The sequence below is a fragment of the Schistocerca nitens genome, chromosome 6 (genome assembly GCF_023898315.1).
Source record: "Schistocerca nitens isolate TAMUIC-IGC-003100 chromosome 6, iqSchNite1.1, whole genome shotgun sequence".
Taxonomy (NCBI): Eukaryota; Metazoa; Arthropoda; class Insecta; order Orthoptera; family Acrididae; genus Schistocerca; species Schistocerca nitens.
The window spans coordinates 477,844,497-477,916,585 of NC_064619.1; the positions used below are offsets into that span (position 1 = coordinate 477,844,497).

A 72,089-nucleotide genomic window follows, 5' to 3' on the forward strand; every position below is an offset into this window, starting at 1 on the left:
GATAAAATCTGACTCCTGTTCATCTGTTTTCTCAAACTGAGTGTGTCTGCCAATCTCTCTTAAAACTCGTTTTCTTTCCCCCTTCCCTATCCTAAAAAAGGCATCCCTCTGACACCTGTGACCACTGGTATTTTACCACTTGTGCCAGTGTCCCCCCTTAAGTTTTCTGCAATCAACCCAGACAGTTTTCCCTTCCCTTTCCTATTGAGGTGAAGGCCATGCCTAGTGCAGTCCCACCTATCGATAGCATCTACAGGAATCAAACCAATATGGGACCCTATATCCGTCCTAAGCAGCCACTCCAACTCCAAGTTCACCCTCCCTACGGAAGAGTTCAAATGAGGCCGATCATGGCGTCTCAACACAGACACAAATCCCACACTCGTATGCTTCGTTGCTGATGCTATCTTCACCAGGTCACTCTCTATGGAATATTCAGAGTCTCTGCCAATGCTATTTCCCGGACCACCCACTATAACCACGGCATCCTCCTTTGTGAAATCCTTGCATAAAGCATCCTCTGTTACCTGACCCAGATCTGCACTAGGCTTGAAAAAGTTTGTGACCTGGTACTCTGGACCTAGATTTTCCTGCAGTAGTTGGCCAACAACTCTACCATGGGAACTACCTAACAACAGAACTTCCTTTCTCTTTACAAATTTCCCTACCTGTTTCAAGTCCTTGAAAGCTTGTTGTGCCCTTTCTACAGCTTTCAACAGCAGTCCGTGTTGCAAAAGGTGGTCAATTCAAGCTGTCACTTTAATGTGACTGGAGAGAGAGAGAGAGAGAGAGAGAGAGAGAGAGAGAGAGTGTGTCTGTGTGTGTTCCCCTTTATATTATACACATGAAAAAATATGTAATTTATGTCTGAATGTTTATTAGAGCATTGTGTAAAAATTGGAACTCAATTCATCAAGAACTGTTTTAAATTTTCGGTAACATTGGGAAAACAACCTGGCTTTATGTGATGGGTGAATCAAATTAAAACCTTAAAAATCATAGTATCCATGTTGTTCAACACACTTTGTCCAGTGAATGCACATGGATTCCTCTGAAGAAGGGTGATAGTGACACACACACACACACACACACACACACACACACACACACAACTCGTGCCATGGCACCCACCTTGCAAACACTTTGTGAAACTTAGGCACTTCATGAATGATGTGATTTGCTAAGCCATGACTAATGTTCAAATAATTTGCAGCTATTTAATCCACTGTCACACAGCAATTTTCCATCACAGTCACTTCAACTGCTGCAGTAGACTCTGGTGTCACAGGTGGTGTGCCTGATCCAGGCATTGAGCATTTGTCACAAAAGTCAGGCCACTTTTGAATTTTCTACTCCAGCCAAACAGTTGCTGCAGCAATAGACATGCATCACCTTTCACTGATGGATTTCAATAGGTTTTGTACCTTCACTGCTCAGAAAATGTGTGACAGAACACTGTTCTTCCTTGGTTCAGGTCACAGGCCATTTTGAACTGGTATTGTGGCTGCATTTCGCTTGTCTGTAGCATGCTGCCAGTTATAGCGTGTTCCTTCCTTCATTGGCGACAGTACTGCCAACTTACAGAAAAATGGTGTGATACGTCTGCTTTTAATTACACTTTTCAGGTTTTCATTTGACACTGCCTCATATTTATATACTGTATATATGTTTAAAAAATATGTAGCCTATGCCCATCCCCAAACGTATATTAGAGAACCATGTAAAAATTTGAAGTAAACTGGTCAAGAACATTTAGTGAACTTTTCAAGATCTCTGGCAAGAAAATTAAACAATTTGTCTTTATATACTGCAGTAATTTAGGTTAACACACACAGTCACCGGATGCACCCTGTAAGTCAACGAGGACTACTATTGTCCAGAATGCACTTGTGAGCTTACTATGAGCTTATTCCCCATTTGGCCACCAAATGGTTGCATATGTTTGTAGATAACAAATTAGTGCAATTTATTGAAGTTCTATACGAAGCTATAGAACTAGTGGTTGCTCTTGCAGAGCCCCATTTAGCAGATTAGTCCGAATACAACTATAGCTGCATGTGCAGTAGAAGTGGTTCACTAAAGAAACTTTCACCTTAACATCCATTCAGGTCCTCGTTTATACAATTTTATAACATGCTTACGATCAAGTGTAAAGCCCACATCCCAAATCTATGCAACCCACTGTCCCCCATTGCATTCAAAAGTACTTGCAGAGCATGCCCAGAACTTACATTTATAAAGTATTGGCAGCACTGTTTAGTGCCCAGATCTGAAACATATGCACCATCAAATGCAAACAGAGTTATTTCTGGTTTAGCTAGCTGTGATGCTCGTCATTAATACTACCCAGTAGGTTCATGTAGTTTATGGATCACAAGGAACTTATTACCATCCAATGTGAAACATGTTGTCACTTGCTGTAAACAAAGCCACTAACAACACATAACAGAACACACAACATGATTTAGTCTGTGGATAAGTGTAAAACAGGTAATGGAGAACAATGTTGCTTGATAAATTTGTGGATTTTTGTTATATACTGCAGCTTTCAAAGAAACTGCACTATTCTCAGTAACTCACTGGTAACCACAACTTTTAGCATAATAAACAAAGTCCTAAGAACACCTGCAGTTTTTGTCACTGAACTGAAACAATTTAAGTATCAGAGCTGAAAACGTTAAGCTGTCAGGATAAAGTAAACTGGAGTTAATTTGGAATGATCTACATGGCAGCAGACTGAAGTTATGCATCAGACAATTTGTAACACCACACACTAGAGACCAAGAAGTCTCATAAAAATACAACATTTTAATCAAAATGGAGCATCTGCCATATGTATACTCCTCGTACACTTCCACACAAATCAGGATGTAGAAGACTTCAGAAAATATGACTAAAAATGAGAATCCATCTTAGGATTTGAGAGTCAAATGAAATACAATTAAAATTAAACACGCAATTCAGCTTACAGTGAGGTGATACTTGGGACTGTAAGGAACAGTCTCAAAGAAACTGCTTTCTTTGTCTGTAGATATTCTGTAAAGTATTTAAAAATAGTAAAATCAGCAGCATAAACACACATTATAAACAGCACTTAAGATGCTGTTAATTATGGATTTTGCACAAAGGTACTATTTTTCACAAATCTGCAATGTCTTTTATTAAAAGCACATAAAATGTGATGAAAATATATTACAATTTGTCATAAATATTTCTGCTGTCTTCAGGAAACAGATTTTTTGGGAGCTTCTCTAGAAACAGAATTTTGAGATTCACAGCCACTGTCACATATCTGAAGTTCACGGAAGTTCAGTATTTCAGGATTTTCATCCCAAAACTGTTTTCCAATTATATCTATACAAAATGGTAAAACAATTTTGCGAGGTCTTCCACCCTCTTCAACTCTAATCAGCTTCCTGAGCAATACTGTACCCTTACGAAACATTGGAGGTTCATTATTGTAGTTTATACCAAATTCTGAGTAGAGTATCTCATTCTTATCTGCAGTGAGAGTACCACGTAGTCGTTCCTCTGCCTGTAATAAAAAAACAATTGCGATATAATGTGAATACAAATTAACATTTCTGATAACAGTGCAATTATGTGACATAAATATGTAATATACATTTATAAATCATGTTTATAAGCTTATATTTGCGTTTTCCTTTTACAACTTAAACATGTATAATGCTACAGTGGAGTAATGTCATAAATAAGCACATAATTTTCCATTATTTGCAACTAGATATAGGCTTTTTTTGTGAAACACCATATGGTCACCTAAAAATAACAAAATACTGAATATGTAATGGTTTTAATTAATTCCATAAAAATGTGAGCAGACCATGTACTCTATGCCAAATGTGTCTTGCAGTTGTTCTATGACAGTACACCATGGCTACACCTTTTAAGAATCTCCTCTCACATTTAAAATGAAAAAAGTACTATACCTAGCTTTTAGAAATGTTAGTTCTTCTTCAGGAAGGATTGAAGGGCAGGCTGGATGGGAGGGACAAGTCATTCAGACCTCAAGTTGAGGAGGAGCCACCTATCCTCGGAGTCTTTCGTGATGGCATACATGAATAAAATGTTCTCGGTTTTCCAGCCATGTCAATTCGAATAAAATGCTTGAGCTTTTGATCCGCCATCGTCTTCAGGAGTTCACTGACTGCCGGGGCTGTTACGGTCTCCCCTTATATAGGCATGATGATATCATCAGCAGCCAATCAGATCGATCCAATGTGGCGCGCGTGCGTAAGTCGACCTGGGCAGCACTTGGCAGCACCAGTGACGTCACGTGGCGCCAGGGGGAGGCGCCACGTTTGAAACTGCCGTTCCTGCGTCGCGCATCTGTCTCTGCTTTCTTTCGATGTCCAATGCCCATCCCCACGCCCTGCTGAGTGTGTATCCCTGGTCTCTGTTGAAATTGTTGTTGTTTAAGCGAATCTCGGCCGCTTCCTTTATAACGGAGTCCCAATATGTGGAAGCATGAGCCAACACTTTGTATTTTCGAACTGTATCTTATGTCCGTTTTCTAGGCAATGCTCCACTATTGCCGATTTGTCAAGCTCCCTTTGTTTTATATGGCGCTTGTGCTCAGTACAATGCTCCGCAACCATGCGAATCGTCTGTCCAATGAACATGCTGCCACATTCACAGGGTACACCATACACAACGGACGCTCGAAGAGCAATGTCGTCCTTAACAGGGCGCAACATATCTTGTATCTTGGGGGCGGGCTGGAACACTGGTCTTAACACATGTTTCTGCAGCAGACGTCCTAACTTATTGCTAGTTGCTCCACAGTATGGCAGGAATACAGTCCGTTTGGCCTCTTCTTCTGATTCACCAGCTGTCTTTCATCGGCAGCCCTTGAAAGTGTTTACGATGTCTCTTTTGCTGTATCCATTTTCCCCAAAAACACGTTTTAAGTCCTGCAATTCGGACTTTAGGTGGTTGTTGTCAGAGATAATCTTCGCTCTATGAACCAACGTGTTCAGGACAGCTTTCTTGTGTACAGGGTGGTGGAAACTATTGGCATTCAAGTACCGATCAGTGTGTGTTGGTTTCCGGTACACTGAGTGACCAAGCTGGCCTCCTGCCTTCCGCTCAACCAAAACATCCAAGAATGGTAGCTTGCCGTGCTTCTCCATCTCGACAGTAAATTTAATGTTGGGATGGACACCATTCATATGATTGATGAACTGCTGTAGGGTATCTTCACCATGAGGCCATATCAGGAAGGTGTCATCAACGTATCGTAGAAAGCAAGATGGCCGTAACGTCGCAGTTTGCAGAGCCGCTCCTCAAAGTGCTCCATGAAGAAATTTGCGACTGCTGGAGACAGTGGTGATCCCATGGCTGTGCCATCAGTCATCTCATAATATTGCTTACACAACAACAATTTCAACAGAGACCAGGGATACACACTCAGCAGGGCATGGGGATGGGCATTGGACATCGAAAGAAAGCAGAGACAGATGCGCAACGCGGGAGCGGCAGTTTCAAACATGACGCCTCCCCCTGGCACCAACTGATGTCACCGGTGCTGCCACGAGCTGCCCGGGTCGACTTATGCGTGCACACCACATTGGATCGATCTGATTGGCTGCTGATGATGTCATCATGCCTATATAAGCGAGAGACCGTAACAGCCCCAGCAGTCAGTGAAATCCTGACGACGATGGCGGAGATGGCCATCGAAAGCTCGAGCATTTTATTCGAATTGACACGGCTGGAAAACCAAGAACATTTTATTCAAGGAGCCACCTGTTGTGAGGACAAAGACAAAAGTTCATGGGAACTAGTAATTTTGTCTATTAGCAAGTTTCTGACATAATTTGTGTCTCCATCTGATTCTGTTCCAGGCCAGTTGCTTCATAGCATGGTACCTTCCACTTTATCCAGCATATTTATTCTTCTCCTCCCTATTTTTTTCTGTCCTTGCACTGTACCTTCGATAGTTGATAGAATTCCTTTTCCTAGTAACGTATGTCCCACCTTCACAGTTTGCTTTTTTCTTGTCTTTCATTAGTTTTAGGAGTTTTGCTTGTTGCTCTAATCTTTCCATTACTCCATTTTTCTTCATTGTATATTCCCATTTTATTTTCTTTATTTTTCTCCAAACTCATAACTGAAGTGCTTTAATTTTGCCCCTTTCTCTCTTCTTCAACAACCAACTTTCAATGTTCATAGTTGCACAGAAAAGTGCTCAACATGAAGCATTGAACCACCCTTTTCCTCAACTCTACCTACAGTGCCACCATGCAAAGTGGCAAATTTCTGGGGATGGCAAAATGTTAACATTTAATGGAAGACTACGAAAGTTTTGCATAAATGAAGAACGTGAGAATAAGTTGGAACTACAAATCATTCATAAAATCTACTTTGTTACTGGAAATTGTCTGCACTATAGTGGAACAGATGACAGTTCAAGAACTGGAGATGGTTACTATGGGTACATCTTTCAAAATCGGAAAACTTACCAACTCTATTTCTATCATTTGCTTACACAACACTTGAACGGTACCTACATCAGCTTGAAAGCCTCTACAGAAGTGGAACACTTTATAATAAAGAAGTAAAGATAAATGTCAACGTGTGATGGCCTAACAGTTCCTACACAGTTTACTCAAACACCTACAGCGGTATCACTGAGAAAGGCATTTTGTAATAAGTGAATAAAGAATAAGTAAAATATGCATTGCCCATCACATGCCATACCCTTCCTTTATTCAGTCACTGAGACGAAGCATTGCTTACACGAGAGAAGGTACATGGCATCCTTCCCTCATCACTCTGTCTTTCTTGGATCTGCCATCAATATGATTTACATTTCTTCTCGACACACTCCTCTAAATTAATTTTTTTTTCTTTCTCTGCACCTTCTTTTAATCTTTCCCTCATCAACTTTTCTTTCTCTATGATGAAGTCATAATGAATATACGTTAATACTGAGATTACTCAGGAAAAAAACTACCAAACCTTATTTTGGAGCTGAAGCATTGCAACAGTGTAGTAGGAACTGTTTAAGCAGTTTCATTGTATTTCACACTGGTTGCAAGCCAACAACTTTGTTCAGGATTTAACGGTTGCTTTTTGCTACACTAAATGAAAATGCTTTCAAAACTGCTTGTTTTGAGCCATAATTGGCGATTATGCCATGTTGGAAAGCATGCCTTCTCGATACCCAACTTCAACCACTTTTGATTTATATACAATGGACACACTAAACAGGCATTGGGGCTTTACAAATTTTTCCAGCAAATAAAGCATTTATACGAGGGCTATCCACACAGTACATTATGTTTTGGAATTAAAAATAAATAAAGTATTGGAATTTTTTTTATTATATACAGATGAAAGCCACACTTAAATACTACTTTTCTACATAGTTGCCATTTAAATTAAGGCACTTATCGTAGCAATGGACGAGCTTGGAATTTCCTTCGTCGTAAAATTCGGCCACCTGCATCTTCAACCACGTGGTTACCTCTTCTTGAAGCTGTGCGTCGTCATCAAAACACTGCATAGCCAACCACTTCTTCATTGCTGGGAATAAGTGGAGGTCGCTCGGTGCCAGGTCGGGACTGTACGGCGGATGAGGAAACAACTCCCACTTAAAATATTCGAGAACTTCACGAGTGGCATTTGCCGTGTGGGCCCGGGCGTTGTCGTGAATCAGCAAGATCTTTGAGCCCAACTTTCCCCTGCGCTTGTTTTGTATTGCTCTTCTGAGGTTGTGCAGAGTTTGGCAATACCTTTGAGAGTTTATTGTAGTGCCTCTTTCCAGGAAATCCACAAAAATCACACCTTTTCTGTCCCAAAAGAGGTAACCATGTGGTTGAAGGCACAGGCGGCCGAATTTTATGACGAAGGAATTTCCAAGCTCGTCCATCGCTACGATAAGTGCCTTAATTTAAATGGCAACTATGTAGAAAAGTAGTATTTAAGTGTGACTTTCATCTGTATATAATAAAAAAAATTTCCTACACTATTTATTTTTAATTCCAAAATGTAATGTACTTTGTGGATAGCCCTCGTATGTAAGAAGAATGGAAAAGAAAATATAGGATGTGTTAGGTGCCTATCAGTCAGGCAGTTCTGACATAGTGGTTCATAACGGAAACAAGACTGAAGAAAAATCAAGATACATCCATAGGAATTGTTGACCTGGAAAAAGCATTCAACAATGTAAAATGGTGCAAGATGTTCAAAATTCTGAGAAAAAAGGGGTAAGCTATTGGGAAAGATTGGTAATGTACTATATGTGCAAGAACCAAGAGGAAACAATAATACTGGAAGTGCTCAGATTAAAAAGGGTGTAAGGCAGGGATATAGTCTTTCCCCTACTGTTCAATCTATACATTGAAGAATCAATGACAGAAAGAAAAGAAAAGTTCAAGAGTGGGATTAAAATTCAAAGTGAAAGGATAGCAATGAGAAGACTTGCTGACATCACTGTCCTGAGTGACATCTGTTGAATGGAAAGGGCTGTCTAATGAGTACAGAACATGGTCTGAGAGTAAACTGAAGAAAGACTAAAGTAATGAGAAGTAGCAGAAACAAGAACAGCAAGAAACTTAACATCAGAATAGGGGCTCACAAAGTAGAAGAAGTTGAGCAATTCTTCTACCTAGGCAGCCAAATAACCCACGACATACGAGCAAGAAGGACACAAGAAGCAGATTACCACAAGCAAAAAGTACATTCCCAGCCAAGAGAAGTCTCCTAGTATCAAACACTGACCTTAATTTAAGAAAGAAATTTCTGAAAATGTATGTTTGGAACGCAGCATTGCATAGTAGTGAAACACTAACTGTGGGGAAAACCAGAAGACAAGAGAATCAAAGCACTTGCAATGTAGTGCTACAGGTGAATGTTGAAAATTATGTGGACTAATAATGTAAGGAATGAGGATGTTCTTCACAGTATCAGCGAGGAAAGGAATATATGGAAAACACTGGCAAGATGGGACAGGTTGTTAGGACATCTGTTAACACATCAGGCAATACCTTCCATGATGCTAGAGGGAACTGTAGATGGTACGAGAACTAACAAAAGTGACATTTGTATCACCCCTAAATACCAATGTCAATTTTTATAATTCCATACCTAGCAACAGATGGCAACATTTATCTCTAAACTTTTACATTTGATGGTTAGCCCATTTTTCGATGCATGTCTTCAATTACATTGTGAAGAAGGTTGACTAGGTCTGCAAATGGAAGTAGGGTTGTGTGTGTGTATGGGGGGGGGGGGGGGGGGGGGAAGTGGTAGCACTTGATATTTTCGCATGGTGCTGCAAAATGCCTGGACCCAGACATGTTATGGAAAAAACTCAACAGTAATTCACTTCATATCTGGAAGTAGGAAGCAGAAAGCTGTCCTCCAGTGTCAACAAACAGGGAAGAGGTCTGAATCTGACTGGAGTCAGGAAAAGTGGAGGTTGCCACTGAACATGGCAGACAACTTAAAACATATTTCTCTTTGTAGATGATGCACATGTTATTGTGAAAGACATGGAATGTAACGTAAATAATGTAGCTAATAGGTAGTTAGTAACATCAGCACATGACTTTCAAAGAACAGATTAACATTTAACGGCACCAAAACACAATGCATACAGTTTCTGATATGGAACTCGTCTAAAAGCAAAATTTTACTGTTCAAGCTGGACAAACAGATAGTGAAGCTGACTATTTTAAATTCTTGGGACTGTGGGCAATTGAAGACTTTCTTGGAAATATCATATTCAAGAACTTTGTGGAAAGAATGTGTCATCTTCACTTCAAGAATGATCTCCACTGCCTCCAACAAAAAGGGATGTATAATTTGACTCTATTACTTTGTATCCTGTTATATTTTGGGGCAGCTCTGTGCACTCAGCAAGAATATTCTTAGTTCAGAAAAGGGTGATCAGACTGACCTCCAGTGTCAATTCATGAAATTCGTGCAAACTGTTGCTCAGGTGTCTTGGAATTTTAGCTCTGACATCCCTTTATATATGAAGTGTGGCTATAAAATAACGGGACTATTGCTGTAACACTTTTCGCTTCAGAAACATACATATTCAGTTATTGTCACCCTCAATATCCTTCCCCCCTCTGTCCCTACAACGCTCCTTGCTAATTTTCCATTGACAGAAACAGTCCTGGTGGGAGTCTTCCTGCGTGAGCTCCTTGATGAGATGTGCCACTTTTTCTTTCACTGCTTCAGTGGCCTGGAATCTTGTTCCTTTTGCTGTGGCGTAACAAGACAGCCACGCCACTCGGAAGTAGCCAAAAGGCACGTGTTACTGACGCAGGCTAGAGATAGGTCTGAAACAGGATACGTAATGAATGCTATAAAGAAAAGTACATAGCTCCTGGAATACTTAACTTTAATCCATCCTTGTGGTACATCGCTCTTGATGATACAAGTGAGATTCTTTAGATACATGCAATGTTACTAATGGCGCCTTGCTAGGTCGCAGCCATTGACTTAGCTGAAGGCTATTCTAACTATCTGCTCTGCAAATGAGCGAGGCTTCGACAGTGTGCATCGCTAGCTACGTTGTCCGTACAACTGGGGCGAGTGCTAGTCCGTCTCTCGAGACCTGCCGTGTGGTGGCGCTCGGTCTGCGATCACTGACAGTGGCGAACGCGGGTCCGACATGTACTAATGGACCGCGGCCGATTTAAAGCTACCACCTAGCAAGTGTGGTGTCTGGCGGTGACACCACACCTTTTAATGCACATTTCCCATTGGGGAGTAGATAAAAGCCACATGGTGCTAAATCAGGGGAATAAGGTAGGTGGTCTAACACGAGGATGCTTTACTTCACTAGAAACCTTTTAATGCTGTACTTTGCTAGTAACCTCTTCATAGATAATGTGATATGAGCTGGTGCAGTATCTTGATGCAGAACCCATAACTTGTTCTTCCACAGTTTGGGTCTTTTTTTTTATTTTCTCTTGGAGTTGAGCAAGAACCTCAAATAGTAAAGCTGATTAATAGTTTGACCTCACGAACCTAGTGCAGATACACAATTCCACAAATATCGAACAAAACAATCATCATTGCTTTGAATGTTGATTTGCTCATTTGAGCTTTTTTCACTCTCAGTGAAGTTGGGCCCTTTCGATGTATAGATTGGCACTTAGTTCCTGGATCGTAAGTGAAAAACCAAAATTCATCACACGTTGTCACTCTTTCCAAAAAAAATTAGGATAATTTTCAATGGTATTCAAAGTGTCAATACAAACGTTTTCATGAGCTCCTTTTTGTTCAATTGTAAAAATGTTTAGAAACAGTCTCGCATACACTTTTCTGTTGTTAAACTCGTTAAATAAAATTTGCCTTACACATTCTTTGTCAATTTGTAGTTTCAAAAATTGATTGAGTACCTAACCAACAATCAGATTGAATCAAATTATCTACTTTTATGATATCTCCATCCATTTTTGATGTTGAGGGGTGTCTTTGGTGTGAGTCTCTTCAATGTATCTCTGCCACTTTGGAAATGCTAGGACCACTCTCTTGATGAACAGTCTCTGCCATACACTTCTTTTCATAACATATGCGTTTCAGTAACAGTTTTTCCAAGGTTCATGACTGTTGCTCTTTTATTACACTCATCTTTTTCCGGCAAAGCAAAATAATGGCTCTTACACAAATGAAGGCCATGGCCACACTGGTTTTCTACAGACATGACATATGCTGCATTGGACTAAGAAGCTTCACACTTCACTGCTATCAGTAGTTCATCTTTGCCACACGTGTACCTACTCTGTGACATCAGTTCCATTATTTTATAACCACACCTCATATATTCCATCATGGCTTTGTTGTTACTAATACTTCACACATCCTTATGCACCATACATAAAGTTGTGCAGCATTCAGCAGGTTTCATTTTCACTTTCCAACAGAACTGAAAAAAAAAAAAAAAAAAATTGAGTGAGAAACCCTAAGTATTTAAATCCAAGTTGATAGGTTCCTTTTTTGTCACACGCCTATTCTGTACAGGAGTTCCTTGCAGTAGTTAACTTTTCTCTGTAATATGTTATTTATTTGTACATGCTCTTACAAGTTTTTTCATGTTTTATTAATTCTTGGTTCATGATGTGGGTTCCTGTTGTCATGTCCTAGTTCATGAACCACGGGCAACGTATGAGTAGCCAAGTAAGTGGTCCTGACAGTCGGGATACCAGTTACTTTGGAATAAGGCTGAGCATCTCGGACATATTCTGAGTCGTGGTCATCTTTGTGCTCAGACGGCAAAGACTACTAAATCCACCGGTTAGTCCCTCAACTGTTAGGGGTAAAACTCAATGGGACCCGGGGCAAGTAAGGCTAGCAACCTGCTTCCCTGATGCTGGCAACAATCAGAGCAAAATGCCTCGGACCTTTGGAGGTGACGGAGTCCCACCTCTAATTGACAAACCAGGGACTCCTAAGATACGACTCGGCAAACGAATGGTAACAAGATGGGGAACTATTTATATCAATGGGGGCTACTCTGGGAAGAAGGTAGAGCTGGCAGAGGCTGCAAGTAAGATGGGGTTGGACGTTTTAGCTGTTAGTGACATTCGGGTAAGGGGTGAGAAAGAAGAGGAAGTGGGAGAATACAAGGTCTACCTGTCAGGAGTCAAAGCAGGAATAGCACAATGGGGTGTAGGGCTTTACATCAGAAAAGAAATGGAACCCAGCGTAGTTGCAATAAGGTATGTAAACGAACGCCTGATGTGGATAGATTTGACAGTGTCTAGCAAGAAAATTAGGATTGTGTCAGTATATTCGCATTGTGAAGGGACAGATCAAGATAAGATGGATAGTTTTTATGAGGCACTCAGTGATGTAGGAGGAGGAGGAGATTAGTGTTTAACGTCCCGTCGACAACGAGGTCATTAGAGACGGAGCGCAAGCTCGGGTAGTGATGTAGCTGTTAGAGTAAAGGACAAGGACAGTGTTCTGCTCAAGGGCGATTTTAATGCCAGGATTGGAAATCGAACAGAAGGGTATGAAAAGGTTATGGGTAAATTTGGAGAGGATATGGAGGCCAACAGGAACAGGAAACAACTCTTGGATTTCTATGCCAGTATGGGGTTAGTAATCACAAACTCCTTTTTTAAACATAAGAACATTCATCGGTATACTTGGGAAGGCAGGGGAACCAGATCTGTCATTGACTACATAATAACAGATCAGGAATTCAGGAAGGCTGTGAGGGACACACGTGTATTCAGGGGATTCTTTGATGACACTGATCATTATTTAATCTGCAGTGAAATTGGTATTGTGAGGCCAAAAGTGCAGGAGGTCAGGTCCATATGTAGGAGGATAAGAGTGGAGAAACTTCAGGATAAGGAAATCAGGCACAAGTACATAACAGTGCTCTCAGAAAGGTACCAGTTAGTTAAATGTAGTCAATTACAGTCATTGGAAAAGCAATGGTCAAGGTACAGGGATACAGTACTAGAAGTGGCTAAAGAATGTCTTGGAACAGTAGTGTGTAAAGGTAGGATGAAGCAAACACCTTGGTGGAATGACACTGTCAAAGCAGCCTGTAAAAGGAAAAAGAAGGCGTATCAAAAATGGCTACATACTAGAACTCAGGTAGACAGAGAAAGTTATGTTGAAGAAAGAAACAAAGCCAAACAGATAATTTCAGCATCCAAGAAGAAATCTTGGGAAGACTTTGGAAACAGGTTGGAGACTTTGGGTCAAGCTGCTGGGAAACCATTCTGGAGTGTAATTAGCAGTCTTCGAAAGGGAGGTAAGAAGGAAATGACAAGTATTTTCGACAGGCCAGGAAAACTGCTGGTGAATCCTGTTGATGCCTTGGGCAGATGGAGGGAATATTTTGAAGAGTTGCTCAATGTAGGTGAAAATACGATGTTTCAGATTTCGATGTACAATGGGATAGGAATGATGATGGAAATAGGATCACATTTGAGGAAGTGGAGAAAATGATCAATAGATTGCAGTGCAATAAAGCGGCTGGGGTGGATGAAATTAAGTCGGAACTCATCAAATACAGTGGAATGTCAGGTCTTAAATGGCTATACAGGATAATTGAAATGGCCTGGGAGTCAGGACAGGTTCCATCAGACTGGACGAAAGCAGTAATCACACCAATCTTTAAACATGGAAACAGAAAAGATTGTAATAACTACAGAGGTATCTCTTTAATCAGCATTGTGGGTAAAATCTTCTCAGGTATTGTTGAAAGGAAAGTGTGAGTATTAGTTGAGGACAAATTGGATGAAAATCAGTGTGGGTTTAGGCCTCTTAGAGGTTGTCAGGACCAGATCTTTAGCTTACGGCAAATAATGGAGAAGTGTTACGAGTGGAACAGGGAATTGTATCTATGCTTTATAGATCTAGAAAAAGCATATGACCGGGTTCCTGGGAGGAAGTTATCGTCTGTTCTACGAGATTATGGAATAGGAGGCAAACTTTTGCAAGCAATTAAAGGTCTTTACATAGATAGTCGGGCAGCAGTTAGAGTTGACGGTAAATTGAGTTCATGGTTCAGAATAGTTTCAGGGGTAAGACAAGGCTGCAACCTGTCTCCACTGTTGTTCATATTATTTATGGATCATATGTTGAAAACAATAGACTGGCTGGGTGAGATTAAGATATGTGAACACAAAATAAGCAGTCTCGCATATGCGGATGACTTAGTTGTGATGGCAGATTCGATTGAAAGTTTGCAAAGTAATATTTCAGAGCTAGATCAGAAATGTAAGGACTATGGTATGAAGATTAGCATCTCCAAAACGAAAGTAATGTCAATGGGAAAGAGATATAAACGGATTGAGTGCCAAATAGGAGGAACAATGTTAGAACAGGTTGACGGTTTCAAGTACTTAGGATGCATATTCTCACAGGAGGGCAACATAGTGAAAGAACTGGAAGCAAGGTGTAGCAAAGCTAATGCAGTGAGCGCTCAGCTACGATCTACTCTCTTCTGCAAGAAGGAAGTCAGTACCAAGACTAAGTTATCTGTGCACCGTTCAATATTTTGACCAACTTTGTTGTATGGGAGCGAAAGCTGTGTGGATTCAGGTTACCTTATCAATAAGGTTGAGGTTACAAACATGAAAGTAGCTAGGATGATTGCAGGTACTAGTAGATGGGAACAATGGCAGGAGGGTGTCCACAATGAGGAAATCAAAGAAAAACTGGGAATGAACTCTATAGATGTAGCAAGTCAGGGCAAACAGGCTTAGATGGTGGGGTCATGTTACATGCATGGGAGAAGCAAGGTTACCCAAGAGACTCATGGGTTCAGCATTAGAGGGTAGGAGGAGTCGGGGTAGACCAAGGAGAAGGTACCTGGATTTGGTTACGAATGATTTTGAAGTAATAGGCTTAACATCAGAAGATGCAGCAATGTTAGCACTGAATAGGGGATCATGGAGGAATATTTTAAGGGGGACTATGCTCCAGACTGAATGCTGAACGGCATAATCAGTCTTAAATGATGATGATGATTAATTCTTTTATTTAGAAATTTTCTATTCAACATTTTGTAAACAATGTACTGACTTGTTCCCTAACGAAATAGCTGAGGTCTGTATGGTCCCACAAAATCTGATACATAAATAAATAAATGAACTACCATTCTCTCTCCAAATCTTCTATACCAACACACTCTTATTTAACCACTACTCCCTCACTTTTTGAGTACCCCTTCTCAACTGTTGATTTAGTCTTCTGTGTATTCTCATCTCCTTTGTTTTTATATTTTCTTCTTCCTTCCATTTTCTGCATCATCTCCATTCTTATCTAAGGTATATTTACTCTGTTTCCTGGGAAGTATCCTAATTTTTTTTTTTTTTTTTGGGTTATAACATCTTTTATCCTGGTCCCTCTTTCCTCTACTTCATTTTTTCTTGTTTCATGGTTTGTTTTTATTACTTTTCATCTCATTCTTTCTATGTTCCATGTGTTTACTTGCATGCTTTCTTCACTTGTTTCAATGTTGTGCTATCATGAGGAACATGTGATTGCTACTAACACCAGTTCCCAGTAGCCTGTCAAGAGTTTTTCACTGCATTCTTGTATCTATTAGCCAGTCAACTATAATCTATTTAGTATCTAGTTCTATCTCCTGCCAAGACCCATGTACAGTGCTGTCTTTTGTGGTTTGCACGCCATTTATCAGTGATGAACATTTCCTTTTCAGACAAAACTCAAGTGACCTTTCTTTTCTCTCATTTCATCTTGCCAATCCATATTTTCTCAACAGAGCTTCAATATGTTCATACACTTGCTGTATTACTAAAACATCATCATAAGAGGATGTTGGCATGTACACCTGGACTATTAATATATCTTTCTGTGAGCAATGAGTCTACTTTCCCCATATATTAACTCTTTTTTACTCAAGCTGTTACCTCATTTTATACTATAATGCCAACCCCACTGCTATCTTTTTCTCTCCCTGAATGATAGATTCTGACACCATCATTCACCTTGCCTTTCCCATATTCACTTAAGCCTATCACATAGATTTTATTTATCTTCATTTCTCTCTTCAGCTTTTTCAGCTTCCCTGGTTATGGTAAAATCCGAACATTCCAGGTCCCAATATGGAGTACTTTTTCTCCTGGATTGATTCTTCTTTTGCTGCTTCCCCTGGAGATCCAATTGGGAAGCTACAGGGTGTTTCAAAAATGACCGGTATATTTGAAACGGCAATAAAAACTAAACGAGCAGCGATAGAAATACACCGTTTGTTGCAATATATCTTGGGACAACAGTACATTTTCAGGCAGATAAACTTTCGAAATTACAGTAGTTACAATTATCAACAACAGATGGCGCTGCGGTCTGGGAAACTCTATAGTACGATATTTTCCACATATCCACCATGCGTAGCAATAATATGGCGTAGTCTCTGAATGAAATTACCCGAAACCTTTGACAACGTGTCTGGAGGAATGGCTTCACATGCAGATGAGATGTACTGCTTCAGCTGTTCAATTGTTTCTGGATTCTGGCGGTACACCTGGTCTTTCAAGTGTCCCCACAGAAAGAAGTCACAGGGGTTCATGTCTGGCGAATAGGGAGGCCAATCCACGCCGCCTCCTGCATGTTTCGGATAGCCCAAAGCAATCACATGATCATCGAAATATTCATTCAGGAAATTAAAGACGTCGGCCGTGCGATGTGGCCGGGCACCATCTTGCATAAACCACGAGGTGTTCGCAGTGTCGTCTAAGGCAGTTTGTACCGCCACAAATTCACGAAGAATGTCCAGATAGCGTGATGCAGTAATCGTTTCGGATCTGAAAAATGGGCCAATGATTCCTTTGGAAGAAATGGCGGCCCAGACCAGTACTTTTTGAAGATGCAGGGACGATGGGACTGCAACATGGGGCTTTTCGGTTCCCCATATGCACTGGTTCTGTTTATTGACGAAGCCGTCCAGGTAAAAATAAGCTTCGTCAGTAAACCAAATGCTGCCCACATGCATATCGCCGTCATCAATCCTGTGCACTATATCGTTAGCGAATGTCTCTCGTGCAGCAATGGTAGCGGCGCTGAGGGGTTGCTGCGTTTGAATTTTGTATGGATAGAGGTGTAAACTCTGGCGCATGGGACGATACGTGGACGTTGGCGTCATTTGGACCGCAGCTGCAACACGGCGAACGGAAACCCGAGGCCGCTGTTGGATCACCTGCTGCACTAGCTGCGCGTTGCCCTCTGTTGTTGCCGTATGCGGTCGCCCTACCTTTCCAGCACGTTCATCCGTCACGTTCCCAGTCCGTTGAAATTTTTCAAACAAATCCTTTATTGTATCGCTTTTCGGTCCTTTGGTTACATTAAACCTCCGTTGAAAACTTCGTCTTGTTGCAACAACACTGTGTTCTAGGCGGTGGAATTCCAACACCAGAAAAATCTTCTGTTCTAAGGAATAAACCATGTTGTCTACAGCACACTTGCACGTTGTGAACAGCACACGCTTACAGCAGAAAGAGGACGTACAGAATGGCGCACCCACAGACTGCGTTGTCTTCTATATCTTTCACATCACTTGCAGCGCCATCTGTTGTTGAAAATTGTAACTACTGTACTTTCGAAAGTTTGTCCGCCTGAAAATGTACTGTTGTCCCAAGCATATTGCAACAAACGGTGTATTTCTATCGCTGCTCGTTTAGTTTTTATTGCCGTTTCAAATATACCGGTCATTTTTGAAACACCCTGTATATTACATCTATAATGTTTTCTTTCTTTCTTAAGGCCACATTTTATAAGGAATCCTTAATGCAGTGTTTTCCATTGCCTTCTGCACCCTAATGCACTTGACCAGGTCACACCATTTCATCCACCTTTCAGAGTGATTTCTGAAAGGTGATTTCTCATCCCAAGCACAACAGAGTGCACTGAATCTCCACTGTCCAAAGACACTGTTGGCATTTGGTTGCACCTGAGTGGTGGAATGATCTAAATGGACTATTTCGTGAAATCAGTACCCAGGTCCCTTGTGTCATCCTATAGAGCCTGCTCAGCAATTGGATACTGTGTGTCCCTAATCCCCAAGGTGGACAGTTCTTGTGTGTAGATTCATAAACTATGCCAGTTTGGTGGTGGTCATACCTATAAAAAGACCATGATGTGAATATGTATTGGTTGGTAAACAGTAAACGTAATTTGATATATTGCTCTGCCTACATCAAAACCAGAGCAAAGTGGTAAATTGTTCTCCAAAATAATCTTACATCTGATGACTTTGTAGACTTAATCTCTGATCTACATCTACATCCATACTCCACAAGCCACCTGACGGTGTGTGGCGGAGGCTACCTTGAGTACCTCTATCAGTTCTCCCTTCTATTTCAGTCTTCTATTGTTCATGGGGAGAAAGACTGTCGGTATGCCTCTGTGTGGGCTCTAATCTCTCTGATTTTATCCTCATGGTCTCTTCACGAGATATACGTAGGAGGGAGCAATATACTGCTTGACTCCTCAGTGAAGGTATGTTCTCGAAACTTCAACAAAAGCCAAAACCGAGCTACTGAGCGTCTCTCTTGCAGAGAGTTCCACTGGAGTTTATCTATCATCTCCATAATGCTTTTGCTATTGCTAAATGATCCTGTAACGGAGTGCGCTGCTCTCTGTTGGATCTTCTCTATCTCTTCTATCAACCCTATCTGGTACGGATCCCACACCGATGAGCAGTATTCAAGCAGTGGGCGAACAAGAGTACTGTAACCTACTTCCTTTGTTTTCAGATTGCATTTCCTCAGGCTTCTTCCAATGAATCTAAGTCTGGCATCTGCTTTATCCATAATTTTATATGGTCATTCCATTTTAATCACTCCTAATGCCTACTCCCCCTGCTTCCAGTTGCTGACCTGCTATATTGTAGCTAAATGATAAAGGATCTATCTTTCTATGTATTCACAGCACATTACACTCATCTACATTGAGATTCAATTGCCATTCCCTGCATCATGCGTCAATTCATTGCTGATCTTCCTGTATTTCAGTACAATTTTCCATTGTTACAACCTCTTGATATACTACAGCATCATCCGCAAAAAGCCTCAGTGAACTTCTGATGTTATCCACAAGGTCATTTATATATATTGTGAATAGCAACAGTCCTACGACACTCCCCTGCGGCACACCTGAAATCACTCTTACTTCGGAAGACTTCTCTCCATTGGGAATGACATGCTGCGTTCTGTTATCTAGGAACTCTTCAATCCAATCACACAATTGGTCTGATAGTCCATATGCTCTGATAACAATGCCTCTTCCCTGCCACTTATTCCCCAGTTGTAAAGTTCATCATTTGCCCTATTACTTTTTTTATTTTCATCTCCCACCCCTTCTCTAGTCCTCATTTTATTTGCTCTCATCTCTTTTCCTACTTTCCTTTGAGTTGTTAACCATACTTTTCATTTAACTTTAAATTTCTCTTTTTCTTAATCCATCTTTGAGGAAGGAACTAACAATACTGAAAGTTAAATATGTTCTTTTTCTCTGTTTCTTTAATTAGGAATTTTGCCTGCTGAAGCTACAAACTAGCTGTTAATTTCGTCCCCTTGTAATGTTACAGCTGTTCCAAGTGTTCCTTTTGATATGCAGGCATCAAGTATATATCTGTTCATTTGTAAACATATTTTCAGCACACTGCAAATTATCCTTATTGACCTAATTCTCCTTCTTGCAATTAATGTCTCTCTTGTACTCTCACTTTTAAAGCACAAAAGTGCAATGTTTATCCATTTATTCCAGGGGGCTCTTATGATCATAATGAGACATTACCTTATCAATTTCTACACTTCAGATTTCTTCCTGTAAATCCCTTCCAGTCCGTTCAACATTTAATTAATCCAGTGATGATTTTCATTTACGTTTGCTCAAAGACACTTAGCAGAGTTTCTGATCGGTAGGAGGATTACAACTGTTTCTAATATTGATTTTATATTGCTTATAACATGAAACTTCCTGGTAGATTAAAACCGTGTGCCGGACTGAGACTCGAACTAGAGACCTTTTGCGGGCAAGTGCTCTACCAACGGAGTTACCCAAGCACGACTCACGACCTGTCGTCACAGCTTCAATTCTGCCAGTACCTCATCTCCTACCTCCCGAACTTCACTGAAGGTCTTCTGCGAGCTTGCAAACATATGTAAACATAGGCTGTGGCTAAGTCATGTCTCCGCAATATCCTTTCTTCCAGGAGTGCTAGTTCTGCAAGGTTTGCAGAAGAGCTTCTGTGAAGTTTGGGAGGTAGGAGACGAGGTACTGGCAGAACTGAAGCTGTGAGGATGGATCGTGCTTGGGTAGCTCAGTTGGCAGAGCACTGCCCGCGAAAGGCAAAGGTCTCAAGTTTGAGTCTCGGTCCGGCACACAGTTTTAATCTGCCAGGAAGTTTCATATTCGCGTACACTCCACTGCAGAGTGGAAATCTCATTCTGCTTATAACATATTACATTAACCCTCAAAGTTTTGTTTATTTTACTATCAAGAAAATTACACATAATATCTAAACTTGGCCACTGCAAACCTCCAGCTTAGCTGACAGTTCTAACTAATAATTTGTCTGTGGTGAGTAGTAATCTGTCATTTCCATTGTGTAATAATTAATGTTATTGTCTTGGACACAAGCATTAGAGGGATTGAGGGGGGGGGGGGGCATTGTCAAATTAAGTTGTTCAGCTGCGTTGGGTACAAAATCAACAATATGTTTCTTTCACATGTACTTCAGAAGTGTGTGTGTGTTTTATATATATAAAAAAATAACGCACAAAAGAATGAAGGGCGGTAGACAGTGTTTCATTCCAACATCACCTTTCCTGCTAGATTTCCAAAATGCAGTCTGAGAATGAAATGTCTTCAAAACAGTGTGAGGCTGGGAAGTGAACATTTCAAATATTCACCAGCCCTTACACTGATGAGCCAAAACATTGTGACCACCTTCTTAAAGGTGTATTGGTCCACTTTTGGAATGCAGTACTGTAACAATTCTATGTGGCATGGATTCGACAATTCCTTGGTAGGTTTCCGGAGGTATGTGGCACCAAATATTTACACACTGGTCACACAGTTCTCATAACTTAGAGGCTGCTGGTTTGTGCATGTGATAGTGTTACAGATGTGTTCCATAGCATTCTGATTATGCAAATTTTTTCTCACAATGTCACCATGTGGTATTCAGTGTGGCAACTGCTATAATCTTTTGGCCTATCAGGGTATAAGATTCTGCAGGCAACTATTGTCAGTTATTAAAAGCATGGTTGTTATTGTCAATGATGATAGAATCCAAAATCTTCCACATTTCAAGTGACAACGTTGTACAGATCTCATCAGAGTCATTATAGGTACTAAGTAGTTAATGCTGCAGTAAGCAAGCTGTGAAGTGGGCCTCACTGTATTTCCAGCACAACCATTCATCTGTTCTTATTACTACAACTGAAATATTGTGACAATGGAAACAACTATCCACATAAAACTACACGAAGCTGATGGTTGCACATGGGCACACTTACAAGCCCAGTCAACTGCACTACAGTCTGTTCAAAATTGCTTTAGGACTGACAACTACCACAGAAGCCCTAAGGTGGAAGCCCACGCAGGATGCACAGCATGCATTCCAACAATTCCAAGAGACCTGTAGCTGCAGCAACCACCTGAAGTTCCCAAAGCTCCATAGCCGCCGCCACCACAACAATTCCCACTTGCACTTCAGTGTCAGGCAGCTTGCTGTACTGTGTGACCACTGCACCCTACGTTTATTTATTTTCATTTTTACAATTGCAGGAGTTAGAAAGCTGGAAAAACATCAAAGTTTGAAACTAACAGGAAAAAACCATGTACAGGTAAACAGATAACCAACAGAAGTTGATTTGATGGGAAGCAATTTGTCATCATATTTACAATTATTATCGCAGAAAGGAACCTCTGACACTCAGCAGGTTAAGGCAGCACATCTGTTAGAAGCCAGCTGCATATAATTATTCCTAGTTTTGCACAATCTAGGATTTCACTACAGACATTTCTGTGGCCATAAGCCGTTGATGGTGATACTGATTTTTAAGGCAAATAAGTGAATATTGACAAAGTGGTGTGGATTTAAGAAACATGGGTTAGTTCTGGTCACATTGTCAAGCACAATTATACAGACAACATGACTAAAGGAAAAATGACAATGCCTACTGGCAATGGGGTAGGGGCAGACTTATTCTTCTTCATGCAGGCACCTTCCAAAATTTTCTCTCAAATGGTCTGCTACTTTTTAAATCAAAGAATACATTACATTTACAAACCTGGGCAAACTATCAACAACTGTTCAAGATAACACACCTTACATTCAGATGTTGTCAAGGCACCTACAATCACAAAGCAAAAGGAGGAAATGATTGATTGGTTCCAGCATCGTAACATCATTGTAAGTGATAAATAGAAATGTAGAGCTTACGGAACTAAATCACAGTTCCCCATATATAAAATTGACAAGCTGGCAAAACCATTTGGGCTTACCATTGTTACACTACTACCTAACCACTACCATTTCAACCCAAAAGAATTAATACGAGCCCAAATGAAAGGTTACATTTCTTCAACTGAAGCACTCACAAAAGCTGTTATGAATATCACATGCAAGAAATCCAGCAAACATGCACTGAGAATCATGGAAAAAAGCATTGCGGAATGAAGTTGGTTTGGAAAAGCAGTCCAGTGATCCTTCAAACAAGTGCCTTAACAATGAGAGTGATGTCAGTGGAGTTTTTCAATTGTCACAATAAAAATGGAGCGCATGCAGATTCAGCTGCATGTCTGAAGTACACATTTGACAATGGTAAATTACATTTTTGTAAATTTTGATGCTGTAATAAGGTCGTTATCAGCAACTAACTCCAAATGAAGTACATCCTAGGAATTTAATATCTACCACACAAAATAAATATCACTGTTTGCAATACAGTTGCTGCAATACTAAAACACTGCTTTTTGTATCGCTTTTGTTCTGTCCCACATACCAGTTAAGTCTATTTAAGAAAAATTTTCTCAACAAACAAACAAGTATAAATCTAATTCTTTTTTGTGTTATAAATGAGTGAGTGGCTCTGAAAACTTAATAATTATAAACTTAGTTATCTGTTTCTTGTAATGAAACCATATAGGTGGCCACTTAGCATTTGACACACAAGCAGACCATTGTGCATCACATTTATCTGAAATCATCTCGTGTTAAAAAAAAGTAACTGATCCGGTTTGGAACAGATGAAAATGTGATTTATTCTTAAGACATCGTTCACATAATTTGTTGACCTAACTTCAATAACGATAAAGTTTCCCGCAAGCTGAAAGTTGGGTAATGTCAATAGAAAACAGATTTTCTGTATAATGTCTTATTAATTTGCTGATGCAAATAAATCTAAAATGAAAACCGTGCACATCTTTTAAAAACACACTGACACCAATTCCATATTTGTGCATTGAATAATTTGCCCATTTGAGTGATTTGAATGAAATTAAGATGATGGGCATGGTCAGTGGGGGACATAGCAACTCCGCTCAATTGCCCCCCCCCCCCCCCCCACATGGTCCAGCCAAACTGTCAAAGTTATTCTGAACCGACTATAGCTTTTCCACTTCCTTCCATCTCTCCTCTCTTACCAATGGATTATGGCATCAGAGAAACAAGATGTGTGGAAGGAGGAGGAGGAGGAGGAGGAGGTGGTGGTGGTAGTGGTAGTGGTAGTTGAGAAGTATCAGGTGGTGAAAGAAGGGAGACAAATAGTGTTCAGCAACTACAACCAGGTAGTTGTGTTTCCAGTTTTTTATATTTTAGCAGTATCATTCCTTCATAAACAACTGGTAAACTTTTATCCACAAAACACTGTACAGCACTTGCAGCAATGTTCACAGGTGACACATCTGCTCTCATATGTAGTCTCTTTGATCAGATAAGAAACGCCTGTGACAGGAATACAATAAGAAATGGTGAGTAGTGGAACTGCACAGGTTTTACATTTGTCAGATTCACAGCACACATTTAGAATTACAAGTGCCATGGTGATATGATGGGATATTGTGTAGGTGACAAAATATCAGTTTGGAATGTGAGGATAGAACTTTGAGTCGGTTGTCCTTCATTAAGGCATAATATTGGTGAATGATGTGGCTTGTTATGCCTCGGTGATAAGGGCTGTATTGTTCAGTAACTGATTTGCAGTGGCATCATGTTTATTTCAATTATGATAAAAAATTGCATTGAAATTATATTTAAGAACTAGTTGGGCATGGTATTATCCATCTGTATGGCCTTTGTAAAGGTTATCAATGCATGCCCATTTTGTCCTACAGATTTAAGTATGATCACAGACTTTCTGACAAGGAACATAAAACAATTGTCAAAAGGGTGGTATTGTTGGTCTTTAGTGAGTTTGATGCTGACATGTTTTTACAGTCGTCAGAGAGAAGAAGCTCAACATCTATAAAAACTGAGAAGGACCAGTTGAAGTACATTTAGGAATGGTACTGAGAATCTGGAAGAGTACCACGACACTACACCAGAAAGATATTTAGTTAAATAGAGATAATCCTTGTGTATGTTTATGGCAGATATGAGAAACAGTTTACAGATTTGGTTTCGAAGAAGAATTTTTCAGTCAGAATGTGACTGGCCAAGCAGATAAGTGAGCAGTTAACGTTCTATATGAGGAGACATTGAGAAAAGTATTCTTTCAGGATAGCAACGTCATGAGGGATTTTTACGCTCAGGGGCATAGTACCTACAGTGATGAGCGAGAAGACTAGTGATAATGTGGCCAGAGATTGTGGAAATGTAATGAAGAAATTCATTAGTGTCTTGGGTATGTCGAAGGAGACTACAGCGATTGATTGGAGATGATGGGTCAACAAAGGTAGAGGATATCTCTGTGCTAGTTCTGTAACCAGCCACGATAGGGTTGATGTTGGGCTTGGCAAGATTTGGGCACAATGAAGAGGAAAAGGGGGTGGAGGGGGAGGAGTTCCTAATGTGAGGAGGGTGACTGATACAAGTGACTAGTTTTGGAAGGAATCTAATTTTCTGATGAGTTCTTTGAGGTCCACACTAAAGTTCTAGAATGGGATCAAAGTGGTAATGTTTATAAGAGGAGGTACTGGAAAAACAGTAGAGACTCCCACCACATAATTACTGATCTTCACAACTACACTGAAAGACTCCTTTTGAATCACCTGACTGATATGGTTGGAATTGGGCTGGGTTGTTTGGGGAAAGAGACTGAACAGTGAGGTCATCAGTCTCATTGGATTAGGGAAGGATGGGAAGGAAGTCGGCCACGCCCATTCAAAGGAACCATCCCAGCATTTGCTTGGAGCGATTTAGGGAAATCGTGGAAAACCTAAATCAGGTTGGCCAGATGCGGGATTGAACCGTCGTCCTAACGAATTTGAATCCAGTGTGCTAACCACTGCACCACCTTGCTCGGTCTGGTTGGAATTGGGTTTTATGCAATGCGGCAACAAAAGCAGAGGGCATCTCTATGGTAGCCTTGTAACCAATCATAACAGTAAACTAGGCCGCAAAACCTGTTTGTTCACAATCTGTGATGTTAGACTCACCAGAAAAAAAAAAAAGGACTTGGGGGAGGAAGGTGAAACTAGGATAGAAACGAGAAATTACTGAAGGTTATCAGGGATTGAGACAGAAGTTGGACCTGAATTTGACAAGGCTCCATATATGGTTAATGCTGGTTGTGGTCATTAGGGTAGGCAGGCAAAAACATAAGGAGTAGTCAAATGAAAATGAGAGTAATCTCTGTTTATCCCCTTGTCCGATGCAACGATCGATACCTTCACGTAAAAATGTTTGAAGTTGCCTATGGAACCATAATTGTACCCAGGCGTGCACCTCTTCATCCAAAGCAAATTTACAGCCATGAATGTCTTTCTTCAGGACTTAAAAAACATGGAAATCAAATGGATCATCATTAGTGTTTCAGGGCGCACAACAGCGAGGTTATCAGCGCCCGTCCCCAAAAGTTCAATTCAGAGCCGAATTGTGAGAGAATTGGTATTGACAAATGGAGGAGAGATCAGAACTGTATGGAGGATGTGTACGAGTTTCCAGTGAAACTTCTGCAGCATAGTCAAAACCACCTTGGCAACATGTGGACGAGCCCTGAGGTTGCCAACGTTGTTTCGACTATGCTGTACCTCTCCCCATGTGATTTCCACAATTTTGAAGCTGTGAAGATAGGCATTTGTGGCCATCAATTTTCTTTGGCTGAAGAGTTGTATACTTGAATACAGTCCTGGTTCTACGGGGAACTGCAAAAAATTTTCCATGAATGCACTGGCAATCTTGTCTTACATTGGGATGAATGTATTAACAGTTATGGTCATTACTTAATACTTCCATTGTCTGGAACATTTTAAGGAACTCTGGTACTCTACAAGTTTGGCACAATTAAGCCTAGATTCACAGCTGAAGAACCATCTTCTTGCAAGAGCTGATACTTCAGTGAGAGTAAGTTTCTTGAAGAATACAATGCTGATAGTGTTGGAGTCTGTAGAGGCTATTCAAAAGCAGTGTGATTAATGGGACATAAAGGAAGTTTGCATGAATGCATAGCATATCAGCAAAGTAAGCCTAAGAGCTATGACAGGTTAACTGAGACAGTGGTCTGTATACTGGATTGGAATAATTGATTCCTTAGTATGTACTAATACTCTTGAGAGGGAAAGCCGAAGTACAATTAAGTCTACAATTAGATGGTGTAATTATTTTCATGAAACACTTTAGGAAATGAAAATGACTTCAATAGCTATTTCAGTACCAGTATCACATGGATTTCCTTATGCGCTGGGCTATTTCACTGAACTGCAATTGTGGAATATCTTCGTCTATAAAATCGTCATTTCCACAACACCCCTGAAGTAAAGCTCAGCATATCTCCATCTTGGGCTGACCACTTTTCACTCCTGCCCACACTTATTCTTCATTTTCCATATGTTTCATCCATCATAACTTTGGACTCTCAACCCATTCCTCCATTCAGTAGTCAGTTTTCCTAATCATTTGCAGCATGAATTGACATTCTGCCACTGTCACTATGAGCAATTTGCCTCCTCCTTATCCTCCTCCCAATAATTCCTTTCACCTTATCCACCTCCTTCCCATCCGCCGCCCTCCCCTCCTTGCCTCCCACATATTCCCTTAATTCCTGCAGCCACTCATCAACCCTCTATCTGAGCAACCACTCATTAAATGCCCAGTACGTGCATATTTATGTCATACTAGTGCCTCAGTTTGTGTCACAGAGCCTGACTGACACATTTTCATTACTAACAGCTAGTTCCCTTCAAATTCCTTGGTTTATTATGTACTGTAAGGAAGTCACACTAAAAAATGAAACTTACTTTCATTATCTGGAGACTGACAAGAAGGCTATCAAAGGAGCAGAATTACTAAACTCGCCCTTTGAAAGAAAGTCAAGTTACTGTTCTAGTAACAGTCCTATCCACTGCATTTTTTGAAACATAAAGAGTGGATCTGGTTGAAATTAAACTGCATGGAAAAACTGATATACTAAAGCAAATGGAAAATATATTTTCACAAACATGAAAATGTCTCATCCAACACAACAAAAAGTCACCCTGTGTACAAATAAGTCAGGAAAACTATCAAATATAACTTTCCAACAAACTTTATAGTCGTAATGTGCCCCCTTTAGTCTGCCTCTCATGAAATGAGATATGTGGCTGTAATATTACAGCCATGTAAGAAATACAGCTGAGAATCAGTCCCACACAACAGCACTCAGGGCATACAGATTCTTGTGGCTAGATAATACAATTTTACAAACCTGAAGGGAGCTGACAATGAGGTATAAAAATCTTTTATAAAGAATGGAGGAAAGGAAGTGATGCAAGGATAACTTCTCATTTTAGTTCTTATGTCTCATTAAAGACTTCTGAATGGATCTTTGTATATCTTAATCAGGTGTCAGACATGAAGACAAAATTATAGGGTTACACACTCACTCAAAAGGGATGGTTCACATTCAGTTTATTTGTGAACAATATAATATGGGATAGAAATGGTCATGGTAAGGATGATCATCGGAAGCGTCACAGTTACATAGTGGGGAGTTGACTCTAAAGTACCAGTCCACACATACAGAGGGACTATCAGATCAGTTCTCGGTTATAGAAGTGCCACTTATTGTGATGGGATTTGAGTATGGATATCGCCCACCACAAAAACAGCAGCTGGTACTTCCTGAAGTTGGCTATATTAACCTCTTGTGAACCACAGAGAAAGCACTGTTAATGAGATGCCAGAATTTCTGAATAGAATTGCTTCAAACTCCTTGCAGACATTTATGAACAGACCAAGGAAGCCTGGAGAGGACCAACTAGGATTTGCCATATTTTGCCCTTTGTACAGTTCTGAGACATAATAGCTTCTTCCATAAAAACAGCACAAGCTGTCTCAGTGAGGGAGGCCCTCTGGTATGGGATAGTTGAATGGCCATAACATTATGCCAAAAGAAGAAATGTAGCGAGAAGTAGTCTCATGCAACAATACACTTACGGCACACAGGACACACAAATTTCCATAACACAGAAGAGAAACATAAGACGATGATAGATCCTAAGCTACACAACCCAAATTTAATTTATATTGTTCTCTGGGACTACACTTTGTATTCTTCCCCTCTCTCTAGTCCCACAACATTCCTCTTATTAAAGCAATGGCCTTCAAATGGACAGCACATCCAACCTACATAAAGATTATTGTTGAATAATAACTGATGACTAGCACTGTGGTAAGGCATCTCCGACTCTTCCCGCATGGGCAAACGATTCAGCATCATTTTGCCAACAGCCCTTTGCACATTTACATATCTGGGTAGCAAGGATTGTTTATAATCCATTTAACGTATTTCTATCCTACTTTTTCAGCCAGCTGGAAAAGAAAAATTCTCTTTGTCTAGTACACTGTTTAATGGTCCCAGTCTCCGTGTACAGCTTTCTGCAGACAACTGGTAGACTGCAACACCTTGCACAGTGATATTTCCTGCAAGACTAATGGACCGCCATTGACTAACAACTATTTCAGCCACAACACATATCTACTCTAATTCCTTTTGACAACAGTGGCCTGATCTACAGATTAGGAACTCTTGAGTATCAGATGTGATCCCATGAACCATAAAGGACTGCTATTTGTATTTCCAAATCCAGTAATAGGGCATGTTTGACTTCTTCAGCTATATGTAAGAACTAACTTAGGCCTCCAACCAGAATACTTTTTTATCAAACTTTTCCACTGTAAAAAATATTAACATGATTTACATTTGTATACACAATTATTCGGAAAAACTGATATAGGCTACAGGTTGTGTGGAGAAAGTTCTTCCTTCCAATAAATATAAATTATTATACCTCTTGTAACCACAGTGAAAGCAGAAAAACAACATGGCATTCATGGTAGTCAATGTAGCTCACAATATTGACAATACAATGCTGTTCTCTAAGTCAAGGAAGAACAGGACTGATAACAAAAAAGGAATTTTTTGTGGTAATTGATGAACAGTTTAGTTCCCTGAAAGTTTATTCTTTTAAGAATCTACCCATCATACTGGTGTAAGAGAATAATATAATTTAACACAAACCATGTGTGGACCCAGAAGACAACACTGATTGCATTTATTAATGCTTAGAGATGAATAAATAAATAAGCCAAAGTGTAACTTGGCACTTTTAAGGTACAAAAAGCATAATCAGGGCTGAGTCATGTTGAGCTCCAGGTGGGGGAGATAATCACATTACACTTAACAATTCATGAGCTGCTCATCCACACCTTGAAGGCTCAAGGAATAACCTCTCTGGATTGATAACTCAACATCTAACAAATACACTGCACGATCACCTCAATCCTACACTTTATGTTTATCTATCAAATATTTGGCACCATTATACAAAGGAGTAATGAAATGGTTAAGTAACACAACACTTCATGGATCACAAGTCAGGATATAATTAATTCCTGATAATCTAGTAACACAGCAATTACTGCAAAGGGCTTGCACGAAGATCTACGGCCAATAAAATAATTTCAAAGGATGGACAAATGATTCTAAAATAGATCATATTTCTACAACAAGTGGACAAAGGAAATCAACGCCTATGTAAGGCTTGTACAACAGTAAAAATACATATTCAGATTCAAACAATTTTTAACGTTAAGTACCTCTGAATTAGTCATCCCCTTTTTTAATACGAGTGACCAGAAAGCAGTGTTGTACAGGTTATTCACATGAACATCTGCCTGTCTCCAGCTCAAATAATCTTTAAGATTATCTTCGGACGGATACAGCACAACCCGTGCGTCAAATGAAGGTGGGTACTGTAATGGAACTGAACCAAAACATTTTCGCCAATTGTAAACAAATGCCGACGAAAACAAACTGTTTACGATGCTCATAAGCTTTGATGATCTGCGGTTGAACAACGTGGTGTCTTTCCTAAAGACAAAGCTGTACTCATCACTTTGTCCATAAGCTATACATATTTCTTTCCACTGATTCATTACATAAGTTGCCGCTTCAGTCATAAGATTAAGTCCTCGAACATCGTTAGGTTTTTCGTAACCATGAGCATCCGTAAACCTGTGAAAATCTTTCCCATCAATTCTAACCACTATCCAGCAGTTCGGCAGACAACTGTCATTCGCTTCAAATTTTTTTACATACTCGAATCTACTTTTCGCCATGACCGATAAGCACCGTTTCAGAAGTATTTCTTGACGTACACGTGAAAATCCACGATAACAGCCTACACAGCTTTGCAGGCAATGTACTTGCGCATACAACATCCTCCTGTCACACACTCAAACATAATTTCTTTGCTCTTTCATGCTCCATTATAAACAATTACATAAGTGGGACGGCAAATTCCAATAATATGTGTTTAAGAGAACCCACATGGGTTAACAGCAGTTCTGGACGAAAAGAAGGTTACTCTGATTTTCTTTTTTATCGTAAACAATAAACATACATGTCCCCACCACTAACTACACTGTACCCCACCACTGCCAACACTGCGGAAAAAAGACATCCAATAAAATGTTCCGTGTAATTAACATACCAATATAGTTCATGCAAATAATGCTCATTAATATTCTATAACATTCAATTTTTCCATTAAACGTGGAGTGCGTGAACAACGAGACAACACGGTGGTCTATCGCCAACGCCGCCAAACTTTCGGCAAGCTGTGCTGAGCCGGTCACGTCCCCTGCTATGAGGACAGCTTTACTGGTTTCGACAGGTGGCCAACTATAATTCAATGAAATTAGCGAAACAGTCTCGCAAAAAGGGCCCGAAATGGATACATTATAATTTGTTTAATTGTCAAGACCTGATGCGGAAAGACATCGGGGATTGCAAAGCATCCCAGTACTTGCAGCGTTTGCGAAGTAAGATTGACGCTGGCCCAGTACTGGACAGCCTGCTAAGAACCACATGGAGTACTCGTTGCCGCCCGCCATTAAACCAATCATCACGTCGCAATCTGACATGCCTTTAGACGCAGTGGTAGAGCTATCAGACGAGGTGCAAGACACTATATCATCAGTGTCTATCAGTGTAACGAGTCTGCAGTGCGCAAGCACATTTGCCACAGTATCGCACACTGACTACGACGCTCTGGCGGCAAAGGTGGACGTACCCACACAACAGATCGTGCAGTTGTTATCTCATTGTGACGCCAGCAGCGACCGTGGCCGATCCAGATTCTGGAAGTATTCACACAGCAGACTGTCGACCATGTCGACTACACCTAGGACACAAACGAAGCATGAGATATGTTGGTACTACAGTAGATTTGGCACTCAAGCAGGTCGCTGTATCAAGCATGCCCTGTGCATACCCAGTGCCAACAGCAGTTGGGTATAGACGCTTCGTCCAATTGCCTGTCTGAGTCACGGCGTCTGTTTTAAGTGAACGACATACAGAACAGAAATACCTGGTTGACAATGGCGTTGATCTGTGAATCTTCCCATGAACAATGCTATACTGGTGTAGGCCGTGTACATCATTTGTCTAGCTGCTGCAAACAATTCTTGTATCACACTATACAGCACGCAACGTTTCGAGGTGGATCTAGACCTATGCCATGTGTTCGTGTAGGGCTTCACGATCGTGGACGTCGCAGAGCCGATTATAGGAGCGGACTTCTTGGCGTACTACAATCTTCTGTCTGACATCACCAACACACGCCTGGTCGACCATACCACCAGACTCACAGCTGCGGGATTTTAGCGCCATGCAACCACCTACCCTGCCAAACTGATTGAAGTCAAAGACAGCGAGTACACTGTCCTGCTTCGAGATTTCCTGGCACTGACAAGGCTGCCAGGTATGCCCAAAGATGTGAAGTACAACACTGTGCACTATATACAGACTCCTGAGGGACCCCCTATATCTTGTAGGCCACAACAGTTATTCCCAGACCACTTAGCAGTTACAAAGGCAGTATTTGACAGTACAATTCGAGATTGCACCATCTGATCGCAGTCCCTGGCCTTCACCGCCGCATCTTGTGCCAAGAAAGTGTGATGCATGGCGCTCTTGTGGTGATTACAGAACACTTACTTCCCATAGGGCGCCAGATCGTTACCCAGTGCCATTAATCCATGATTACAACTATATTTTCAGTGGGACCTGCCTGTACAGTGTGTTGAACTGTGTCAAAGCATACATGCAGATACCTATCACCATGAAAGACATAGCAAAGACAGCTATAATCACACCATTTGGCCTGTTTGAAAGAGAATTCATGACGTTTGGCCTCAGGAACGTTGCACAGACATGGCAGAAATTTATTGATTCAGTGTTGAAAGGCCTGCCATTCTGTTTCGCTTACCTCGACGACATATTGGTATTCTCAGCCTCGCCAGACTAACATTGCCAGCATCTCATAGAAGTTTTCAACTGGCTGGACCAATTCGGCATTGTTCTGAACACAGTGATGTGTATTTTTGGTCAGCCACAAATCGATACCGCTTCCTGAAAAAGCGGAAGTCATTCTGAAGATCCCCTAGCCTTCCAGAGTTAAGGAGCTGTGAAGATTTCTAGGGATGTTATACTGTTTTCGTGGCAAATACCACAGGGAGCATAAATTCAAGAACTATTAATGGCTGTGCTTCTGGGTATGAAATGTAAAGAGAACTTGGACAGATGCCATGACTGCTGCTTTTAAACAAGCAAAACAAGCGATAATGGACGCTGCATCGTTGGTACCCCCCTACCCAAGTGTGCCATTAGCATTGCTGGTACATGCGAGCCAGACAGCAGTGGGTACTGTGTTACAGCAACACAAGACACATGGCAGCCTCTAGTCTTTTACTCATGGAACAACAGCTCAACAGAAATGGAGCAGCTACGACCATGAACTGTTAGTGATATGTGAGGCAGTCAAGTACTTCTGACCTCAGCAGGAAGCCCGTGAGTCTATGGTCTTCACTTAACACAAGTCACTCATGAATGAGACTTTCACTCTGCAGCGGAGTGTGCGCTGATATGAAACTTCCTGGCAGATTAAAACTGTGTGCCCGACTGAGACTCGAACTCGGGACCTTTGCCTTTCGCGGGCAAGTGCTCTACCAACTGAGCTACCGAAGCACGACTCACGCCCGGTCCTCACAGCTTTACTTCTGACAGTATCTCGTCTCCTACCTTCCAAACTTTACAGAAGCTCTTCTGCGAACCATGCAGAACTAGCACTTCTGAAAGAAAGGATATTGCGGAGACATGGCTTAGCCACAGCCTGGGGGATGTTTCCAGAATGAGACTTTCACTCTGCAGCGGAGTGTGGGCTGATATGAAACTTCCTGGCAGATTAAAACTGTGTGCCGGACCGAGACTCGAACTCGGGACCTTTGCCTTTCGTGGGCAAGTGCTCTACCAACCGAGCTACCGAAGCACGACTCACGCCCGGTCCTCACAGCTTTACTTCTCCCAGTATCTCGTCTCCTACCTTCCAAATTTTACAGAAGCTCTTCTGCGAACCATGCAGAACTAGCACTTCTGAAAGAAAGGATATTGCGGAGACATGGCTTAGCCACAGCCTGGGGGATGTTTCCAGAATGAGACTTTCACTCTGCAGTGGAGTGTGGGCTGATATGAAACTTCTTGTCAGATTAAAACTGTGTGCCCGACCGAGACTCGAACTCGGGACCTTTGCCTTTCGAGGGCAAGTGCTCTACCAAGGAAGGTAGGAGACGAGATACTGGCAGAAGTAAAGCTGTGAGGACCGGGCGTGAGTCGTGCTTCGGTAGCTCAGTTGGTAGAGCACTTGCCCGTGAAAGGCAAAGGTCCCGAGTTCGAGTCTCGGTCGGGCACACAGTTTTAATCTGCCAGGAAGTTTCATATCAGCCCACACTCCGCTGCAGAGTGAAAGTCTCATTCTGGAAACATCCCCCAGGCTGTGGCTAAGCCATGTCTCCGCAATATCCTTTCTATCAGACGTGCTAGTTCTGCATGGTTTGCAGAAGAGCTTCTGTAAAGTTTGGAAGGTAGGAGACGAGATACTGGCAGAAGTAAAGCTGTGAGGACCGGGCGTGAGTCGTGCTTCGGTAGCTCAGTTGGTAGAGCACTTGCCCGCGAAAGGCAAAGGTCCCGAGTTCGAGTCTCGGTCGGGCACACAGTTTTAATCTGCCAGGAAGTTTCACAAGTCACTCATGTATGCATCTCAGCAGAGCAGTGTCAACTGTTCGCTGTGGCAGCATAACCAGCTTAAGTCTATTCACAGTTTACCACAGATTTCCAGCAGATACCCAGGATCGAGAAAGTGGTAGCTGACTGCCTTTCCCGAGTCAGCAGGGTCTCTGCTATTTACTACACAGAACTTGCATAAGCAGAATGTACCGATAAGGAACTGCAAGAGCTGTTGCAAGAAAGAACTTCGACGCTAGACTGGCAGTTAGTCAACGATACTGGCACTGGCATCAAGTTATACTGTGATGCATCAATAGCAAAACCACGGCTGTTTTCACTTGCAAGATTTTGAGAGGACGCCTTCGAATCTTTACACAACCTGTGTGACCTTGACACGTGATCAACGTTACATCACATTACAAATCGCTTCATGTGGCAAGAAATGAAGAAAGACAGCTGTGAGTGGACACAATGTTGTGTACAAAGTCTGTGTTGCAAGGTCAGCCAGCATGTACATGTGCCGATTGGCAGTTTCCTCAAAACTACCACACATATCATTCAAGTGCATGTGGATGTTGTGGGACCAGTATCAGCTTCGAATGGTCAAAGGTACCACCTAACAATCGTTGACTGATTCACCTATTGGCCAGAAGCGGCACCTGTGGACAACATTGCAGAAACTTTGGCGCATGCTTTCCTCCTAAACTGGATATAACATTTTGTGTATCCTCTGCACACTACAACAGATTGCAGATTGCAACATTCTGTGGCGTGAATCATCCCAAAACGACCAGCTATCACCCAGAAAGCAGTGGGATGATAGAGCATGGCCACTAAAAGCAGCTCTGTTGTGCCATCCTGCCAGTTGGACAGAAGATCTGCCTGTGGTTGTACTTGGCCTAAGGAACTTATACAAACCAGATCTGGAAAGTTCCTCTGCAGAATTGCTGTACAGAGAGCCATTACGACTGCCTGGCGAATTTGTGGATGTGGCTCAACAGCCTGATATAGACTCATCTACCTTCATCAGTCGCCTTAGACGTCAGATCAAGAAGATCCAATCTCCACAGCCGTCCAACATGGAACTGTTGCCACGTTTGTCCACAAAGACCCCAGTATGTGCACACACATGATGTTGCGTACTCATGGTGTAAAAGTGACCCTACAACCACCATACACCGGGCCACATAGTGTCGACAAGAGGGGAGATCTCACTGTGGGCATTCTGGTCAACGGTGAACACTCTGCAACAAACAGGGTCAGGCCAGCATTCGTTTTCAAGGAGCTGCCCCCACCAAGACTCGATGGACACAGCCTCATCCAGCATCTGGTTTAGCAACAGCAACTCAGGGGGCAATACTGGCCATTTCAGCTACAGGGGACCAGCGCACCACAAGATCTGGTTGATGTGCCCACTTCCCAGCGCGCTTCCTGATTGATACTCCACTTCTGCGGGGGGGGGCTGTTGTGGCGACCACGGTTGGCAGTTCTGTACAGTGCAGTGCACAACTCTTTGAAGCGTGTGTCATGCCACGAGTGTTAGATTTCGTGCTGTCAAATTAATTCCACGATGGCTGCCAGGAGAGCTGTATTTTGTATATAAACTCTGTGGCATTTACTCTTAGTTTATAATAATTTACATGTTATATGTTTAATTATCTGATTTTATATAGCCATTAGTAATGAGTCAACAAGATACTTAGTCATTCTCTCTCGAGTTTGTCTTTGTGTACACTGTGTGTTTGTTCTGTATTATTTGACTACAAACAAATAAAGTCGTTGTCACTCTAGTAAATGACGTATCGTTTGTGCATTATTTGTCGTAAAGTAAGCAGGCTAATTGGTTGGAAGGGCCAGTACTCATCCCTACGGCCAAAGTTCTACATGCTGCTATAAAATTCTACTGGCAGTGGGTTAAATGGAAAGCCAGCAAGTACTGCAAATTTCTGGAATCTTTCGTGGATCACACTCACATTCTTCACAATTAATTATGTCATATATGTGCCTATATTCTAAGCGGCATGGAGAAGAACATATAAGCCATTTATGGATTCCATGAATAAGAAATTCAGTATTTCTTGGCAGAGTTACCTCTGTAGAATAAAAAAGTGTGAGATATAATGAATGACAGACGCAGTGCATGAGAACAATAGAATTGTTTTCAGATTTGTTTTTCATCTGAACATGTACCCCAGTGTTAAAACCGCACATTTAAAATTCAGCAAAGGCTATTTTATTCCTGAAAGTATAGGTGCAGCATCATATTTTTCTACCTCAACATTACCCAAAAATGAGGACATCATTTCGGTCATTTGTGTACTGTAATATCACACTACAACATCTAATAATTTCGATATGAAGAGTCAATCGATTCTTCTATAACAAGGCTGAATTTCTATTCGCCTACATCTCTCATTAATATATCAGTGAAGTGTGGGGTGAGTATATTCACAATTACTCTCTTAGGTTTTGTCCTGTATAGAGGAAAATCGACTGCTTTGCTGTCACTCAAAGAAAATGAGTTACTGCATAATTGTGACGTATGGTCAATGCTTATTATTGCAGAATGTGTTGCTGTGTACAATGATAATCTAGCTGCAGCCTGTCTGCTGTGTACCCATCATTTCATCAACCCTTTAAGCGTCATTTTAGTTTGTAGTTTGATTCTAAGTGAAAAGATGCTGAAATGTGTTTTTTAGAACATCAGTGATGTTTTAAATCATATAACTTTGTCCTTATTTCTGCTTTGTATAACTTGCTTTAGTTGACTGTTACAAGTGGTTGTATCCACTCTTTAAAGTCCAACATATTCTCCCACTCCTTTCTGTAAATTTGTGTATATTGAGGTTTCGGCCTGATGTGATAATTAACTATCACAGTTAGAAAGTACACTACATTCCAGCACTCGCTGCATACACACGCTATAAACGAAGAACTTCAACAACATTATTGGAACCTGTATTGAGTTTCCAAGCAAGCACAACTACATTTGTGCAAGCTCTTAGCTCTTTAGCTGATATCTCTGGCGTCTGGCTTTCTACAGCCAAGGGGAAAACCAAGTTAGGTGCCATATGATACATGAGATAAGATGTGTATATTACGATACCACTGCATGGATATACACATGCAGGGACATAAAGGGATGTCCAGTGATAACACATGATTCATGTGTGGTATGTATTGTATCACAGAGGAAAAAGAACTTCAAAAAATACAACTGCATTCATAATAAAATCCAAAGTTATATTAGTTTTGAATTTTTATTGTAAAAATTATCGAATAATGAAAATGGCTATTATTTTCACAAAAATGACTAGGAATGACAGCGGTACCTTTCTTAAAACCGGTGGCTACTCGCCACTTCAAAAAGGCTGACATGGCATGGCATGTAAAGTGCTCTGTGTAAAAGCTCAGTACACAGATGCTGTGTTGTTAGATCATCACTGTTTGGAGGGGCCTGTGCCTGACATAGAACATGAGCAGGACAAAGTTGACCGACTTGTGCCGGTCCAGATCTAGGGAGCCCTCATTCAGGACGTTGTGAACAAAAGGTATGGATTGCAGCAACACAGTCAGCAACATTTTCGTTTACTGTTGTCTGACAGTGTTTGTGACAGTATGCTTCCCAGCCAGAAGTGTTAGCATGGGCCACAGTTTTACTGTGACGTGGACGAAAACGAACCAGTGAAAGTGGGTGGTGCTCTCCTGCTTTTGCATACTAGAAGGAAGAAACTAGAAAGATCAAGAGAGTTCGGGATTTGTGGGTGCTTATTTAAATAAGCAAACTGCCTCCGAAAATGTAACTTGCAAATTAATGCTTGATACATAACATTTCAGGAACGTCTACATCTTAAAAGCAACACCAATATGAGAGACTTATACTAGTTTCAATAATATTGGTGATCAACATTTGAATTTTGACTACCACAGATGATTCATGCAGTAGTTTGATGTTTTTCATTTAAGTGGAATTTTAATTGATATTGATCTTGATATCAAACATATGGAGTGTTTTGGTAAAAGGACTACAAGAATTCATCAAGGTAAGTTCGAATTAACAGTCAAATGTTTATGCCAATATTTTATTGTAGTTGACCAGAGCAGCAATGGAATTACATAGTTCTTAAATGAGGTTTAGTTCCTAAATGAGGTACCAGTGATGTTGAATGTGATGGATACAAAGATTGTAATAAAATAAAGGATCACATGTGATGAAGTTTACAAAAAGTTTAGAATACAATGAAGGCTCACTACTGCAATCCTTCCAATAGATCATCAGATAAAATACAGCTACCCCCATAAATCATCACTCTGATCGTTTTGAAGCGCTGTACATGGTGTAGAACTGTTTCTAGACAGTTATGTGACGCTACACCACTGAGTTAAGTCGTGATATGTAAGTGGTAAGTATGTACCAGTCGGTTGTATGGAATCAGCACAACAAGATGAGTCATGTGGAGACATGGTGGAGTGAAGAAAAAGAGCTTTCGTGTTTGGAGAAGCGCATGATACATCAAGAATGAAGTTCTCCATTTTTTAAGTAGTGAAGCAAGCATGTAATAGAGAATAAGAATTCTCTCTGGTTTAGCCTAAATGCTACACACACATGTGAAAACGGAATTCAGTCATGTGTCGTTTGCATTATCAGTTGTTTGCTCATTATAGGTTTTTAGTGAACCATCAAACAAAGTTCACTCCCTTCTGTTTTGGTGCCAGGAGTGCAGAAAGCTTTCATCTGCTATCTTGTCTACTTCTGTGTTGTTGACATGGGTTGTGTGAGCGACAAGATAGTCCAAAGAGAATGTAACATTGCTGATAGAAGGAGGTAGATATCATATATGCTTCTCTGATATTAAAGGTCTACAGTAGAAATACTGAAGGCAAAGAAATATAACTGGTAGAAAATTGCCGAGGCATTCAAAGGTCCTACTGGGACGTAACAAAGATGATAAACTCATTGAACGAAAGAGTGAATAAGAGCAAACTTTGTGATTCTTTTCATTAAAGAGGAAAAGCACAATAAAATTCCTTGAAAGTAAGCAAGTGCAAATACATCTAACACGAATCTATGGTATTTGAATGATTGAAACTAAAAATATACGAAGAATCTGATCATTCTCGTTGTTTATTCTTGTGGCATCTGTAATTACATGGTTTATGTATCACTGACCTTCAGAGATTTTTGATGATAAACAAAAATGGTTTCCCATGATCATGCTATCAGTCCTCTTGCCATACTACATAGCAGATTTCATCAAGTAGACTGTGTGCAGATCATATGTACATTTCAGAGTTCAGTAATAATATTTCGTTAACGTTATATTCCTTATATGTACTTTCAAAAAGTCCTTGAAGTGTGCTGCACATATCACTTCAAACATTGGAAACTGTCTGATATATATCATCTATTTAAATGTGAAACAATGACTAACACAAATGTCGCTGATTGCTAATAATCAGTGCGTGAATGCTAGCCTTTCTTCAGATTATGTTGGTCATCGGTAATTAGTGTTCTGCTTTTAAATTTCCTTTTCAACTGTAATGAGAAGTCAACGGAAACTGACACAGCCTACATGCACGAGTTCTGGACTAATCCCAAGAAAAGTTGGAACTGCAATTCAGTGCTACGTTTACATACAAACTGAGACGCCTAAATTTTTCTCTTCCTATGCCATTTTATTTTCTTTCTTAGAAACAGAGCGCAACAGTGCTAAATAATCCTCTCGGAACACCAAAGTTTTGCATTGTGACTCTAACTGTAAAGAGTTATATCCAAACAGATAAAGACCAATTCACACTGCACATCAGGACACTATCACATCACAGCACTGTCACATCAACGTGTATTCACATTGTCCATCACGTCATGGCAAATCAAGTCAGTTCAAGTTACGTGATCTCAACTCTCATGGCTGTCCTCAACTATCTTTTTGGCGGAAACTGCGATCTTCGCAAGGTGATTTTCAACTGTTTTTATGTGCGAAGTGCACATTTGTACTAAAATAACATTATTGGACTCAAATAATTTGCAACTTGCAGGGATAGCTTGTATTTTAGAGAAGGAACACAGAGTGCAAAACAACACAAAAAAGAGTAGGGGTCCGAAAAATATCGTTACATGGTACACAAAGGGAATTTCACACACTATTTATTTGTTAGAGTATGTCAAATTGCACCCAGAATTACTAAAAGAAACGCAGTGTTATGAGCTGCAATCACATCCTGTGAAGAACTGGCTTGTTTAGGGTTAACTTTCGTTGTTAGTCCACTGAAAGTTTTCGTGCAATAGTCATATCTTCCTCAGTACCTTTCCCTTCAAGATTGATAGGTGTTCTTTATGTCTTGTATTTGTCTTTTAATAGTTCTAGTGCCTTATTTGTACTGCGGTTAGCTGGTATGTATGTATAAAAATCCACTTTACAAATGTAGTATAGGGCAAGTAATTTAGTACCCTCATGTCATACAATTCAGACTGCTACCTCACTGCTTCAGTTAATCTTTCGTCAGTTGTTATAAATTTTAACAAAAGAAATAAGTTTATAACAAATGACGAACAAAAACAACAGATATTAACCACTGAAACCACAACTAAAGGAAATATGTAGATCTGCGATTGGCCATATATCGGTAGGAAATGACCATGGGGGCCATGTGGTCAGCAACAGAAAGATGATGTCAGACCTCAAAACTTTCTTGCTGAGAAACCTTGAGGTTGCCGTGACGTGACATGATGGGATGGGATGGCCAGTGTGGATGCCGCCATTCTAAATGCACTGCAGAATGTTTGGACGGGACAGTACGTGACGTGATGTGTTCGCCAGCGTGAATTGGCCCATGTCTGCTTTGATTGTATCGAGATCTACCTAAAGTCGTGATACTCATGATCATTTTTGCTATACACTGTGACAGCAGCGCTTCAAGCGAACAGAAAGCTACAGTTCTGAATACAATATAAGTGCAAATAGTATCGTGTATATTTGTTTGTAACATAGCTTTTACAATAGAAAGCATATGTGTCGCCATAAAAATCGGCACTTAGAAATGACACCATGTTTGTCTGACTGCAGTTTCCTAACGACCCTGCGAGGTACGAAATAAGGACAGTTTATTTATGTTTCTCTTGCAACCTAAACATATTTACTGAAGAATATCGTTTTCTTTTAAGAACGGAAGATGGCTACTAAACAGCACAAGACCTGAGCTTTCGCAGAAGGACGTCGTGTATCTACTCCAGCAATGTAAAAATTTTCTTCATTACCCTTCGAATGAAGTCAGTGAATGCAGAAATTAAGAAACATGTATGGAAAGCAATACCTACATTATTTAACGTACCAAATAAGCCACCACAACGAAGCTGAATGGAAATCCACGCAGATGTAATAATAAAATGTTAAAATGAGTAAAATTGTTTCCCATCACAGTGAAAACCATTTGCACAATTGTTGGTATATCTGAGCCACAAAGGGCAAGAATCGTCAACACATTCACTTTTGAAACAAATTTCCAAAAATATTTGTCTGTTAGGAAATCGAGTGAAGTTAATAATGTGTGAATCATTAGACCCCATACAAAATTGTTTTGTGTCAAGGAAAGTGCCTATTAAATTAATAACATACTACAACAGAGATACTGTATATGTATCTCAAAGGTGAAATATGTCTATATTCTTTCTCTTTCTTTTAGCGGAATATGCTGCAGTTATACACATATTGAAAAGTATTTCTTCATCAAGAGGTTGTAGCTTATGTCACTGAATCAGTTATGATCGGCTGCTTTTATATTTGTCTCTCGATAATTTACTAGTGGTTGGAAAGCAAAAATATAATAAGTAGGCTATCTGGTTATTATGTAGAAAAATAATTAAAACCAAACATTAAGCTTACGACTTGGTTTCTTGTTGCTAGGGATTCTAGTATTGTTCCAATTGTCAGTACTGTCGCGACTGTATATGTTAAACTGTGGTAGTGTCCTGAGCACAGATGTATAGCGCCAAAACACAGTAATGTAGCGTTCTTAGGCTATTTTTGTTACATTCTATTGTCTTCAAGACACTGGCGAATTGCCTGTGAAGGCACATTTACTTGTGTTCGATTCCATTTGCTCCAGTGTTAAGGCATGTTAACACAGCATAAGAACAGTTCTCATAAAAAATTCCTAACCGACAACAAACGTAAAGAAGTGTCACGACTTGTCAGTTATAATCATTTCCAAATCTGACAGAAATTGCTCCCGTCGCTGAAAGGTACCTGAATTTCAAGACGTCTTCAACTGAAGTAATTTATGTATGAGTAACTGTATATATGTTAACATCGATCCACAATATGAACTACACATACATGATGCAAAAGAATGAAAGTAATATTTAAACACTTCAGCAGAATACATGAAACACGACATCAGTCCAGATCAAGACCAAAACATGGGAGTACAAAGAGCACTCTGAAATAAAGATTAAGAAAGTCAAAGATATCACTTGTCTCTTTCAGTCAATATGTTTTATACTCAGAATAATGTTGTTGATACACGGCCCCTCTCCCCCATAACAGAGCTGTGGAAGAGTCAGCAAATGTGTTGCATAGATGATGGCATTGCCATTAGTGGGTCGATGGTTTTATTCATAGTATGCGGGGGCGAACTGGATGAGTACTCCAAACTGAATGCTTTGTGAGCTGCACTGCAGAGCCTCTCCATTACATGACAATTTTCTCTATAAGGAATTTCCTCATCTCTGTCCAGTGGTAGTCTACAAATATGACAAGCAACAGCCTGCTTGTACGTGGGTTGCTCAGAAAGTAATGCACCGCATTTTTTTCTTCAACAATTATTTATTGAAGATAATGAGAACACACACACGAAAGAATGGTGTTTTATCTACCATCCTGTTTTCCCACTTAATCTCCATCCCGTTGTAAGATCTTCCTCCAGCGCGAAACAAGGGTGTGTATGCCCTGTCGGTACCAATCCTCGTCCTGATGGCGGACCCTGTGCTTCACTGTGTGAACTTCCTTTGTTGATTGACAGATGCAGCGCCACCTGCCGAGTCGTAATGCGTCTGTCCTCACAAATGACATCAGCTCGCTGGAACATGTCAGGTGTGACAGCCATGGATGGCCTCCCTGACCGCTGCAAATCGCGGAGCTCCGCCGAACCGCCTTCTGATGACCTCATCCTCCGTGCCCAGCGACTAACAGCACTTCTGCCGACAGCAGACGCTCCAGAGACTTTGCACAAGCGTTTGTGAATATTCCCCACAGTTTCTTTCTCTGCAGTGAGAAATTCATTGACAGTACGTTGCTTGTAACGTACGTCACCTACAGACGCCACTTTGAAACTATCCTGCGGCTACGTTACCTGTCGGAAGTGATGGAAACTTGGCGTGTTCACTCAGGAGACTTTAAATAATACAATTCGTAGCATTGTTTTCGGCTGAGAAAAAAATGCGGTGCATTACTTTCTGGGCAACCATTGTACAATGCATAATTCTCCTCTGAGTTGTTATCGGGACGTTGTCACTATAAATTCAATCAACATTTCATGCAAGTTATCTGAGCTCAGCGAGCACTCATCTCACAGGATTATCCCCAGTGTAAGATTCGAATTTGCTGTGACTAGAGTCATAGGTGTACACAACTTGATAGCAGTTGCATACCGTACACGTCGTTCTGTGAAGCTGGTATGGGAGTCAGGGGGGGGGGGGGGGGGGGTCGCCTTCGCAATATACCACAGCAGTCTCGAAGCACCCGAAATCAGTGTAAACGACTAAGGCACATTGCCCCTGGTTTTGGGTGTTCTTAAGCTTTAGAAACTTTTTGTCATATTTTAGGTATTTCCACATGTACTGGTTCCCGACTCAAGCAGTCAGTGAGGTGTCTTTCAAGATACTCATTGGTGCCAAAAATGTTGAGGCATCTATGACAAAAATACCTTGCCCCATTATGTTCGGGAGGAAAGTAAAAGCGACACGTTTTTGATCGACAGGTAGTGTTGCTCATTGCCCTCATACATTAGCAAAAGGTCTTTGTGTCTCAGACGTTTACCAGCTAATTTGAAAAATTACAGGAGTCCAACTATATTTTACTCGACTTCTTTGTTGTTCTGAACAGCGGTCTTACGGTAATCATGACAACAACCGTTGTCCTCTTCTTGCTTATCAAATCCATGCTGTATACCTGAGCTGAATAATTGGGGCCTTGCTACTCGAATTTTGGAATGTTCTGGAGTTTTATGGGGAATTCAGTACCATGGAAACTGCAATGCTCATGGACATCAGATGTTTTATACATGTCTATAAGAGTTGCATCTTTAGGGTAATTTCTATCGCTAGCCAGAAGCTACCATACAAAGCAATATACTTCCCTCTTATAAAGATTATGGACATTAATACATAATTTTTTACAATATATCTTTCAGAAGGGCGATGTAGCTGGTTCCCCCATTAAATGGAGTCTTGATATGAGAGTATATATCGAGATGGAGTACATGGCTGAGTACCTTGCCTGACCCTCTTTCCTATATTTAGGAAAAGAATATGAGACTCTTGGTAAAAGTTACGAACTACTCGTGATTGAATAGCCCCGTGATATCACGCCAATTCTTCTCCCAAATTTCGATAATGCTTCTCTCCTCAGCACCTCACGTCGATGTATCTTTTGGGGGAGGAGAGTGCATCAGTTCCCAATACAGAACTGCTTTGCACTTGGGATATTGCAGATGTTGACGTAGCCAGGGAGCTTCATTTGCAGAACTGCTTGGCAAGCGCTAAGGAAAGTGACCGGATCTTGGTAACCCAAATTCGAATTATCGATTCAGGCAAGTGAGTTCCTGACCCCAAGTGAGCCAGTGATCACTGTGTGGTCTAGTGCAGATATTAACCTTACTTGATGATCCATAACAGCGTGGGTGGGGAGTGGTGCTATTGCTACTGCTACTAGGCTCGACGCTGTATTGCGCCAATCTCCTGAGATGATCGTGAAATGGTCCAGGGCATGAAGATCCCTGTCCAGACAACGGAAAATGGGCCAGAGCTGTGATGCCACATGCAGATGTCGAAGGCCTGGGGTGTGGAGGTGGTGCTGCTACTGCAGCATGGGGTGGTGATCGCCAATGTGAAGGCCAGGTCGGTGGAGATGTGAGGGGCCACCAGTTCGAAGTCCTGGGCTGCAGAGATGGTGTTGCTATGGCAGCATGGGATGATGGCTACCAGTATGAAGGCCTGGGCTTTAGCGATGATGGCTTCCAGTGAGAGGGGCCAGTCTGTGTCATAGTTATCGTAAACCACCACCTCCCAAAAACTATATGCAGAAGAAGAAAGAAATGAAAGTGAAATAAATAAAAATAAAAATCAGTTTGTGGTCACTGATAATAATTTACGGGTACTTACATATAAAATGAGTAGTGTGTTTATTGCTGAAATATGCATCCAGCAGCCCATCAACAACAGGTGTGTCAGTCCTTAGTAGTGTTCGCAGCATGGGTGTTGGAGGCGGTGTGTGGCACCAGCTGGGCAATGGTTCTGATTGAATTTGGCCAATCCTGAATGACAACAAAAGTGTGGGTGCAGCAGCATCTGGTGGGCTGTTGGAACATAGATATTCTCATTAGGCACAATTAAAAACAAAAATATCTCATAAATAAAAACAAAAATTATTATTGTACATTAATTAATGAATTACTAGTCACGTATTTGCTCCTGAACAGTCAGAGTCATTCTCCAGGATCAATCATCATCATCAACCAATCGCATCTAAAAAGGCAGAAGCAGAATGCATACGAATCATTCAGGCACAAATAGAAACACAATTAGTGCTTTAATGTAGATAAATATGTGTGCTTACTTTCATCCTCCGCCATGTCGTTTATGACGAATGACACACTAGTGCCTGTAAATGGAGACAACAGTGTGTTATCATCATCAGTCGGTGGATGCTTACTGGATTCTTCATCATCATGATTAGTGCATGAGCATTTCTTTTCATCATCAACGCTGGTCCGTTCACATATTAAAAGACTGGGATTATACTGTATACAGAGACACACCAAATGGAATATGTTGGCTGCAAACATCTGCTGATCGGCTACATTTTGAATGCTGTGTGGCAAAGACTTCAAAAAGCGTCTCTAAATTCTCGATGAAGATCATAGATGATGCGTGTTAAAAAAAGCTTACCTGATAAACAAATGAGGTCGGGAGTATTTAAATAAACGCAAGAGATTCTTCTAAAGAGAATTATTTACCTCTCAACCATTGTAATAGTATTTGCACATTATCTGAAGCATGTATGAAACTGTTTTCTTCTTCTCCACTATCATACACTTGCTTGGAATGTCGAACTGATGTATATTTGAATAAGTCTTAATTCCAGATAGCAGTATTCTTGAACATTTCCCACATCCACACAGCTTTCTCGTGACCTTGGGTGTACACGATGCTGTCTCTGTGATCAAAGTTGCGAAGTGATGTCAGCATACCCTCGTAGATCATTCCTGTATCGTCCCAGATTTTGCCATGATGAAATAGAGTCAATCATGCTACTGTCTTCCATGTCTTGTTACATTTTATTGTTCTGAACGGTTGTGCCGAAGCGTCCATTGTGTGAAAACTTGTTAAAACACATCTAGCACCTGTGAATGTGACAAAAGCTACATCTCTGAATACGAAGCAGCCACAATCATCGAGAAAGCCTTGCACATTAACAACACTATCTGCACGCTGTGGATTCATTATGAAATTACGAGTATGTGAGACACATACGCACCTTTATACAGCTTGTTGTACACCTTCGAAAGGTGAATAATTGAACACGGAGTTGTGTTGTAATAATGCGCACGCAGTAGTGTCTTGTGAGAAATTTTCTAATGATTCAAATTCATTCCGTATAAAAAAATTGACCTACTTTTAACTTTCATTTTGCTTAGGACAGTATACCACTACAACAGGTGCTAAGTCCTTATATTGCTGCGAGGTGACATCCAGATTCATCTCTCTCATAGTAAAAAGAGTGAAAGTTGAAATACATTTTATGTAGTAGACTGTTCATGTTATTGCCGGCCGCGGTGGTCATGCGGTTCTAGGCACTGCAGTCCGGAACCGCGAGACTGCTACGGTCGCAGGTTCGAATCCTGCCTCTGGCATGGATGTGTGTGATGTCCTTAGGTTAGTTAGGTTTAAGTAGTTCTAAGTTCTAGGGGACTGATGACCTAAGATGTTAAGTCCCATAGTGCTCAGAGCCATTTTTTTGTTCATGTTATTACCCCTGTCAAGCTGTACATTATTATATGTGGAAAATATTCTGCATTCAGAAACACTCTTGCTTTGGTTGGTTTACAGTTGTCAAACACATTCGAATCCTTTATCAGGTTTGCTCTACTGTCTGTTTACAGCACCAGACTTACGAGTATGTAGCAAGGTGTTTCTAGCTGAATGACGCCTTAATGGGCAAAGTCTGTTTGCATGTTGTCTGTAGAAACGGGTATTCACACAATTTCCATGACCAGCAATTTAATGGTAATACACACACATCAAAAAACGTTTTGCATCACCTCGGTTCAGAGAGTTCCAGAACCTGTACAGAAAATTGGAAAAGAGATCAACATAAACATCACTTCCACCCTTTTTATTGCTCATGAAAACCACACATTGCATGTTGTACCACCATACAGCGAGACTTCAGAGGTGGTGGTCCAGATTGTTGTACACACTGGTACCTCTAATATCCAGTAGCACGTCCTCTTGCATTGATGCATGCCTGTATTCGTCGTGACATACTATCTATAAGTCCAACAAGGCACTGTTGGTCCAGATTGTTCCACTCCTCAACGGCGATTCGGCGTAGATGCCTCAGAGACGTTGGTGAGTCACATCGTCCATAAACAGCCTTTTTCAATCTATCCCAGGCATGTTCGATAGGGTTTATGTCTGGAGAACATGCTGGCCACTCTAGTCGAGCGATGTCGTTATCCTGAAGGAAGTCATTCACAAGATGTGCACGATGGAGACGCGAATCGTCGTCTATGAAGACGGATGCCTCGCCAATATGCTGCTGATGTGGATGCATTACCTGTCGGAGGATGGAACTCAAGTACCATACAGCCGTTACAGCTCCTTCCATGACCACCAGTGGCGTACGTCGGCCCCACATAATGCCACCCCAAAACATCTTGCTGCACTCGCTGGACAGCGTGTCTGAGGCGGTCAGCCTAACCGGGTTGCTTCCAAACATGTCTCCGACGATTGTCTGGTTGAAGACATATGCGACACTCACTGGTGAAGAGAACATAATGCCAATCCTGAGCGGTCCATTCGGCATGTTGTTGGGCCCATCTGCACCGCGCTGCATGGTGTCGTGGTTGCAAAGATGGACCTCGTCATGGATGTCGATAGTAAAGCTGTGCATCATGCAGCCTATGGCACACAGTTTGAGTCGTAACATGACGTTCTGTGGCTGCACGAAAAGCATTATTCACCATGGTGGCGTTGCTGTCAGGGTTCCTCCGAGCCATAATCCGTAAGTAGCGGTCATCCACTGCAGTAGTAGCCTTCGGACGCCCTGAGCGAGACTTGTCACCGACAGTTCCTCTCTCTCTCTCTGTACCTCCTCCATGTCCGAATAACATCGTTTTGGTTCACTCCGAGACGCCTGGACACTTCCCTTGTTGGGAGCCCTTCCTGGCACAAAGTAACAATGCGGACGCGATCGAACCGCGGTATTGACCGTCTAGGCATGGTTGAACTATAGACAACACGATCCGTGTACCTCCTTCCTGGTGGAATGACTGGAACTGATTGACTGTCGGCCCCCTCCGTCTAAAAGGCGCTCCTCATTCATGGTTGTTTACATCTTTGTGCAGATTTAGTGACATCTCTGAACAGTCAAAGGGACTGTCTCTGTGATACAAAATCCACAGTCAACGTCTGTCTTCAGGAGTTCTGGGAACTGGGGTGATGCAAACCTTTTTTTGATGTGTGTAATTCCCGAATTTAGCAGTTGTAGAAATTTCAGTTTCTCCTCAATTGAAACAGAAACATGCAGCGTTATCCAAACTGATTTATCCAACTAAGTCTTGTTCCTCTTAGGGTCAGCTTATGTCGCCTGCATCTATACATTATTGTCCCTTCCAGATCGTACTAGAATGAGCTCCTGCATCGCATTCGTGATAACTTTATCCATAACCTCAAAGAAATCTATAGAAATGTTGTGTGGGATGCAAAAGCTAAAGTGATTGTTGATCGGTGCATCTATGAACCATCTTGCATTCAATAAATTATTCAAGTCGGGCTTTGGTGCGGAGATAAATGCTTGAAGGGTTGAACTGATTCCAACAGTCCATGTGCGCTCGATTTCGTCTAAGTTCGTAACAGATCTCCTGAAATAGGTAGGCGAACGCATTTCACATAAAGTGTGATTACGTTGTAGGTGTTCCAGCCTTCTTCAGTAATCTTTCTTTGAGGTATAAGAATCTGTTTCTTGGAACTGTTAACGTATCTTGGTACTGAATGAAAATTTGTATCTCATCATTATTACTATACGTAGCTGGAGCAAACAGTTTGCGGACGACATATTCCTGTCAAATGATTAGGTCGAGTGGTGAAGTCATTGTGTGTTTTTTTCCTATGGATTTAACATACTTGTAATTCTCCTGTGTTATTACGTTGTGCTTCCACTGGGAAATGACGCTTTGATGGCTGTGTGGTGTAATTTTGTATCTAAAATCCATGATGATATTTGCTTCAAGTGGAGACATACCACGATTTCCTCACATCGAAAATCGATTACATTCTTGTCCTGGTCCACAATATTCAGCTCGAGATGGTCTAATGTCTGAGTAGACACTGGAAGTGCGTGAGTTCTCGGTCCACGGTAGGAAAAAATCAGTAAATTGTGTCCATCAGTCTACTACTGAGATACAGATTTGTTGCCATATTGCACTCAAGATGAATCATGCTGAGTGGTAATATTTCCACTGCTTGTTTCGAAAAATAAATTTTATCGGGATTCTTCTCATAAACATAACTGAAACGTAATAGTCTATTGTTTATTTAGCCGTTTTTATTTCCGCTATAAATGTATTAACGTTTGTTAATAGGACATGTGGCTGATGGCGAAGTGGCGGTGTAATCCTTCTGGTGGCTTTAAATCATCACATGAGTCAAAGCAGGGTACAATATTTCGATTCCTCTTCTTAACATATGCATCCCACTTTGTTCCATATCCGCCAGTGGAATTTAAATTCACGATCCTACACCCATTATTAGATCTCCGCTTCATCCTTAGCCTCGTATTCCACATAAACACACCACGAAATCTTGGATTGTTGAGTTTTTTGATGGGTTTAAGAAGATCCATATTAGTTGTCAGTCCGTTTGGTAGTATATCTTGGAGTTATTTTTTTAATAAATAGACCAAGGCCTTTGCTGTATGGTTTTAAACATAGTCCTTTCGCGATTGCGACGGATTCTGTAGCTTTATTATGTCGCTTCGCTTCCTTCACCTACTCTTATGTGCTTCTTGGTAAGAGCTATGGCCGCAGCTCCACTCACCAGTGAGCCAACCACAGACAGTCCCACAAGTGCTGGAATTAGGAAAGGGATAATTCTATCAGACGTCTTGGGTATTGGTAGAACTCTTGGTCTTAACATGACTTCTTCTTCTTATTACACCATTCTGCAGCATCATGATGCTTTCAGCCCTGACACAGGTGCTTGAATACTGTTCTTTCCTGTTTTTCTTCCCTTCTTTGGGCAACAGCGTTGTCACAGTGGTAGCAGAAGTTCCTGTCATATCACCGAAGATATGCTGTATTGGGCTTGACTAGCACTTGGATGAGTGACCGTCCAGTCTACCGAGCACTGTTGGCAAGTGGGATGCACGCAGCTGTTGTGAGGTAAATTGAGGAGCTGCTTGATTGAGAAGTAGTGGCTCCGTTCTCATAAACTGGAAAAGACCGGGAGTGCAGTGTGCTAATCACATGCCCCTCAATATTCGCATCTAGTGATGCCCATAGGCTGAGGATGACATGGCAGTTGGTTAGTAACGCTGGGCCTTCTGAAGCCTCTTTGGACAGAGTTTAGTTTAGTTTTTTTGTTCTTTAGCGTAGGACAGGCTGTGGTTGTAATGTGTCTGAAGTTTATTCCAGCACTAAATTTAAGTCTGGCATGCACTGTCTTATCAACTGCAAATGTGACAATATGCTGACCTATTCCAACATCACTTCTGAGACACCTTTTCTTGGCCTTAGCTGCATAAGCATTATCATTCTCATTACACACATTGTCTGTTAAATTAACACCTTTGTCACCGCAAGCCAAACAGTTTTTCAGCTTAGTTCCAGATATACAAAATTTGTATACCAGGAGGTGCAATTCAACTGATAATTGATCAAGAATACCACCCCTCTCTCTGACAATGATGAGCTTCCTACCATGCATGATATGATACTACAATTTCTGACGTTTGTGCACACTGTTATATACCAAATTTTGAAAGTTCATTCCACTGTTCTGTGACGAAGGGAATCCTAGCCGTTTTGTTAATGCCTTGTTCGCTGTGCTTCTTTGACACACTGTATGAGATACACGTCTGGTTCAGAGCTTCCCTGTAATTTATCTATGTAAAAACTCCCACCTATTTCACGTCCATTGTTGTCCTTTAAAATGTAAGTTCTTGTATTTGCACCTTGAACTTTCAAAACTATAAATATCTTCATTTACTAATGCACTATTGGTATGTTTTTGAATGCTGTCTGGTACTTTGAAATACACATCAAATCACCTATATTACATTTCTATTTGTGTGGATCCATCATTTTAATTCGATTGTACAGCATATGTAGATACTCATTATCATGGACATCAGTAGGATGCATTTTTATCATAGTTTGATGAGTGCAGCTATACTGCATGATTACTTATGGGAGTATATCTAACCATCGGTATGAACCACTAAGACTGAATTGCTTCCACATAAGTGATTTTATTGTTCTGTCAGAGATACACAATACTTGCTTTCAGTGTGAAAATCTTGAGTAGTATCGCATTCCATACAAACCCATTGTTGTTGTTGTTGTTGTTGTTGTGGTCTTCAGTCCTGAGACTGGTTTGATGCAGCTCTCCATGCTACTCTTACTTGTGCAAGCTTCTTCATCTCCCAGTACCTACTGCATCCTACATCCTTCTGAATCTGCTTAGTGTATTCATCTCTTGGTCTCACTCTACGATTTTTACCCTCCACGCTGCCCTCCAGTACTAAATTGGTGATCTCTCGATGTCTCAGAACATGTCCTACCAACCGATCCCTTCTTTTACTTAAGTTGTGCCACAAGCTCCTCTTCTCCCCAATTATATTCAATACCTCCTCATTAGTTATGTGATCTACCCATCTGATCTTCAGCATTCTTCTGTAGCACCACATTTCGAAAGCTTCTTTCTCTTCTTGTCTAAGCTATTTATCGTCCACGTTTCACTTCCATACATGGCTACACTCCACACAAATACTTTCAGAAATGACTTCCTGACATTTAAATCTATACTCGATGTTAACAAATTTTTCTTCTTCAGAAACGCTTTCCTTTCCATTGCCAGTCTACATTTTATATCCTCTCTACTTCGACCATCATCAGTTATTTTGCTCCCCAAATAGCAAAACTCCTTTACTACTTTGAGTGTCTCATTTCCTAATCTAATTCCCTCAGCATCACCCGACTTATTTCGACTACATTCCATTATCCTCGTTTTGCTTTTGTTGATGTTCATCTTATACCCTCCTTTCAAGACACTGTCCATTCCGTTCAACTGCTCTTCCAAGTCCTTTGCTGTCTCTGACATAATTACAATATCATCGGCGAACCTCAAAGTTTTTATTTCTCCTCCATGGATTTTAATACCTACGCCGAACTTTTCTTTTGTTTCCTTTATTACTTGCTCAATATACAGATTGAATAACATTGGGGAGAGGCTACAACCCTGTCTCACTCCCTTCCCAACCACTGCTTCCCTTTCATACTCCTCGACTCGTATGACTGCCATCCGCTTTCTGTACAAATTGTAGATAGCCTTTCGCTCCCTGTGTTTTACCCCTGCCACCTTCAGTATTTGAAAGAGAGTATTCCAATCAACATTGTCAAAAGCTTTCTCTAAGTCTACAAATGCTAGAAACTAAGTTTTGTCTTTCCTTAATCTTTCTTCTAAGATAAGTCGTAAGATCAGTATTGCCTCTCGTGTTCCAACATTTCTACGGAATCCAAACTGATCTTCCCCGAGGTCGGCTTCTACCAGTTTTTCCATTCGTCTGTAAAGAATTCACGTTAGTATTTTGCAGCTGTGACTTATTAAACTGATAGTTCGGTAATTTTCACATCTGTCAAACCCATTACAGTCTTGAAATACTTATTGTAGAATTCAGCACTGTTGTCAGTTTTCAGGTTATGTGAGTATTGGTTCATTCCTGTCTGCAGCAGCTGTTCAGATGCCTATGTAATCTCATCACTTGTCTTTCCTTTATCAGACAGACCACATGTGAATTGGGAATAGATATCTTTAACCATTCATAAATATTTAAAATCTCTATTCACCCATGTGCACTGTCACACAATGACAAGATCTGCCTGCCATAAATCATCCAAACATTTTATTATAATATGTCTACAAGGGAATCTTTCCTGTGCTGGCATATGTAATTCATGATCAAATTTCTTATCATTTTTACCCAATGATTTGCCTTTCCCATAGTTCTGAAGTTACTGTTATAATTTAATTCGAGTGAGCTATATTTCCCATGCTGGCTGATGCTGTAAGCAATTGTACCCAATCTATTATTATATTCAGCTAATCGTAGTATACATACTTAAGAGGTAGAATGGTCATTTTCTTCTGCTGGCTGCCAGTCCTCTCACTGATACTATGACCAACTTCTAATACTAATTTAATAATGTTCCTGTATTTCCCACTGGTTGAGCTTGCCAGTTCTCCATTGAGCTTCTTAGAACACATGTCAAATGTAATATATCACTGTACTTTGGTACATCTTTCAGTAAATAATTCTCATGTTTCCTTGCTATTAGGAATATTATATTCAGTAAATCAGGTGTGATTTTTCAACCTTGTTGACCTTTATATTTACCACATTAATTAACTGCAGATTCGTTCTAGTACTTTCTTCAAGACCATTTTTCTTCTTAATATTTACTGGAGGATTTATTTTAGATCTACCACTGTTTCTTCTATTTCATGGAAGTTAACAGTTACCACCTGCATTCCATTACCCAATGTCTGCATTTCCATAATCAGCAAGTAAGAGTTTCGTTGATAGCTTCTAATGTTCCTTCTGTTTCATGAATCTTTACAGTTATCATTTGCGTGACATTGCTCAACGACTGCATTTCCATAGTATGATGATTAAAAGTTTCGTCCATAGCCTGATTTTTCGCGTTCATAAACGGATGAATGTTTTTTGTATGTATAGCCCTCTTATTGTCCTGAAAGCTCAACATATGTCTGAACACAGTCATTGCATATTGTACACTAACACTATTTTTTAATAACAAGAAGTTTTTCCTATACCACCCATCATTTGATTTTCTAGGTTTGTCAGCATTTGGAAACCGATACTGCATATAATTCCAGAATTTTGCACCAATGTTTATAAATACATTGAACAACATGTACATGCACTTGGCAATAAAGCCTTAAATACGTATTGCACTATTTGAAAGTGATGATGAAGTTAGTATTATTACAAACTAACTGCTTTTGAATTCAGAAATGCATCTGGCTCAAATAAACAACATCCACTTTGACATGTTAGCCAAAGCAGAAATATCTATGTATCTTGTCCTGATTCTCCGCACTGGCATCATCAAATAAAAATATGGTGTTTGGTGTTACCTTTTCTGGTGGTAGGATATCACTGGTTTCGCTGAATGTCTGGTATGTAACTTCATCAATATCATGTAACATTTCCTGTAATAGCTGGTATTTTGGCTGAAATAATGTTTTTGAAAATATATATACACATTCGAATCGAATCCCCGCAGGATATGTTAACAGTGACATAACAAGATTAGTCTTTCCACATCCTGAATATCCCACAATTAAAGCATGGATATCATTGGGAAGTAACAATCCATTTTTCTTCATATTCTTCCTCAGGTTTCCAGAATCACTGTAGGACCAGTCTGTTACTACAAGCTCCTCATGATGGTGGTGTTTCGTCCACTCAGCCAAGGTGACGGCTATGTATTTATATAGTGTACTAGCGTTTTTATATATACATAATAATAACGCACATGAGACTTACTTGCTGATTTTTTTAATTTTTTATAAACCCTTACATTTTGCTAGGTATTTTGATGTACTTAAACACGAATATAACTCCATGCAAGTATCTGGCACAGTTGTGCTATATATGGTTCCATCCACTGATAAGCACTAAGTGTCGTACAGCTGAGCTCCAGTGGGAGAGGAGTGCTTACTGTGCTAGCTCCAGTAAATTGATCCATAATTTCTCTGAGGATCTGCGGGCACTAGGTTGCCAGTTAAGTCTATGGCCTAGCGCCTGCTGGATCCCATGACTAGGATACATTAAATTTTTGAAGATAGATCCCTGCATGTATGTACACTCGCTCTCATTATAGATATTTCTTGTTCGGAAGTATTTTGCTGTAACTATATGGTTTCCAACTCTACTGATGGCGACTGTGCACTTCCACAGAACACTGAGCAACCTGCTCTGAGTTATCACACAGACAGTTCTACTCATCGCTGCAAAGTATTACTTTGGCATCACTATGTTTAAGGTTTCTGAATACCACTACTAGAAAGAACTCACAGCCTGAAGACATCCCATTACTGACAATCTTACATCTCCTGATGTTTAAATCGTCCATAATGTTGAGTAGAAGTATTTTTTGTACGTCAGGTACTTATTTTTCACCGAGCGAGGTGGCGCAGTGGTTAGCACACTGGACTCGCATTCGGGAGGACGACGGTTCAATCCCGCGTCCGGCCATCCTGATTTAGGCTTTCCGTGATTTCCCTAAATCGCTCCAGGCAAATGCCGGGATGGTTCCTTTGAAAGGGCACGGCCGAGTTCCTTCCCCGTCCTTCCGTAATCCGATGAGACCGATGACCTCGCAGTTTGGTCTCTTCCCCCCACACAACCAACCAACCAAACTTATTTTTCACTACAACTGCAAGGGAGAAGAAGAGGTATAAATATATCTGTTTTCTGATTACATCCATTTCTTATCAGCACTAATACTTACATAGCTGCTTCCTTGGTGTAGTGAGAGTAGCTAAATAGTACGACATGATTTGCTGAAGGTAATTCACTCACGTGACTGGACGATTAAAATGCTGATGTTTTTTCGCTAGCACTATTGCAACATTTGAATCATACAAAGGCTAAAGGTGCAATGAGTGCAGTGGTCAGGTAATCGCCACAGTAGCAATGAATAACGTCCTCATGTGTTTTGATGGTTGGTTGGTTGGTTTGGGGAAGGAGATCAGACAGCGTGGTCATCGGTCTCATCGGATTAGGGAAGGATGGGGAAGGAAGTCGGCCGTGCCCTTTCAGAGGAACCATGCCGGCATTTGCCTGGAGTGATTTAGGGAAATCACGGAAAACCTAAATCAGGATGGCCGGACGCGGGATTGAACCGTCGTCCTTCCGAATGCGAGTCCAGTGTGTAACCACTCATGTGTTTTGACACTGAGACTTCACACTGTAGGACATTCGCTGTCACAGCTAATTTGTGTGAAGGCAGTGAACGTATTACAGATGTTGCGACTGCGGATACAACTACTTGTGGATGGAAATCGCTGCTGCTGCAGCAGGGTTATGATAATTGTGAATGCAGGACTCGGGTATAGTCAAGAAATCACCTTAGCAGAGGTGTGTTAACAATTCTACAGCAATTCATTACTCCGGAATGGTACACACTGGTTCCACTTGAAGATTATGGATTTACTGCTCAAGAGGACTGCTTCGATGTGTATTACATATACTTTTGGCTAAAACCGGAAAACGTGTAACTTGCTCATTGATGTTTATGAGAAATTTGCAAAAAGATGGTGGTGTCTGAATGCTGTTGATAATTACTTGTTTCTAACCCAACTTACATCACGACAGTGTGATCTCTCATATGGATTTCATTTCCTACCTCAAATATTTAAAAATGAGTCTGTCGTTTCTGAATATGAACTCTGCTATAAGTACTATAATGTGAATGGACAACGTCAAACTGATGGACCACGACACTTTATAATGCATTGTGTAGGATGTAGCCGGCCGAAGTGGCCATGCGGTTAAAGGCGCTGCAGTCTGGAACCGCGAGACCGCTACGGTCGCAGGTTCGAATCCTGCCTCGGGCATGGATGTTTGTGATGTCCTTAGGTTAGTTAGGTTTAACTAGTTCTAAGTTCTAGGGGACTAATGACCTCAGCAGTTGAGTCCCATAGTGCTCAGAGCCATTTGAACCAAATCATAGTGCTCAGAGCCATTTGAACCATTTTTTTGTAGGATGTAGAAAACGAGACTAATAAAAAAATTCTTATTACAAGTGCTGTTTTGGTCATAAAATGTGTGTGCTTAGCAAAGGTTAAATCAGTCTGTCATATTAATGGTGCTGCTGCTGCATATGAATCTAGTATTATACCGACTGAGCTATAATGATTACATATGTTATTCACCTTTACTTTTAATGAATATGGCAATACAGAGCATGATTCTTTTTCTCAGTACGATTTTACAGTGCATTAGCAATCCAAACGATAAAGCTCGTCTGGGGCAATTATTGGACCCAATTATATAAGCATTTTTTAGGCGTCTGGGGAGTGGTGCCCATAACCTCTTTCGAAACTAGAGTTACTGTTCACAACATTATAGAAGACAAGGTGTAATAACGTGTCTCTGTGGCGTGAACTATGATGATGTCATTTGCAGACAGGTTTTCGTACAAGAAAAACTGCTCTTTGCAAAACTTTTTATTCGTTTTTACACATGGGCAATGCATTCCAACAAATGAAATCACATGACGCCCTCTGTTCCACATTTTGAAGAATAGGGCGCCCGGCTTTCCTTGTGAATCTGCTGCACGTCATTCTCAATCACTGCGATCCGCTCCCTCTTCTTCCGCGGCGGAAACCGAACTACAGTTCCCACAAGCTCAGGCACAATTGCTGAAAATATCCTCAATACAGTTTGTGGAATATTGCAACAACAGCAAATTGCTTCAATTGCATCCTCAGCACTGCAAATAGAACTCGCCTGTATGTCATCACTTTCACCATCACGTTGTGTTGTGGAAGAAGAATACAATAAAAGACACTGATCACATTGCAGTGCAATGTGAGACTACTACCCTTTTTCAGATACTTACAGTTGATGTCTTCTGTCGTCATTGACAGGTCACAAATACAGCAAGATAACGCTGTGCATGGATATTTTTTAAAAAAACTTCACAGCAATCGTGGATTTTATCTCTTAGCAGATCACAGCTTCACACCGTCTTTATAGACTGCCACGAGCACATCCGCTAGCGCTGGACTAGTAACAACAGCAACAAAAATAAAACCCAAGGGATGTTGTCATACAATCATAATAATAATGACAGGTAAATAAATAGGTACTACGATTGTTTAGGCTTCTTGTGTGGTAGGAGACTGGATAGGCATATTAGGAACGGCTTACAATTCCAACACATACAATACGATGAGTTTGTGGACCCAATCATGGAATGCTTCTTCCTGCCGTTCTGCTGTACTGCCATTATTTGCTAAACCGTATTCTGCCTGTCTACGGTTTTACACTCCTCTGCCATCATGCCCCTCCAGTCTTGATGTAGAAAGTTGTGAGCACATTTCTCTGCTAGTGTTTACAACAAATACGCTTGTAAAATTCTTCCTTGCTCAATACAAGAGTTTCCTCAAGTGAACGCATGACTGCAGACAGAGATGAAATTACAGCGTTATCAACGAGATGGGTGCTGAAAAAAACAATTATACGCTACTGGCCACTAAAATTGCTACACCACGAAGATTACGTTCTACAGACGCGAAATTTTACCTTCAAGAAGATGCTGTGATATGCAAATGATTAGCTTTTCAGAGCATTCACACAAGGTTGGCGCCGGTGGCGACATCTACAACGTGCTGACATGAGGAAAGTTTCCAACCGATTTCTCATACACAAAGAGCAGTTGACCGACGTTGCCTGGTGAAACGTTGTTGTGATGCCTCGTGTAAGGAGGAGAAATGCGTACCATCACGTTTCCGACTTTGATAAACGTCGGATTTTAGCCTATCGCGATTGCGGTTTATCGTATAGCGACATTGCTGCTCGCGTTGGTCGAGATCCAATGACTGTTAGCAGAATATGGAATCGGTGGGTTCAGGAGGCAAATACGGAACGCCGTGCTGGATCCCAAATGTCTCGTATCACTACCAGTCGAGATGACAGGCATCTTATCCGCATGGCTGTAACGGATCGTGTAGCCACGTCTCGATCCCTGAGTCAACAGGTGGGGACGTTTGCAAGACAACAACCATCTGCACGAACAGTTCGACGACGTTTGCAGCAGCATGGACAATCAGCTCGGAGACCATGGCTGCGGTTACCCTTGACGCTGCATCACAGAGAGGAGCGCCTGCGATGGTGTACTCAACGACGAGCCTGGATGCACGAATGGCAAAACGTCATTTTTTCGGATGAATCCAGGTTCTGTTTACAGCATCATGATGGTCACATCCGTGTTTGGCGACATCGCAGTGAACGCACATTGGAAGCGCGTATTCGTCATCGCCATACTGGCGTATCACCCGGCATGATGGTAGGGGTGCCATTGGTTACACGTCTCGGTCACCTCTTGTTCGCATTGACGGCACTTTGAACAGTGGACGTTACATTTCAGATTTATTACGACCCGTGGCTCTACCCTTCATTCGATCCCTGCAAAACCGTACATTTCAGCAGGATAATGCACGACCGCATGTTTCAGGTCTTGTACGGACCTTTCTGGATACAGAAAATGTTCGACTGCTGCCCTGGCCAGCACATTCTCCAGATTTCTCACCAATTGAAAACGTCTGGCCAATGGTGGCCGAGCAACTGGCTCGTCACAATACGCCAGTCACTGCTCTTGATGAACTGTGGTATCGTGTTGAAGCTGCATGGGCAGCTGTACCTGTACACGCCATCCAAGCTCTGTTTGACCCAATGCCCAGGCATATCAAGGCCGTTATTACAGCCAGAGTTGGTTGCTCTGGATACTGAGTTCTCAGGATCTATGCATCCAAATTGCGTGAAAATGTAATCGCATGTCAGGTTAGTATAATATATTTGTCCAATGAATACCCGTTTATCATCTGCATTTCTTCTTGGTGTAGCGATTTTAATGGCCAGTAGTGTAACAGCACCAATTTCAGAAATATATTTGGCAATATAATTTTTTTTACAAATACTGATATTTGCAAACACTTACTGGCTATTTGCTGGTCGATAGTACGATCTGGCACTACAAACAGGGGTAAAGATATATAGAAGGTTGATCAGAATTCTCTTCGATATCCTGCTAATGCTTTGGAGAAAGCGAACCAAAGACTGCAAATTTATTGGCAGACCACATATAAAATGGAACACATCTACTACAGAGCCTGCCTACATGACATTTGTCTGTCCTCTTCTGGTGTGCTGCTGTATAGAGTTGGCTCTCCATCAGATAGGATTGACAGAGGATTTCGAAAAAGTTCAAAGAAGGGCAGTTCGTTTTGTATTATCGCGAAATAGGGGAAAGAGTGCCACTGATACGATACATGAACTGAGATGGCAATCATTAAGACAAAGGCATTATTCGTTGTGGCAGGATTTTCTGGTGAAATTTTAATCACCAACTTTCTCCTCTGAATGATAAAATATTTTGTTGGCACCCATCTACACAGGGGAAAATGATCATCATAATAAAATAAGAGAAATCAGAGCACACAAAGGAAAATTTAAGTATTCGTTTTTTCTGCACCCTGTTTCGGCATGGATTGATAGAGAAATAGTTTCAATGAACTTTCTGCCAGGAGCTTAGCAGTGAACTGAAGAGTAATCATGTAGATGCAGATGCAGAATAGCCTGAACTGTGTAAACCAAGTAGCCAGTCAGTACATAGGCTCAGAGCCGCCATTCTGTTCTACTGGCACCAAGCTCAAAAGTATCCAAACGATCTGAATTGTCAAACTGCCTGTTGGTTTCGGTCTCGGGTTCTTCGGCCGACGTTCGCCTGAAGATTTTTCGGACGTTTCGCCAGCACGAGTGGCTGGCATTGTCAAAGCTTCACCCTCCATTGCCGGTGGTGAACTGGAGCCGAGCTCGCGGCCGCAGACTTATATGTACCTGGCGCGCCTACGTCCGAAGGCTTCTCTGCGGTCATTTCCGGTGCGGTTCTCCTCTTGCTACCTGCGACGTTCGTTCGCTGCTGTACGGGAAGCCAGGATCTGTTTACCTTGAGGCTTTCCTCTTTCTTGTTGAAGCTGTTCTCGTGGGGCCCACTTGCAATGCCGGGAATATACCGCATACCATGCACATGCGGAAAAGTTTATGTTGGTATGACTGGACGATCAATCAACACCAGGATTACAGAACTTAAAAGACTTTGCAGGTTGGGGCAGGTGGAGAAATCGGCTGTGGCAGAGCACGCGCTGTGCGAGACCGACCACGTAGAACTATTCGCCAACACGAAGTTCTGGCTGTAGAAAAGAACTATCACTCCCGCTTGTTCAGAGAGGCTGTAGAAATACACAAACACGAGAACAACTTCAACAAGAAAGAGGAAAGCCTCAAGGTAAACAGATCCTGGCTTCCCGTGCAGCAGCGAACGAACGTTGCAGGTAGCAAGAGGAGAATCGCACCGGAAATGATCGCGGAGAAGCCCTCGGACGTTGGCGCGCCAGGTACATATAGTCTGCGGCCGCAAGCTCGGCTTCAGTCCACCACTAGCAATGGAGGGTGAAACTTTGACAATGACAGCCACTCGTGCTGGCGAAACGTCAGAAAAATCATCATGCGAACGTCGGCCGAAGAACAAGAGACAGAACCCAACAGGCAGTTTGTCAACAAGTGGCCACGAAAGCCTTAATAATTTTGGATCTGAATTGTGTGAAAGAAACAGCCAATCAATGCATAGCTCCAGAGTGGCCATCTTGTTCGCGTATACGAAACAGCCAGTCAGTTTGTGGCCCAAAACCGCCATCTTGTTTTATTGGCGCCATGCTCAGAAGTATCTGAATGACCTGAATTGCATAAACCAAACAGCCTGCCTGTTTGTTTGGAACTGTCACTCTACCTGCTCAGCATATTATTTCAGCCATGTGTATTTTCACAAATAGTACAGCTAATTTATGTATGAAACATTTAATTCTTTTTTTTGTGGGGGGGGGGGGGGGAGGGTTCATTGTGCCTATCACTAAGTGTGGTACAAAGATAGAATGTTGTTTGTTGCGAAGGGAGAGACACATAGAACAAGATGGGGTTCATGCTGACTAGACATTTCATTTTAATGGTCAGTAAAATATTGTAGTGTAATTGGCATTGTCGTTTTAGCGACTGGTAAAATACTTGGCTGGGATTGAGACATAGAAATACGTCTGCTTATACGTGTGTGTGTGTGTGTGTGTGTGTGTGTGTGTGTGTGTGTGTGTGTGTGTGTGTATGTGTGCTTTTGTGTCTGTCAGGTTTCTAAGAAGTCAGCAAGGTCTCAGACAAGTCCAGACTTGTATGTGTGTTCTGCTAATGAAGTTTTTTCAGACAAGTCGAGTCCTGACAAATATGTAATCATAGTGTGAAACCACGCTGCTGCTTTCCTCGCCTCTATCTGCCATAGTTAGCTGTTGACAATGATGTGCAGATTTTACTGGAATACATACTGATTGTCTGTTTCATTTTCACAAATCAGGTTGCTCAGATACTTTTGAGCATGGCGCCAGTAAAACTAGATGGCGGTTTTGGGCTGCATACTGACTGGCAGTTTTATTTATCAGTTCAGTTCATTCAGATACTTTTAAGCATGGCACGAATAGAACAAAATGACAGCTTGGGGCTACATGCTGATTGGATATTTCATTTACTCAAGTCAGATCATTCGGCTACTTTGGAGTGTAGCACAAGATGGTGGCTCTGGAGCTACATGCTGATGATTGGCTGTGTCATCTAAGTAATTCGGGTTGTCCAGATACGTCTGAGCATAACGCCAATGGAACAAGATGGCGGTTCTGGGCCTACATTCTGATTGTCTGTTTTCCTTATGCAATTCAAGTCGTTCATTTTAACGTCCATTAAAATACTGGGTTGTGTTTGGCGAAGAGGGCAGAGGAGGGGTGGACGAGGGGAGATAAGAGGCATGATTAAATCTTGTGTTCAAAGTCAAAGACAATTGCCCTTGTATGTAGGCAGCGCGGGAAATGACGAGGAGGAGTAGGGAAGTGTGGGAAAGGACGATTGTGTGTGACTTCAGGAGAAGATACTGAAAGTTGGTATTTGGATGTCCTTGAAAAGTAGCCAAAACTAGGGAGGTGAAAGACACCATGCACTGTTTCTTGCTTATATGCACGTGGCACCGATACAGGATCGGCTGTAAGTCAGTTGTCAAAAAATACTATTTGGTGTAATAAAACTAAACAAATGAAACACAAATCTGTTACCAATACAGAAATATATGTAGAGTTCAATGAACCTACAAAAGAAGCTCAAAGTGGTTTCATGGGGTTCTAAGCAAACATTGCATCTTTTAAACACTAATTTAGAAGTTTTGTCGTAAATCTTCTGGGTCTGTAGGTTTTCAATCCCTGACTGGTTTCGTTCCTTCAAATTCTCAACACCATGGATCTTGGTGGAATAAACCTAATTTTTTAGTGTACTCCAGACCGAAAAATCCTTGGATGTCATACCTGGGGATCGTGGAGGACATTCAATAGTGCCCCGTCTACCAATTCATTCATCAAATATTTCATTTACTCGTACAAAATTTCTCACAATAAATCCATAATGCAGGGGTACTCCATATTGTTATCAAATACTTTTTCTTAACCAGCTGTACATGTTCAAAACGTGGGCTATTTTCCAGTTCTAAGAACACTTCTTGAAGCATATTTATTTAATTTACATTGTTCACATCACCGTTAGAAACGCCTGATTAGTCCATCACGGTAATTCCCTGCCCATACATTCATGGCAGGAGAGTTTAACTCAGTCTCCATCGCCACATGGATATTCATAGAATCCCAGTAGACACATGATTGTTTGTTCACTCTGAAATTTGCCGTAACAGTCGCTTCTATGATCCAAAGAATGATTTGTAAAAGTTGTGATGGGCTTCTTCTCGGATTGTGTACAACTTGCAGAATTCTACACACCTGTCCAGATGATCTTCATTTGGGCATTGAATTACAATAGGCTTATATGTTCTCAATTTTAGCCTTATCTGACTCCTTTGTAGGTTGTTCTTGCTATTCGATACTTCTTGGACACTTTTCCTTGAGATTGCACAAAACGTAGCGCGGCAACACTGAGATTTTCTTCTGCAGTAACAGACTTGGTCTAACTGAACTAGGAAGCTCTGCTACCGAACCAGTCTCTTCATATCTAAATTGTAATTTACGAATTACCTTGTCGAGCCAGTGGTTCAACGTTTAGAAAACGTTCCACAAACAAACCACAAACGTCAGCGTAATTATATTAATGTTTCCATCACATTTTCGAAACAAACACATGCTGTTCGGTAGTTAACGTTCTGTTCGCTGTTTCTCACATAACAGACAAAGAACACCATAACCTCAAACTGCTAGCATCAACTGACTTCTGGGTACTACACATTAGACACGTTCACAACTGACTGCCACAGCATTAGGCAGAACAAACTGTAAGGATTGCTACTGACAACTGACGTGTGGCCTACCCCGTAGAATTAGATGGTGGTTATGGTACTACAAAGTGATTGGCTATTTCGGTTACACAGGCCAGGTCGTTCAGATAGTTTTGAACATGTCGCCAATAGAAGATGATGGCGGCTGTGGGACTACATGCTGATTCGTTGTTTCGTTTTAATGGCTGGTAAAATACTGGTTTGTGATTGACTGTTTTATTTTCATGACTGGTACAATTCTGGGCTTTGATTGGTGGAAAGGGGTGGGGAGGAGGGTTGAGCAGCGATGACATCACAATCAAAGGTCAAAGGTCACAGCTTCTGCCCCCTGCATGTTGTCAAGCTAAGACAGGAAATAAAAGTCACTAATGATGTCGTTTTCCAGGTCAAATTCAGTACCAATGACTGTGTTCAAGGACGTTCTTGGTCCTGAAACCCCATGACATTCCTAATTAAACTTACTTAAAAATTATGAAATTTGCTAAACAACATATAAAAGTTGCAGAAAGGAGTTATACCCAGGGGAGAGAGCGCAGCTTTGGCAGTCGTGCTAGGGGCGCAGGAGCCCTCTGTACATCTGTAATGTGATGATTCATTGTTGGCGAACAAATCCACCAACCCAGTATGATTTGTTATTGCGTTGTTCCCCTCCAAATCCAGAAAACTAATTAGTAGATGACAGACCATTTTACCAATGGAGTGCGCCACTTTGTTTTGGTTCCTCTAGTAGCTGGCAATGGTACTGTGGTGCAGGGATTGCATTCTGTACAAGGACACACACGTGTACCTACAAAGAAAAAAAATTGAAGAAATAATTTCATTTACCCAGTTGATAATTAAAACTTTATGGCTACCCTTTGTACATGATGTGTTGTAGAAAGACGGTAGACACGTTTAGTAAATCATGCGAGGGAATAAACTGCATAATTTGGCCAAAAGAGATCAGCTGGAAAGCGCAGAACATCAGAAATTCGTAGGTATTAGATATTTGTCACTAGATATCTGAAGTAACTGTTGGCCTCGCAGAAATACATGGCTTCTTTATACAGTGGTCGATGTTATCATTTTATAGTAACGCCAGCTGGACTTAATGCTTCGGTACCAGCTAGTACAAACACATGAGGAGGCAAATGACTGAAAAAGATCCACAATACATGCCGATGATATCTTAACTACAATGAATACCTGCCATGAACACTTTAAAATTCTTGACAAAATTCTGTAAAATGTTTGGGAAATCTGGTGTCACATTAAACATAGAAAAATCGGAGTTCACACAAAAACAAAGAAAGTTTATAGGTAACATTATATCGCTAAAGGGAATCTAATCTTATCCAGTTAAGCAAAATATCTCCTGCACTCACATGCCAAAAACAATTAAAGGCATTTCTCAGGCTTTGTGGTTTTTATCGTAAATAGATCAATGGTCAATGGGTAAATAATCCAAATCTGTTGAAATTTCTAAAAAAAAATGGATCTACTGTGGACACCGAAACTTAAGCAGAAAGATGACTTTGAAGCAATAAAAACAAAATTATATGATGTACTAATTCTTCTTCGCTTGAACTTTCCAGACAAGTACAAAACTTCCTGGCAGATTAAAACTGTGTGCCGGACCGAGACTCAAACTCGGGACCCTTGGTTTTAGCAGGCAAGTGCTCTACCGACTGAGCTACCCACACATGACTTACCCCCCCCGTCCCCACAGCTTTAATTCAGCCAGTACCTCATCTCCCACCCTCCAAACTTCACAGAAGCTCTCCTGCGAACCTATCCGTATGGGCACTGATGTTGGGACACTGCTGTTGGGACACTGCTGTTATAAGAGTTGAGTTTTGATGTACAGTATCTATTAGGCAAGAACTGTAAACGAGCAACTCCAAAAGCACTATCACTACCACCAGGTACAAGAGACAATATTTCACAGCTGAATGTCAAGGAACTGATGATGAATTTTGTAAAGTAATCGAAGAGAAGAAGCAATATGTCAAGAAGTTATTGAAACCAATGAGAGACAGATCCCATTTTGAAAATGATAAAATAACAATGCCATGTCTAAAACGAAGAGAAGATCCAGTATTATTATTTGAAAGGTGAAACTTATTTTGCTGGCATACAAATCTAAATTTAGACAGATGAAAATTCTGTTTACCCTGCAATGCAGCAGAGGAGATGGTAATATCATAATACGAAAGTTCGATGACGATTACTTTGTACGTGTCATAAAACCAAAGTCCTTACTTAAATGTAATGGGCCATAGTTCCGATTTAAAGTTTAGAAAGCGTTCATAGAATGTAATGACATCAGGCAAATTTTTACTTTAAATTGTATGGCGGCATCAAAAGCTGTAGTTGTGCCATTAGGAACTAGGAAGACCATGTCGTGGTTGACTAGAAAAATTGAGAGTGTGAGTTATAGTTTAAATCATGACAGTATGGGTTTGTCAGCATGTATTGACTCATAGCTTAAATCACGACAGTGTGGGTATGTCACCATACACGGATACTATTTTGTCAAGACAAGGACCAAACAGTAATTTTGATGGAGATACACGTTTTACACAGCATGCCGCTAAGATTAAATCGGAGGTTGTTATGAAGCCTATAACACATCGGTGAATGACTGGATATTAATGAGGTCACACGGAAAGTGATGTAGCTGTACTATGTTGGTTCATTTTAAACTTCAAGGACAGTACCACCAAAGTCAACAGGGGCTGTTCACATGGATTCAAATACGTGTTGTGGTCTACAATATATTGAGAACAGGCGTTTACACCACCGCTGTGATAATAAGACAGGAACAGCTGGAAATAATTCGGCAAATTCGTCAATGGGAACGTATGATGGTTAAGAGTATTGACTTCAGCGAACTTTGTTTATAATTTTAATGTGCAACGACTGAAGAGTGTTGTTTTTAGCGAGCTTTAAGAGTTCTAGCTTCAGTGAATTTTGTTTATAATTTTGAGAGGTCATGCATGAAGAGTTTTAGATTCAGTGAGCTCTGTTTGTAAAGTGAATGTGTAATGACTGAAGAGTGATGGGTTCAGTGATTTAGTAGGAAGTCTGAGATCGAATAAGTATTAGTTAAGTGCATAGCAACGGTGTTTAGTATAAACACATGATGACAAGAGCAAACATCAGTCAGATGGAGACATCAGCTGTCTCTGTACTGTATCTAATATGATCATTTTTTTCTAAGACAGTACAAGACGGAGTAGACGTCGAGGGCGGAACGTAGTTTATCCTTTGGAAGAAGCTACCAAGAAAATGTGTTTGTGATTTCATTGTATGCGAGCTGAGTAGAGGCTGCTGCAGTGGCACTGTGGGAACGGCGTTGATATCAACAGCTGACCTGCCGCCTGTGCCGTCTCCAGTCGCAACTTAATTTCAGATCAGCTCGCCCCAACGTTTTCGTATACACGTGCTTTGTATTTGAAGAAAGCGTGTATTCTACAAGTGAGTGTCTCACTGGCGTATATAGTATTTGTCGCTTACCATCACCATAATCAATGAAAACTCGCTCCAGATGGAATAAAAATTCACTAAATAACTCGCTACGGTCACGTTTAATGCTCGCACTGGCTACTAAATTCACATCAGAGCCTTCAGAACACAGATGAACGCTCATTGGCTGTCGGAGAAAGCGTGACGTAGGTGAGCACAACAAGTCTAAACTCGAGAGTCATCGTTCTTGACTCCAACTATAGTAAGAGTCGTCTATGACCCCAACACAAATGATGACCCCATACTACAGAGGTGTGGGTGATAAACATGTGCCGAAATCATTAAAATTTAAGAATAATGTCAACTATCTTCTTCCCTGTACATAAAAGGCAATGTCCTGACTAAGGATAGAAGCTTGAAATTTGGAGGAGGTGTGGATCTTATACTTTGGGCGTCGTTTAAGAAGCGATTTTTAGAAATTCCAATACTAAGGGGGTGAAATACGGGATGAAGGATTTTTTTAATGTCGTTATTGAGGCAATTTTGAAGCTAGACCTACGAAAATCGGTATTTCGTTTCTTGGTCAGAAATAAAGAAATAAATGTTTCAGCATTTTTGGAAATTTAACCCTGTGGAGTGAAATTTTGGGTGAAAGCTTTTTTTTGAAAATATATCATTGTTAAAGACCAACTAAAGTGTTTTTAAAGTTACATTATAAAATTGGTATTTGACTTCTCAATCACAAATAAAAACAGATGTTTCAGGGTTTTTGCAAATTGAACCCCTAAGGAGGTGAAATAGTAGATGAAGCATTTTTAAAGCTAAATTTTTAATCGGCGGAATGCTTGCTAACCTGCGTCAGACCACTTGAGTTTTACACCCTTTCGGTGGAGATTGTGCAATGGATGTGCAATTAGTACCCCTACAGTATAAATTTGCTGCATTAGTATACTTTGTCATGGGACAACTATTTCTTTAAGTTCCTCCAAAACTGCAGATTGCCTACAGCGCTACTTGTTCCTCCATAGTCTAAGCCCCTTTTTCACGTAAGATGTGCCCCGGGCTTTCATGTTCGGTTGAAAAAAAAACTACATTTTTCAGTCGGCATTTAAAAGTATTGTTCTATAGACTGTCAAACAACGTTTGGAGGCTAACCTCATGTTGTTTCCTCCCATGACCACAATATTGTCTAAATAATTAGCGAAGTTAGGGATGTCCTGAACCACATTTTTGAGATACCTATCGGTAATATATTTCTGCTCTGAGCGGCAATCGGTTTTGCTGGCATATTCCAAACGGCATATTAAGAATGAGTACCTTTTTTGATTTCTCATCTAAGAGAACTTGTAAACAGGCAGCGAGATTCCAGTTTCATGGTATTCCCCTTAAACATTTTAGACGAATTATGACTTCGACAAAGTGTAGTCGAGTGTCTGCTCCATTCTTAGGAACTACTGCAACTTGGGTGTCCGTATCTGGAGTAGGCAGAAATAGGAGTGCCGTTACAGCTTCGTACAACTAGCTGGTAGTTAGTTGCTTACAGTACTGTTCTATTTAAAGGCTAGCTGCATTATTATTATTACTTAAAACTTTTAATATCAACTACACTGGTGTCCGAAATTAAAGCAATAAACTGAAATTTTGCAAAGTTGCATTTATTTTGCCACAAAACAGTTCAAACAGATGGCAGTAAAGTAGAATATAGAACGTAAACAACTGTAACGTGCGTAACTGTAGACAAAATTTTTCATTTTTTCTAACTTAACAGATTTGCACTCAGATTCTGATAACTGGTTAATGTGCTCAATATGGGATGTGGCCACCTCTGGCAGCAATACAGGCCTGACAACGACTGTGAATAATGTCACCAGTCTCATGTTGAGACAGTAACTCCCATACTTCCTGCAGAACTGCTCGCAAATCTCGTAGAGTTGTGAATGGATGCTGACATGATGCAAGCCATCTCTCTAGTACGTCCCAGATATGCTCTGTAGGATTCAAATCGAGAGAACGAGCAGGCCACATCATGCATGCAATCCCTTCCAAATCCAAGAAAACATCAACCACTCTTGCTCTATAAAGTCGAGCATATTCGTCAATCCTTATGAAGTCTGGGTCCATTGCACCTCGTAACAAGCACATATGAGATCCCAAGATTTCTTCACGATACCTGTCAGTAGTTAAACCTTGCTGATTCACCCATACAGTTTCATGAAGAGGTATTCGAGTGGTCCCTGCCTTCACCGTTTGGACCCTCCCCAATACCAATCTGTTTCCTCAATGTTTGGGTCCCAAAATCCTGTTCCACGTTTCTTCCAGATGTGAATCGGTTGAGAATCACTCACTAGATGAAATCTAGACTCATCTGTGAAAAGAACCGCATCCAGGTGGTATATTGATGACTCCTCGCTAGATGTTCACTTCTGTGAAGAAGTGACAGAGGTACACATACAGAAGGTCTCTGATAGTAAAGGATACTTTGCCGAAGCCTTCTGTGCACTGTTTGTCTCGATACAACAGGTCCAGTGGATGCCGCGAGGTCAGATGATAATTGCCATG

At 41.0% G+C, this 72,089-nt stretch overlaps 1 protein-coding gene and 1 non-coding gene across 4 annotated transcripts; one reads left to right on the forward strand and one right to left on the reverse strand.

The window, feature by feature from the left end:
• Nucleotides 1-3,131: 3,131 nt before the first annotated feature.
• Nucleotides 3,132-31,448, reverse strand: LOC126262434 (probable tRNA(His) guanylyltransferase). 3 transcript variants are annotated; one of them, XM_049959078.1, is made up of 2 exons: nucleotides 31,283-31,448; nucleotides 3,132-3,535 (listed from the first exon to the last, which is right to left on the reverse strand). In XM_049959078.1, the coding sequence occupies exons 1-2, from the start codon at nucleotides 31,343-31,345 to the stop codon at nucleotides 3,224-3,226; spliced, it is 375 nt and encodes a 124-aa protein (XP_049815035.1). In that variant the 5' UTR covers nucleotides 31,346-31,448; the 3' UTR covers nucleotides 3,132-3,223. The 3 variants fall into 3 exon arrangements, 2 of the variants coding, with proteins under 2 accessions (XP_049815035.1, XP_049815034.1); XM_049959077.1 differs by having other exon boundaries at nucleotides 30,722-31,448; XR_007546731.1 differs by having other exon boundaries at nucleotides 3,397-3,535; nucleotides 31,224-31,347.
• A 3,351-nt stretch (nucleotides 31,449-34,799) lies between these two features.
• Trnas-uga (transfer RNA serine (anticodon UGA)) lies at nucleotides 34,800-34,874 on the forward strand. The gene has a single exon. It is a non-coding gene; the product is annotated as a tRNA-Ser (tRNA).
• Nucleotides 34,875-72,089: the final 37,215 nt, after the last annotated feature.

Excerpts from the sequence above, each read along its gene's own strand:
- LOC126262434 (XM_049959077.1), bottom strand. The coding sequence starts at position 31,345 with ATGTTGTATGCGCAAGTACATTGCCTGCAAAGCTGTGTAGGCTGTTAT. Across the intron at positions 3,536-30,721 it reads AGGGGATGACTAATTCAGAG|GCAGAGGAACGACTACGTGG; the intron begins GTACTTAACGTT and ends TTTTTATTACAG.